We start from the raw sequence: 72,089 nt of genomic DNA, 5'->3' as shown, positions 1-72,089 counted from the left end.
TACTAAATAATGCAAGTATTAACGCTATTTAATGTTATTTCATGGAAAAAATTGCGTCAATGTGTCAATTTACAATTGTATATAATTCGCTTGGGTTAGCTACTGTGAGGTATTTATTATAAGTAACGACTTTTAGTACATCCAGTTTCTCTAGTGAAACTACTGAGTACACACGAAGGGATGATTATAATAATACATGAGAGGCTGTGTACTCTACCCTACTTTACTGTACACTCGAAAATGACAATACATTTTATATTGAAAACACACTCTATTACACACATATAAACAACATACTTTTTGAACTGTTACTATATATATTTATAATTGAATAAATCATATTCACTTGTGTTTTGATATTCTGTTGGATAAATAACTGTCAATTAAGATACAGATGTCGCTTTTCATAACTTGTCAAAACTCGTTTAGCTATCAAATTTTATAAAAAGTCGAAAATACGTAGCGCATTCGTACGGATTGTGCTTTAAGGTTCAATGTCGATTATTCAATGTTCTGCCAAACTACCCTCACTTTCAAATAGACGTTATGTCTGGCTATGATTTGTAATCAACTGACTTTATCGATAAGGCAGTTGTGTAGAATTGCAGTACATTCTTATTGCAATCAGACTAATATTAAACACAGCCCCCAACTGTTTTTGTTTCTAACAATAAATAAAATGATAAATTATATAAAAACGTATCAAAAACATCGCAACTCAATGCTATTGGGATTACATACGAAGCGTACGCATCCTTTTACACATTTTGGGTCGAAAGAGCCCGAAACTCCGAACTAAACCGCAATATTGAAAAGGGATAATGTTAAACCAAATGTATCCTTTATTACTGCGTTTAAATGTTAACTATATTATTACAACACTTTTATTATATTTATATATAGTTAGTTTTTTCGTTATAAGACAATAAGTATTTTATCCGTCAAAAATTTTATACCTAAGGGCGATATATTTAACAGCTTCTAAGAAAACTTCATAAAGCTATGAAACTCAAAGTTCACAGACTGTATAATCCGTCCAAATAACCTTTCGCAATACAAAATCTAAATCAAATACACGCCGACGTGAATAACGTCAATTTATATACGAAATACGAATAGAGATCATGAAAAGCTTCATCTAAGTCTTTGATATACTTCCTTATTACCGCATAGTATGCATTCGTCAGGAATTAGTCGGGAAGCAAAAATAGATTCAGAAAAATACGGAGGCGTAAAGAACGGTTGATTATATGTATTATAGTTGTTGTCTGGTAGTACATACATCGCGTATGTGAATTGGTGAAGTTGCAGTTGTCTAATAGTGGAAGAATTTTTGAAATCAGTAGAGCAGTTTTCGTGTGAAAACATTACAAACATACAAAAATACAAAAGTTTCCTCTTTATTATATTAGGGTGGAATAATTATAGAATCGTTCACGATCGCCAATTATAAAGACTATTTATTTGTACGCGTATTTTTTTTTTGTAAATTTGTCTAGACATTTATAAATACTCTTATTATACGCTTGCTTTGAAGTCAAAAGTAGAATATTATAGTAAACTAGCTGCGCCCCGCGGTTTCACCCGCGTAAGTCCGTATCCCGTAGGAATATCGGGATAAAAAATAGATGTTGGCCGATTCTCAGACCTACCCAATATGCTTACCAAATTTCAGAGGAATCGGTCAAGCCGTTTCGGAGGAGTATGGCAACGAAAACTGTGACACGAGAATTTTATATATATAGATAAATAAAAATTGAGTTAATTATTGGCATGGACGACGACTATGAACTATAACACTCTATATTTTTTATCTTTTAATCATCACCATCATCATCATCAGCCCATATATGTTCCCACTGCTGGGACACAGGCCTCCTATGAGGGTTCAGGCCATAATCCACCACGCTGGCCAAGTGCGGATTGGCAGATGTCACATGTCGTCGAACTTTTGATTCTTGGACATGCTGGTTTCCTCACGATGTTTTCCTTCACCGTATTAAGCATTTAATACAATTGAAAAATTCTAATCAGCGTGTCGTTAGGTATGAAACTGTTTAACCCATTGGAACGAGAAAGGTCGAGAAAAGTAACATAAATGTAAGAGAACATTTCTCATATTTGACACTAAACACAGCAACTAATGAAGTTTAGGCCGAACCGAAAATAGTGTAGCGTTAATAGGTAAAGTGTAGGGCTATTAAGCACGTACACTATGGGAATGAGTCACATGTTTTATGCAGGCCCTCCGCAGATGTTGCGTGAGGTCGCATGTCGTGTAGGGTAAGGTGGGTAGAACAATACATATATATACAGGTTAATATTTCACACAACAGTGTTTATACTAATTCATTATCGTCATTAGAAGATGTCGCTGCAGAGACGCGTACTGGCGTGCTGGCCAAGTGATGCCACATGTCGTTGAATTTTTGATTCTTGGAAATACCGGTTCCTTACGATGATTTCCTTCACCGCTTCGAGCAATGGTGATGAAATGGTCAACTCACTTGATTGCTGTTTGGGTGTCAAAGAAAGGTCTATGCCTACATAATGCGCAGATTAATTGAATAAAATATAATAGTTTAAAAAAACTAAAAAACACGCTTTGACAAAAATCATATTTTGTAAATTGAAAACTGGATTAATTTTATCAAATTAGTGTATTGTCATCGGTCCTCAATAAATCTACAAAGTTTGAACGAAATCTGGCCGTTTAAAGTGGGTCAAAATCGCGCCCAAAGAAGTCGGTTACAAACAAACAAACAAACAAACAAACATACAGGTGAAGCTAATAAAAAGCGTGTAAAAATCAATTTTTCCTGCACGCTCGCTGTCTCGAACCTCCGATTTTTTAATATAAGTACGAGGTGCTCACCACTGAACCATATAAGAAAAACACAAGAAAACACAAAGGCTAAATGATAAGTAATTCCTAAAATCACTCGTTCCTTCCTAAAATCAAATTCCTAAAATCAAGCAAACGTTTGGGAACAATTCGTATGCAGATATGTAAATATTTGTTTAAAAACAGTTCTCATAAAATTGTGATTCAAAACTGAACTGGGATTATTTCAAATTCCTCTGAAATTCCGATTCTGTTTTATTAAAACTTAAATAGTACCTGGTCCAACCGGGCGGGTCATTACGCCGGACAAACAGACAAACACTGTCCAATCAACCCTTGACATCGACCGAGCAAACATAATAAATTGCCGTTTACTCCGTTCCACGGATTAACTTTGATGTTATGATTACTTGTTTCACAGTTTGTTTAGGTTAATTATTGTTGTGATTGCAGTCTGATTTGAACCTTTCTCGTTTGAACTAGCTGACGAGCGCGACTTTGTTCATGATAATATTTTTTTGCAAAGGCGCTTGATTTTAAAAAGGAAGCCTTTTCTTTCTTTCTTTAGAAGTTAATGTTTGAAAAGGCTTGAAGTTCATATAATTTCGCCAAGTATTTAAATTACTTTATAGAGATTTGGTCGATGATTTTGTCGACAGTGCTTTTACTGAAATGTTGAAGGTATATGCACGTACTGTTTATTCAGCTTGATAATATAATAATGTCTACGATAGGACCATATATCATCCCATCTCATAATTTTCCATCTCGTATTCATTATAGATATAATTCACGCATAACGGTCACAATTTATCCACGGGCTGGCATAAAAAGCCAATTTCGCGCATAAAACCAAAAGTAAAACCTTTGTAATATCAATTTGCCTTTCATGCATTTATTCATAAGGCATCAGGTCATATAATTTATATGTGAAGAGAAGCAATCGTATATATTCACAAGCGATTTGCTCGCGTTCCGTTCGCTTCCAGAGTTATGTGGGATATGCCACTCTAGGGGGCACTTACTTATGCTACGTCTTTTAGGTGAATATGTTTGGAGAGGGTTGCTAAATGGGTATAGGTGGCGTATTTATGACGATATTTAACAAACTATACAAATCTACGTTAGTGAATTATGTGAATTTTTTGAATGTGGTGTAATTTTGAAAATGGAATTAGCCAGTTTCTTTTCGTATTAATAGGGTTGCACATTTCATTAAAGTTCACAATTATTTATGTCTCGACTTTGAACGCTATGTACACATTCAATAATGGAATATTTTTTTGAAATCGATTCAGTATTTCCTGAGATTAGCGCGTTGAAACAAACAAACAAACTATTTAGCTGTACATTATTAGTAAAGATTTGAAAAAAAAATTACATATTTACCATAGAATTAATGTTGTCTAGCAGGGTTTTAACATAGTATTCATTCATCACGTTTAATAATTCTTCTGAACTATAGAAAAATTAATTCATTTTTATTGCGACAGCCCTATAAAAGTTGTGACGTAGATTTTTGGTATCGTTATTACGCGTCACTCCACGTAATATATAGGCGCCCTGCGACATTGCCTTGAATTGCCTCAGGAGCTAACCCCTTTGCTTTTAGCAGAAAATATTTATGAGACGATTATAATTTTACCGGAATATTTGGAAGTTTTGTGTTTGTTTTTTCTGTTTTAATATTCGATGCTACGTATTTTTCGATGGTTATTTTTGGAATAGATGTTGCTGGAGATCGTTAATATGAAGTGTGTGAATAAAGTTAGACTTAGACAAATTATTATGAAAAATTTGCTTCAAATAAATATTGTTTACTTTTAAATAGTTGCAATTAATTGCTAATTTAGGTATCTAATTTAGATAATCGCTTCAATAATTCCAATTATTATGTATAAAATAGCAGGATATACATAGATAAGTGGCCCAGATCTACTCCCAAGTGTGCGAGGTTATACAGGGCCGGCAATGTGTCTTGTCTTTGGCTTCCCCGGTCCAAACCTTTTCACAAGAAGCTTCTAGATCAAACAGATTTAATACTTTTCGTAAAACTTGTACAGATTTTTATATAGAAACGCTATAGTGACCTCCCACTTTTTAGTTAAATAAAGCTCTTTTGTAAGAGTTGTTTATGAAATCGATTTTACCAAAATTGCAAGTTAATAAGCAATCAAATTAGAGTTAAATTAGTGTATATTACAATTTATATTGATTTCCCGTCGTTTGATGGAAAATTTTATTGCATGCTTTTTATTTTATTACATACGCTTTGAAGCGTATGTAATAAAATAAAAAGAAAATGAATAGATATTTTCAAACATATGATAATAAAGGAAATTATTCAATGCAACCAATTCTTTTAGCATAAACAAGGTATTGACATTTTGCACAGAGTTTAGTATTTTAATCAATGTTTAGTTTAAAAGAGGCTTTTTTAACTGATTGTTCTCCTACATATACTATCTACTCTCAAGACGTGTCAGTCGCTGTATAATGGCTGACCATTAGGGAAATCTGCACAGCAGTGTTGTTTAATTTATTTGCTAGAATATTCTTAAACTATCGGTTTCGTGGTCAGCGCGATTCGCTTATTTATGTCTCTGGCATCGAACGAATTAGATGTTCTCTTGGGATGTGAAACTAAAATATATGTAGATTCAAGGATAGTTTGAAAGCAACGAAACGAATGTAAGGTCGGTGTGTTGTTTATTATAGATATATTTTTGTTTCAATTAATGTGAGTGTGTCTTGTATGAGGAGTTTTTGCTCGCGGCTGCGTACGCGTTAAATGCGAAGTAGTTTAATAGATGTTATTATACATATAAACCTTTCTCTTGAATCACTCTATCTATTAAAAAACCTCATCTAAATCCATTGCGTAGTTTTAAAGATTTAAGCAACATAGGGACGTAGGGACAAAAAATTGACTTCGTTTTATACTATGTAGTGATGATTAGTGCTCGTTCATAATTTGTTATTAGTTTGACTCTCTCTTAAAATATGTCAGACTGCTGATATATTTTAAGAAAGCAGCTGCGCCCCGCGGTTTCATCCGCGTAAGTCCGTATCCCGTAGGAATATTAGGATAAAAAGTTGCCTTTATGTTATTCCAGTTGTCCAGCTATCTACGTACCAAATTTCATTGCAATCGGTTAAGTAGTTTTTGCGTGAAAGAGCAATAAACGCACACAAATCCTTACAAACTTTCGCATTTATAATACTCGTATTAGTAGGCTAGCTTATCAGCGATTCTATTTGATATAGATTTTCCCTTATGCAAATTAATTTTCCTTCAATAATTAAATACCTCCATAAAAAAGTATAAACACGAAGCAAGCCCTCCGCTGTTATGGTGTATTAGACCGCGTTATCCATTTACCAAATTGAGTGAAATATGCCTCCCTAAACACCGCGAGGGACATTAAAAAAAACGCCTTAAAAACTTTTAATATTCTAATAAGACTTTGATTTAATTTCCCTTTATCATTATTTATGTAAGAATAAACGGTAAAAGGCGATAAGTCCGCGTTATTATTTTTTTCGTCGGCCAACTTTTTTCTTCCCCTAAAACATCGGCGTGACATAAGCTGGAGGGTTGGAATCGTCACAGAGTAGGATTGTGTAGTATATTTTTTTCAGAACGCAATTGCGGTTCTGGAACCTTCTGTTGGATGGTTTTTTGTGGTTGACATTGATAAGGTTGAAAATTGCTTTATGTTTTGTTGACATGTTCATTGACGTGAGGTTAGCAACTTGTTGATTCGGTTAAAACGCGACACGTCCGGTGTTTTTGTGTTCATGACATCGCTGTTTCTGCGAATAGGGTATATTGATGTACAGAGAATTAAGGTGTGTTGGATTGTAATGGATATGTCAATATTAATTATATTTAGAATCTGTTTGCTTTCATTTTTATAAAATATATCGATTCACTTTATTAACTAATATATGACTGAAATTGTCGTATAATAGTTAAAAGAGTTATTTGATCGATCTGAATATTGAGTTTTGTAAATAATACAATTATAGGAATTGAAAACTTTTAGCACTTATCTACCGATTAAATTGATTTATGATATTAGAGTAATTATTTCCTTAAGTCATACTGTATGTAATTTATCCATAATAATAAAGAAACGTAGTTAGTCGCGTGACATTTTGCAGAGAATTTCACAAAATAACTACTACCTACCAAAGGCCTACGAAGCCTAGCCTTACTTACTAAGACGTAAGGTCAACAACAAACAGTATCTTACACTCATAACTTATACGTAGAAGTAACTATAAGTCAAAGACTAGACATCACAGATTATAATCTATCTCTGTACCAAATTTCATATAGATACGATAAGCCGTTTTCACGTGAAAGAGTTACAAACATCCATACTTATACTTTCGCGTTTATAACATTAGTAGGAATTTTTTCAACATTTGAATCGCACTTAGTCCAACATCAGTTGGGGCGGTCCCCTTAATGTGTTTGCATAATGGCGACCATTAAAACATTATTACGAGCCGATGGTTCCTACCCTTAGACGACATTTCATTCCACCACTAGCTATTATTTTTAGCACTTTACTTCTCAGCTGTAACTTAAAAAATACAACTACAAAGGTCGAAAAGTCTCGTGTAATTCATACTTCATAGTTCTATGTCAGGCCAATTGGGGAAACTTGCGAATCTTTGTAATACTGCTTCAGTAAATTGACTGGATTTATTAAAATATCACTTATTAAAATATATGAATGAAATGTATCTGCTATAATTTTTGTGGTAATATTTCTTGAAATAAATAAACTATTAAAATACATATAATATACAATATTAGTCGACAAATATCAAAACAAATCGAATACATACGTCGTTTAGTGAAATATATATTCCTTAGTACATTTGTCTACAAATCTATTAATTTTACTGGAAAACGAGTGTCACACAGCAAAATGAAAAGCCAAGTGCGTTTAATAAATGACTTCGGGTGACTGTGCCACTTCGCTAATTGTCAAACCTTCTAAAGCACTGTTTACACTGCGTTTTTGGGACTAATCAATGTCAAAACTAGTGTGTAATTGCTTAACTGTTAGTATTGCGTTGATAAAAATACTCGTAAGTTCTTTGTTACTAAATATATGGACCTAAATTTGAAAAATAATTGTGTAATGTACCATGTGTATTGATATTTTTTAAGTCGGGGTAAAAATAGGATTAGATGAACAGTTAAAATTTGTTTTTAATTTACTTATTTCTTAAAAGTTAACTGACAGCTTATGGCTTATAATTATATTATAGAAGTATTGCATTGATCTTTTTATTACTATTCAAACAAGTTAACAAAGTTTATATTTTTTAAGCATAAAGCCTTTTTTTAAGGTATAGCATTCCAATGTGCACACGCCCTTACACTAATGACTGACTTTAGAACGACTTGCAGCTCTTAAAGTGCTCGACACAAAATAATAAATATTCACGCTGTCATCACACTGAACACCGTCATTCGGCGGATAATTTGTAACAGCCCTCTTTGAATATGAGTATCATATCTTAATTAATGTGTTTCGTAATTAGATTTAAAATAGTTGATAGTGCGTTTTGCTAAATGTCCATTCTATTTTAATTAGTTAGAAATGCCTGTTTAGGGTAAGCGCTGTTTTACTAAAGTATTATCAATTATGTAACCACTTATTGGACAAATAGAGTAATTTCATTAAAAAGGCGCAATCTTGACACAAATATTCATTAAATAATTATCTGTGGTTTTATCAAAAAAATTGACTCCAGTGCGAGATTGAATAAGGTATCTACGTAGTGTTTGGAAAATTAATAGACCTTAATTCTTAATGGCAACTTTGTTGAATATGGCATATAATTTTATTAATTATGTCATGCGACATTTGATAAATCAACAAAACACTAGAGCTGAAACGCCTCACCTCTTTTCTAGAAATTGTAATTAAAAACCTAAGACATACTAGGCCATTGCAAAAGAATGTAGTATATGTACCCAATAAGTATGTTGGATACATTCCTCTATAATACATTTTCCAATTAGTTTAAGAAGTGGGGCTAGTGTCATTATAACAGTAACAGTACAGTTGGTGATCATTCGGTATCGCGTGCGCGGAGTTGCGCAAGAGTGTCCGCTTCGCTGCGCATGCGGGCCGCGCCTGATTCATTTCCCGTGAGCACACACGTCCTCGCTCGCGGGTATAGTCTGCTTGGTACTCGGCTGTGGTATCATAAATATGATATTAACTCTGTGTGTGTTTGTTCCATAACGCCTTAACTATGAACTTTAACGCTTCTTGTAATTAAGGGTAAACAGAGTAGAGCATGGTAAAGGAGATTTTGTCGCGAAATTTAGGTTTAAAGGGGATGAAATAAGAAATAAAAAAGAAAGAAAACTTACTTATAAGTACATAAACCTACCACATAAGCAGTTTTGCGAGTGTTTATGCGTGAACTGTAGAAGTTTTTTATATTTCGTTTGAGAAACATCTGTGTTGTCTATGTAATGTTGTCTTTCACAGAAAAATTTGCTTCAGGCAGGCTATAAATGACAAGTGCAATATGTTATAATTCAATGGCAATTATTCTAGTATGTATATTTCAGGCTTATAGCACACTAGCTGTCCGCCCCGACTTCACCCATGGGATATTACCGGTAGTAGAAGGTTACGTACATATTATAACAACAGTGATATAATTTATAAAATAAGTCCACCTGAGATAAGCGTGTTCAGACAAACAATTAGTATTTAAGTCTACTTTTATATAAAATTAATGGATGTAAGAGCGCAAATGCATATAATGCAAACATTATAGCTATTTTATAACGCTCGTATGTATATAATTCATTATTTATATCAATAATCCAAACAACCCCAAGTGGAATAAATCGAAACGCGACGAAAATCGCGATGTATCATTGCTTTTACTTGTAGCATCCGCAGGGGCGTTCCACGCTTCAGCTCCGCGAGAATTACTTAATAAATTACAGTTCACTTACAAACAAACATCATCCATTCGACCGCACGATATATGTTCACCTCTATCACCTTTACAATAATGTCGAGATTCGTGCAGCACGGTTTTTATAGACGCAAATGCACGCTGGCCAAATGTTGTCCTGTCATTATTTTTGGAGGTCGGTGGCGGAGGATGCGTTTTCCATTTGGCACAGATATCCGATGTTTGTGCAATTAAACGGTTTATAACTTGATAAATGCATCCGTCAGTCAACGTTTTATTTTATTCGTTGGAAATAATCGACCTAGAGCATAATAACTTAGAGGTTTTATGGGAAGGCATTCATTGAACGTGATATTTTTCTTTTGCAAAACAAGAAAAGGCTGGTGTTGGCTGCCTGAAATTAAGTGCTCATACTATAACGTAATGATATAAATACGTTTTGATTTACTTGTCATAGGAAAATTTGAAAAAGGAAAGTCCTAACGACCTCACATACATTCCATTTGTCAATATTTTAATTAGAAAACTTATGTTTTAGTAAAAAAATCTCTATATGACACACTAATTCATTAGTCTTGGCTTGTTAACGTAAGTAACTTACCTCAAAACAATTATTTTAATCTCTAATTATTTTATAAAGGGGAATGCAACATTGTCTATCTGAAAGATGGACAGAGTCTTCTGCTCGCCTAAACCACTAAACCGATTTCAATGAAATTCGGTACGGAGATATTTAGACCCTCGAAAGGATATATAATAGTTTTCATACCGCAAATATCACACGAAAGGGAACTGTGCAAGGAAAACTTCGAGACAGTTTATTTATCCTTTGACTCGGCAGAAGTTACTGGCGAAAAGCACTAGCTTTTTTACAATTATTATATTATATATAATATACGCACGTGGCCAGCGTGGTGGATTATTGCCTGAACCCTCATAGGAGGCCTGTGTCCCAGCAATGGGAACATATATGGGCTGATTATGATGATGATGATGATGATGATATCATATATTATAATTACAACTATGTAATAAAAATAAAAATTAATATGTCAAGTAAATATTCTTTGTATAAGATATTATAACATTAATAAGTACCATAAAACCTCGCGTACATCCTTTAAACTCACCAAAAGATGTGTTTATTAAACCTTGATAAATAATAACTACAAAGTCATTGTTACAATTTAACGCTTCGATATTTCGTGCGGTGCGCAAGGCCGCACGCCATTCGAGTGTTTTGTGTTAAGGATTACCTTATTATATTCATATGACCTGATTTATATACGCTCATAATTGTTTACGATAAATAAAGACAAAGGAATTTTAAACGGATTTATAATCACGTAAATTCGGATAAAATGTGTGTTTCAAGTTTAAACGGATGAAATATTTTCAGAGGGATTATATAATATATATACCTTCTTATATAAGTGGATATCATTTAGTTATTTGTATTAAAAGTAGTTATTTAACGAGGAAAATAAGTATCGTTGCTCAATAATATTTAATGTAGGTACAATTAGAAATCTATAGTTTCCTGTTATCGTTTGGAAATAATTTTAAAAGTACAATGATTTATAATATTACCTAGGTTCATATTTGAAAAACAACAAAGACTTAGAGTATCTATCTGTAAGATGTACGAAATTTTATTAAATGTTTAATTTCCTTCCTTAATTTCCCATTGCTACTATATAATTATGGTACAAATGAATTTGATACCTATCTTCTTTATAAATAAGTATATAATCAATCTTATTTTTAATTACTTACTAAACCTTTACATTGAGTCTCTGCTGGGTTTGGAAAAAAGTACTAGCGTGTTTGACATCAACCACTAACAAACTGTTGGAAAACTACCAAGCTCATAGAAATTGTATCGAAAGCTACGTTTACTATGAAAGCGAAGCACGTGGCTATTTTATATCAGTACGAGCGATACTTTGTGTGTCGTGTGCAAGTGAGCCAGAAATATTTTTAATCCAAACAAATATAGGCGGCTCTTCAAAATAAATAACTCGCCCACTTCGCTTAAGGAGAGTGTACTATGATTTTGAGACACTGTTTTTCGAGTGGGTATATATTTTTTATTCGTATGGAAGGGTTAAGTTTTTGTGAGTAGTTACTTCGGATGTTGTTGTACACTTTGAGGAATGTGCTCTAAAGACAGATAAAAAAACACAGAATGTTTAGTATAGAGGATATAATATTATGCCCAAAGCAATGACTAATTCAAAAAATATCCTTAAACTGTGATTTGATATAAATAATCAGAAGTCCTTAATATTATTGCTTTATTTTATTACTATTATTAAATAGAATCACAGACACAAAAAACTAGTAAGATAAACTGTTTATCTACTCGTATCTAGTGTAAATTATTCTTAATAGAATGTAAAAATCAACGTTGACCAGAGCCGGATCACTTAGGACAAAAACAGCACGTGTTTATGTAACATGCGAAACGGACAGTATAATATGGGTGATTGGGTGCGGTTCCGACCATGAGATATAGCGAGAGTAGAATACTATCAGACACGTGGCAATCGCTGAACGAAGATGCTTGAACAAAGTAGATCATTTTTAGAACGACTAACGTCCAATTCTGATCCACGATTTGCAACCATAGATTGATCTAATAATCCCTTGAAAACAGCTTGTCAATGCCCAATCAAATCAATGTTTCTACACTGTATATACAAAGTATAATAATGGATACTATTCCGATGATTGGAGATACATTGTTAATTTAAGCCGTAATTCAATTCTGTAGAAATTGTCCAATGAACTAAAGACACGGGAGATTCCACAATTATAACAAAAGTTTGATGCCGATTCTTCTCTATAAAGTTCTTTGTTCCTTCGTTCTGTTGCTACATTATGGCAAGTAAAAAACCTGCCCCATTAAACTACATTTTAAATAATTAACCTTATAATAAAAGTAGATAGTTGAATCGATGATACTGCTTGGACCACACAATAAAAAGAGTGTTGTTTACAACGCGGTCGAAGAACGATAGTCGAGTAATTGTAACTGTTTCCAGGGATTGAGATCATCTGGACGTTTATAATGTGCGATACGACATCCACCAGTGGACTGGATCGGGAATAGCTTGCTACAAAAATTGAGAACGTAACATGCCATTGCAGCTCCATGGTTTTTGTGTCTAGTTCCACTGTCTCTTTGATGTGTGTAGCGGTACGATATGTTATAATTGATATAAGTTTTTTTGAGGACTTAGGAATTGCCTTGGCCAGTCAAGAATAAAACATGGAAGTCTGTTGGCTTCTTGCTGTAGATATTCAGTCATATTAAGGTGAATAATTAGGTTCGGTCTTCAATTTATGTTTTTACAATTAAGTAGTTATAGTAATGTTCTACGGTAAAAAAGATAAATTTAGACAGATGGTATTCTTATCATTTGGTGAAATTATGCGCTGCTTAGATCATATAGTATCATGGACAAATAATGAAGTGGGATTTGGAATCAAAAATGTATTGTTGAATAATGTTTTTGTCTTGATTTGTATAAAGGAACATAACATAATTCTTATAAAGTAAATAAATTTTTAGGATATTTTTAAATACTTTAAAAGAATACGACTAAATAACTATTTGTTGTTCCATAAAAAAGTGTTAAAATACTCTGAATTTATGAATATTACACGTTATTTATTAAAATCATTGAATCTTACAAATGTAGGTAACCAAGTCTCTTTTAGCTTGCTAAAAAATATCATTCGAAACTGTCAGCTTTATAGCACACTTGAAAGTTTGTTAATTTGTTTGTCACGCTTTCACGGTTTCACTGTCTATCTATATATTAAAGTTGGATATATAGTTACTCATATCATATCATTCATAAATTATATTATTTATCATATTAATCAAATTATGAGACAAGTGGAATGATGTAGGAGCCAATCTTGATTATTTTCATTGAAAAAATGGTACATGGAAATGGATTTTAGATAACGAAAAAAATAAGGCTTCATTTTAATCTATACTAATATTATAAAGCTGAAGAGTTTGTTTGTTTGTTTTGTTGAACGCACTAATCTCCGATACTACGAGCCCCACTTGAAAAATTCTTTCAGTTTTAGATAGCCCATTTATTAAGGAAGGCTGTAGGCTCTATATGTACCACGGACGAAGCCAGGGCGGACCGCTAGTACAATATATAAAAATATGGTTAACAGTGATTTTTTTGAGATACGCAATGGAGCATTCCTATTATCAAAAAGTATTGCAAGTTAATGAAACAACATTTATAATACAGTTATTTCATAATAGAGAAGAACCGAAACCCTCAAGCTCATGCTCGCAAATTAATTGATAATCCTTCATCAACATTCCTTGCATGCATTTCCATTGAGGAACAAGATGTCAATCTAAGAGATATTATTCTCTAAAATCAATAATATCTCTTTTACCTGTGTTAATTAGGAAAATAATAAATGACATATGTCATAGTCCATTACAAATATAAGCCACCGTTATCATGACGTCTTAAAATGGTTCTACTAATTCCAGTGTAGGAAAACGATGGTACTAGACGTCCTTGTATCCCCAGACTAAAACATTCCTGGTTTCATTAGCAGGATCATATCGAAGGCAGTATGTATATTGTAACTATCGAAATAAACTAAACATTGTAAATTAGTGGAAAAACTCCCTAGAAGATGTAATCTTTTGAGCAAATCGAAAAAAAACAGCCTAACAAACGAAACGTTCGAGATATTGCATTAGACATACTTAAAAATTAACGTATGTTTGAATGTAATGTAATTACGGCTTGAACTGATATCCCAAACTTGTTTACAATTGAATTGTAATTTTAAATCTGAAAAGTTTCAATAAAACCATCAATTAAACCATAAAATATACTAACATATACGTGATTTCTGTTATAACCTTTGATATAATACGGCACGAATGGCGATGGCAGTTTTGTAGTTTATATAACAAAAGGCATGATGTGCTTTTTAATTGACACGTTCTGTCTGTTCGTTTGTTATTACGTCTTTTGAATGTTAATGTTTGAGTTGAGTGATCTGATGCGTATTTTTCCGGAGTCGGATGAGAAAATCGGTATTGTTTATTTCGATATGAATGAAAATGTAGTATGTGTTATAAGAAAAGTAAGAAAACCTAATTTAATGATATTTCAAAGTATTTTGGATATAAACATTGTAATAGCATATAAAGCTGCAGGGGCAGCTTATAAGGACTCAGACCATAATCCACCACGCTGGCCAATTGCGGTTTGGTAGATGTCACATGTCGTCGAACTTTTGATTCTTAGACAGGCCGGTTCCCTCATGATGTTTTCTTTCGCCGTTTTGAGCAGTGGTCATGTAGATGATGCGTAAATAAATTGAAAAATGTATTAATTTCCTGCATGATTGTCTGATATTGAACTTCTGACATAGTTATTCAAGTTTATTAAGAACTTCTTCATGTTTAAAAGTTACGCACAAATTTGTGAAAAATTTAAACATAAACTGTTAATAATTAATTAGTGTACTCCGTGTCGTATAGATATTACACCACTTAAATATTTGTAAGTTCTACCTTAATGATTTTGACGTTATACTGTAATTTAGAATTTTATGGTAGGGTAAAAACCTTTTATACAAAGAGGTGTGTATCACATAACAAAATATTTAGGTATGTGTGAAATGATTACGCAGTATATTAAATTTAAATTCCAATTATTTATTTAATTATTTAAATGATTGTCTTAAACTATTTGGTGATGGAACACTCTTACTAAGCGAAAAAAGAATGCTTGTGTCAGGAGGAGGTCAAAAATTACTTATAGAGTCAAGAATTTGCTCGAATTCAAATTAATCAAAAAATAAATCGTACGTTAACGTAATTCGATTAAGTATTTTCTATGATAACCTTCCACCTTGCATCATTGGTATACCAGTGGTATACCATACCATATACCCATAACTGACACGAAATTAAAACATAACTTCTTAAATATTTTAATTATCTTAAATTGTCGTCTATTAATAATACGAAGATATATGCAGTTCTACAAAACATAAGAAACACTATCATATTATTATAAATAAAATAATAACAGGATAATTCCACCTGGTATGTTCGCATGTCAGAATATAGATGGCGTTAGTAACTACAAAACAATGTGTTTCTGAAAGTATATCTATTAGGTTTCAATTTTGTTTTTGTATCTCTTTTGAGATAAAATATGGTTTAAGTAATAATACATAATACATAATACATTCGTAGTTCTATAAATAAGTGATTATAAATAAAGTATGGTAAATATTCGTAAGAATTAATTAATGTACTCTAACGTGAAAATATAGTGTTATAAACAATTGTATTTAAATAAACGAGCTTTGAAAAATCATTTAATTAGTTACTTAAATCTATTTATACTCTGTTATAAACAATAGAATCATTATATTCAAATTATGTGATTTGTATTTTAGTCTGAGTGCATGCACATGACAGAAGGAGCAAATTGCTGTTAATAAAATCGTTAGGACACACATAACCACGGCAAAATTATCCAACTATTAATGAATAATTGGATAAAACAAATGAATTTCATGGCTCTCGTGCATTAGAACGAATAATATTTTTATCCAGCTATATTATCTATGTCAAGATCATACGTGTATTAAAATTCATGATTTTACACAAGATTATCATCAAGCGTTTCGTGAGCACGGAGTAATTACAAATATAATTGTATTTACATTCATACGGTACCTACTTGCTGTGATTTATTAAAGATTTCGCTGTTATAACACCCGAATATGAATTTGTTCTTGATAATGCGTATTAAAAACATTTTTTTTTGTTGTATGACGCATGAACTTATTCTAATTTTATGGTTTTGATCTCATTTAAATATATAATAGATTAACATACCTAATAATAGTACTGTTAGCAAATGTAAAAATCTTCCCGTATTCTATAAGAAGCTTTCTACTTCCTAGATATGTTAAGGTTTAATTTAATACATATTTTAAGTGTTTTATTTTAAAAAAGGTATGTAGTTTCATTGTTTCTAAGAATATAGAGGCAATTCATAAATTGTCTTGATTCTGTAATTAAATTCAATAATGAAATATAAATTCATATAACTACAATTGCAGGTTGTTAAAACTAAAATCCTAATTTTCCAACCGCTTTGCGTACTATTTAATATGAACTGTACAAGTTAGACTGTTTGTTAGAAGTTAGAATTCCGTTCGTGGCATAGGTATAGTGTATATGTGTGGCATGGTATGCGTCGGCAGGTATGTGGTGTTACGTAACGACATAGGATGCTTCTTCTTGTGTTTACAGTGGCCGGAGAGCGACTGTCGCTTGTCCCCACTGCGCATCGATCCGCTCCGCCCACCGCTCGCTCCTCCCACCTGTCCCCCCAACACCCCCGGCGGTTCCCTCACCCCGGCCTCTCGGCCTTTGTCGCGCGCCGCCCGCGCGGTCACCTGTGTCGCACGTCCTCAGTCGCAAAGCGGCCGCGTCGCGCGCCACCCGCCTCGTACAAGCGCTATATTATGACATTGACGTGATGGACGGCAAAGATTTCGGTGCGGTCCCCGGCTTGCCGGCTGGCCTGGACTATTTTATGATGCCGCGCGTCACGCAACCCGCTCCGCAATTTGACTTCAGAAAACTCGGCGCCAGCTTCAGCGGCCGGGACGATGACAAAAATGAAGAAAGACGCACCCCGGAATATCCGTCGGAGAGACGTGAACCACCACCTGCCCCTTGGCCTCTCGGTCTCGGTGTACAGTTCGTCAATCCGGCCACCGGAAAGAAGCGAGTGCAGTGTAATGTTTGCCTTAAGACTTTCTGCGATAAAGGCGCGTTAAAAATACATTTTTCGGCTGTGCATCTGCGTGAAATGCACAAGTGTACGGTGGAAGGATGTACGATGATGTTCAGTTCGCGGCGCTCGCGTAATCGACACAGTGCTAATCCAAATCCTAAGCTGCATTCACCGCACGTGCGGCGTAAGATATCCGCGCACGATGGAAGATCAGCGCAGCCGTTTCCATTGTTGCCGGCGTTAGCGCGCTTACCCTTGCCACCGCCAGCGCTGCTACCGCCTGAACTTGCAGCACGCTTGCCACCGCCGTTACAAGGTTCACACGGTCCTACACCGATGCCTCCAAGAATTCCTCTCGAAGATCTCCGTAATTTCAGTGAAATAGAAAAGATGTACAGGAAGATTCCATCGCCAGAAGACTCTTCTCGTCATGCATTAGACCTTGTGAAGCCTCATGTGAATTCTGATTGTGAACCTTATAGTTGTAACGAAAGCAGTTCTGAAGTATTAGATGTTGATAAGAAAGAACCTTTCGAAGCACGAATTGAATCACCGATCCACGAGAGGCGGAGCTACGATGAACCAGAAGATTTAAGTGTAAATAAACGAAAAGATAATGTTAAACAAGAAAGTGTTTGTTCTGAAAGTAGTAGTAGAATAGACACAACACAGTCTGATGACAAGTCATCGCTAATTCCCAATAAACGTAAAAGAAAAAGTGGAAATCCTACAAGATGTTCGCAAAATAATGAATATAGTGTATCCGATGAAGAGTATAACAGTGACTTATTTAAAAATTTATCAGTTGCATGTTCGAGTCAAGCGAATGAGGAGCCGTTATCACTAAAAAAACAAAAACCTGAAAAATGGGAGCCATTTCAGAACGGTGAGGAAACGAATGTGGATTCGGAATCGATAACTCATGTGAAGGCTGAAAGTGAATCTGATGATGAGTCGAGTGCGCCGAGTGTTGTGAGAGAGGGACTGCGGTTACGTTCCGATCTCTACACACCGAGTGACAGTGGAAGTGACTTGCACGCGTTGGAAGAAAGACTGGCGCGAGTAAGATCCCCTTCAGCTAGCAGTGATAGGACCGATGACAGAGCTGATATTAACGACATCGAAATTCCAATAGACGAAGAGAACCCTGATCGATGCACCGCTTGCGGTAAAATATTTCAAAATCACTTCACGTTGCGAATGCATTACAGAAACGATCACCTCAAGCTTCTTCACCCTTGCGATGTGAGTGGTTGTGATGCTGCTTTCCCCTCCCGGCGCAGTCGAGACAGACACAGTTCCAACATAGATTTACACCGGAGATTATTATCCACGTCATCGCCTGATAACCGAGAGCAGCGTCCAGCGTTTGAAGTTAACGCTGAGTTACTGAACAAATTATACGCAGACATTAAAGGCCTCGCTTCCACACTTGAAAGCCTTCGATATGGCGGCGAGGAGTCATCCCAGCTACCAAACTACGTATCGGAAACGATGAAATTCTATAGCAGGAATTTAGGTGCACTACAAGCGGGTTTATTTCCCCAATTAGGAGAGAGGGGTTTTTTTCCGGCTCCATTCCTAATGAGTAACGCTACGCCTCAGACAGGTGGGCTGTATGGGGCTCCAGCGGGGGCCCAATCAGCGAGAGAGTCGTTATCGCCACTATCAGCATCATCACCGCCTGTACTGTCGCCCGGGAGGCTCGACGCAGCGCACGCGCGTCCCAGGGAAGACGCGAAACTGCTTTTTCGAGAGACTTCTGAATCCTACAAAAAAATGACCTCGTTATGCGAGCGACAGGAGCAACTGTACCAACATCACGTCCCCGTCTCATGACGCACCCCGTACAACCCCCGCGCGTCCTGGTGATACCTCACTCCTTAGCCCCCGCGCGTGTGAAGAGACTCTGTATATTTAATTGTTAATAATATTAATTGTTTTAATTCTATCATAATTCGTTTTGTATTTTTCTTGTGATATTTAGACAAATATATCGTAATCCCACGAACTGTAAGTTAGGGATATTACCTACCGCTTGGGTATTTCTGTTGGCGTTGAAGCGAAGTGCAATAAGGTTAAAATAATTGACGGCGTATGTACTGTATCGTGTAGAATATTCGTAATCGATGTTGAAAGTAAACGTTATAATGATCAGCTTCATTTATTGTTCTGGCGCAATAAACTCATTGAGGAAAAAGTACAATTGTTTTTATTTCCGACTGCAGCGAGCGTGTTGAATCGTAGAGGTAATCTTGTTATGCCTTATTAATAACAATATTCACGATAAATGCACTTTATGTGGCCATTCAAGTGTGAACTAACATCTGCCTAACATTTTTTCTAGCTCTTCCAAACTGTTACGCTTAGTGCTCATTATAATGACTCCAATAAGAAATGTTTTTTGAATCCTGTGTGATAATTATTCAAACTAATCGCTATTAAAATAAACCCAATAACAAAAAGCCACTAAAAGTTAAACATGTAAATCGGCTTTAAAATTTTATAATTCAATAAATGTCCATCAAATGACACAGATAAAGCGATTAAGTATGCTTCAGTAGGTCAAAACATCAGAACACGCAATCAATTTTGTCATAAATTTGTAAAGTAATTAATATTTTATAGTCGTGAGTACATATATTTTGTAGAATGCCTTATACGGCTTCCGTATTAAATTCAACACAACACAAGAATGTCGCATCTAATATATCTTCTATGAATAATAAATTAACAGTGATTAACGTTTTCTAAATTTAATATTCTTAATTCTTGAATCAGTAATTTGTAAAGATTTAATAAGAAAGCTCTTTACCCCGATTCATTATTAATTTTTGCTGGAGGGGTTGTTGGTCAGGTTTGCTTTGTTAAATATCGGAGTTATACATTGGTAATGGCATTTTTAATGGTTGCTTAACCGAGAGCTTAAGAGCAATGTCTGTTAGTGCATATTAAAATTAAACACGAATTGACTTTATGCTGTTAAATAAATGCTAATGTTTTCAATAACAAGAGTAATCATTAGAATCTTTTTGTGGTTGTAATATTAAATCACCTCGGTTTTTTCCGTAATTATTTTTATACTCTCGGTTTGTAACTGATGTCCCAAAAACGAAGGAGGTACTCAATAACTGTTTTTTTTATATTATTACAACGTATACGCCCTTCTTACTAATCTTATAGGCACAGGTGCATCTATATTACATACATCATTTCGCCAAATTCTATTTATCTTCCTATCTATTAGGTTCTGAATTGAAGCTAACGTTCTGGCACAATTTAAAACTCAGGGCTTTGGGGAATTACCCTTATATTGGTAATAAATACACTGTTTACTGATTTAATAGTTTTACTGACTAATTTAATATAAAATATGCGTACCTTGTCTTATGTCAAACGGCTTTTTCACAACGTTGGCCGATGGTTTAACTGCTTTTACTAACAATATATAATTTCGAGCAAAATACCAATGCAAACTGAACTCTGTTTTATTGTATCATTGAAAGGAAAATCGATTTAAGAAACAGATGTGAATTGCATCTGCTACATACAGCACATGCAACGCTATAAGATTTTTATGATTAATCTATCGAATATCTAGCTGCGCCCCGCGGTTTCATCCGCATAAGTCCGTATCTCGTTGGAATTTTGGGATAAAAAGTTGCCTATTTGTTATTTCAGTTATCCAGCTATCTACGTACCAAATTTCAAAGAGTAACAAACACACACACACATCCTTACAATCTTTCACATTTATAATATTAGTAAAATTATTATAAACGATCGAAACAACGCACGCTCTATCTCAGCTTTTAATCAGCTTTTAATCTTTTATTTATACTAAACCCTTTAATGAAAAATAAATCTACCATAAGCTAGAAAGACTCTAATATTATTATTATCGTTTCAACTACAAACTTCATTGCACTAAAGTCTGTAACAAACACATAACCTAACTTGTTTTTTTAAAGTTCTTCATTCACCTATTATAACCGAATGAAAACATTCCACCTCCAAGTCAGTAAAAAAACAGACATGCAATTTACCGAGTGTCCCATCCCGTGAGAACCGAGGACTCAGTCGTGTTTGCGAATTAACCTTTTGCGACTTAATAACAGGCCTGCTATCAAACGCTAGCGTATGATCCGACACAAAAAACAACCAGTGATTTGAGCTACATCTAGTTTTTTCAAACTCATTTATGCAACGATTTCTGATTATGATTTGTATCCTGGTGCTAGGTTGTGTTGTGATTGTGCCCTGAAAAATCGAATGGTTTTCCAAATATGTAAAATGATTTGATAAAAATGAAAATGAGGGCCACAATAATCCTTAACAGGCGACAATTTTGTATAAAATAAGTGATTTTTATACATGGTTAATTTTCTTTACTACTTTATTAATTCAATTGCGTTTTATTTTATTGTAAGAGACTATTTTCAGGTTTAGTAACAAGCGAACAAGGTAAGCCCACTTACATCTCTTAAATTATTACGTAAATACATGCAACAAAATTTTTCATTCCTTTCTTCATCAGTAAAGCAATAAGGTCTAATGTAATGTCAAAGATTATATTTAGGAAGCAAAATTGATGTCTTTCAAAATATAATTTGTTGTTTTTTTTTTACTATAGTTATATAACTATGCCGATATAAATCGAAAGAATAAATGATCATAATAGTTTCGTTGTTAATGAACAACATTATTAAATTTTTATTGAACCATATAATGAAAAATGGACATAATCCGCCACTAGGGAGAATTAAATCTACATTAAATTATAATTGGTCGCTACTTAAACTAATAGAAAAACGGATGTGTTGTAACATTAAAAATTCAGCCCAATTTCCATTGTTACTCGAAATAAAGTTAATTATCACTAGAAACGGATTTCCAAATTGCCGACCATTACAACCCATCAAGGTTTCGCTCGTGTACGAACTATGACGTAATTTTCAAACTGTAATAACACGTTGGACGAATTGACAAAACGTTTAAAGGCTTTAAGAAGTCATTTGTTTAATGTTGGACGTTATTATTCTAAGGCCGCGGTTAGCGCACAATTTATTAGGCTATTGGATTTAATTATAGTGTTGTGTTGAGATGATTTATGTTTGCATTGAGTGTTTTTTTCGTAGTGTAGGGAATGTGTCGTCTTGTAATTGAAGATTTTTTTCATGAAATTATTAGTGAGTTTTAATTTGTAAACGTGCGTTTATCTGTACTACCTCTATTGCTTTAAGTTGTAGGTGACAGACTAAAAAAACTATAGGGTGGGTTAAGCAACTATTAAATAATGTATTTTTCCATTGATGTTCCTGTCAAATGACTAAAAATTTTATCCAAATTTCAGAATCAAACAAGTGAATACTTAACTCTAAATGTTCATAATTTGGAGTTTATTTAATAAATTACTACGTTGAAGGAGCTATTTCTATATACATAAACACAGCATCCCTTATCTATAACGATTAAATAAATAAGTAATCTTGTGTTTGAGTTTATAGCTAGAGGGTGTTCTCAAATTGTCGGGTCGGATATTAATTAGGGTTTGACAAACTGTGCGGTCTTCTGTGTACTCCGGGCTACGAAATTTGATATTGTCTTGACTTTAATTATTAAATGCTTACGTCTGGTTTTGTAACTGTTGGTTTTATGAACACCCTGTATAAGCAATAAAGTGAAAACTTTAGATTATTGATCGTTTTACGTTTTATATGGTATGAAAAGTATGTCAGCATATAAATTATTAATAAGGGAAGGTATACAATGCTACAAAGATGGTGCTAATTTATCATTAAAATGCATAGCACCCACTTGTTAATAATAAAAATATAAAACTTATGATTAATAATAATTAATTTCAATGTTCAGTGAAATTTTGAGGTGTCAATTCTGTTTAAATAAATTAAAATAACGTTGTATGGTTCTTCTTAACAGTCCACCACTCTGTACAATATTATACGAGATTGATTATGAGTACTTTTCCTAAATAATAGAAAAAAATGATCACGAGGTGCGATTCGAACCCGCGTCTTTTGCCATACCGTAGCAACGCCTAGCCTTTCGGCCATGATCCCCCCTCAGAATCGTCTTATAGTATATATATTAAGTTTTCTCTTTCAAAATTTCTCTTCCGACCGTTATTTGAAATTCGTTAGTTGACTGTAAGCAAATTTATTGCTTATATAAGATAAACAATAAATTCTGCAATTATTATATTTTTATACAAATTCTCCTCTTGAAATCCTTCATCGTTTGACAAAATGAACAAAGGCACCGAAAGCCCGCGGCATTCAAGTTTCAAGAGCAAGGGCACTAAAATTTATAATATAAAGATTATACAGAGGTTATATAACTATACTAGCTGTGCCCCGCGGTTTCACCCGCGTAAGTCCGTATCCCGTAGGAATATCGGAATAAAAAGTTGCCTATATGTTATTCCAGTTATCCAGCTGTCTACGTACCAAATTTCATTGCAATTGGTTCAGTAGTTTTTACGTGAAAGAGTAACAAACATCCATACATCCATACAAACTTTCGCATTTATAATATTATAATAATAGGATATTATAATTGGTAAATAATTATGAGTAAAATAATTTTCCATGGTAGAATTTAATTAGGTTATGACTAAATTAAACGAAAGTTGACGAAGTAACCAGAAAAGGGTGTTTTGAAGGACTCTAGAAACGGAAATTAGACGATAAATATTTGCTTTATTTTACAAGTAGCAATAATTAAAACCCGTGACGATGTAAGCTCATAAATACCATGATTTAAAGAAGTGATGTCATATATAGGTACTCGTATCTATAGATTGGTACTCGATTTAATTTAAAATTTCATTCTTAAAAGGCTTTCACAGCTAAGTTTAAGCACATTCGTATGCATCATCATCACATATATTCTCTGAATAGTGACACAATTCATGCCCGTCTGTATGTTTGTATGCTTGTAAGTAACCGACTATTGAAGACTCGATTTTGATCCATTTAAATGGATAGATTTAATTTGATCTTTGTACACCTATCAAGGATCGGCGACAATACAATAATTTCATGAATTTATTTTATTAATGTCCTCCCTAGCCAGGATTGAATATTGAATAATTTTACGTATACTTTGTATAAGAGCGTGTGAGATAATTTTTGTTGATTCTATTATTAAAGTGGGTTTCTTACTTTCTAAATAATATGTATAAGTTTACGCTAGTATTTAGAAATTAAAGACTTTTAACCGGACACAGACACGTGTCTCCCCGTGACCACGCTCAGGATAAAGTATTTGAAACGTCACGTTAAATAATGTAATGAATAAATACTAGAAAAGCCGTTAAAAAGTTTTAAGTTCTACATATATTTATCATTCTTTTATACTCCATCAAAACAAATCTATGATCAAAATAATACGTCCACGCACGAAACGTATAAATCTGCGGGTTCTATTTATTAATTAACAAGATACCGAAATTGTAAAGTAGGTTCGTACGCCTTTTATCTCGTTCAAACATTGTCACGATAATTACATAATTTCATAGACAAAGATGTTAATCTAGAGGAAAGTCTCAAGGAAGCCTGCGCAGCCTCCGGCTTCACTTTAATCTGTCTCCAGCAGCTTTATTCAAAGAGACCGTCTTGACTGGGAATATCTAATGACTGTTTAAAAATTCTCAAAGATGTGCCACGTTTTTTGAACAAATTCGAAATTGGCTGGTGTTTTTGATTATTGTTTAATCGGGGTGACTGTTGGTTTGTTTTAATGTTATTAGATTTTTTTTATTAATTTACTGATTATAAAATGTGTGTTTATAGTTGTTTGTTTTTTGAAAAAGTATGAGACGTAAAAAAATGCGTTGAGTTACATTTTAAAGTAAAAAGCGAATTATAACATATTTTATACATGCAACAATAAAACTATTTTTATCGTTTCGATACCTCATGAAAGTATCTAAATATATCTAGTTAATTTAGTAGTATAATATTAAAAGCTTACGCAAAATATTCAATATATTACCTACCATATAACAAATTGTACAATAAACGCAACAAATAAGAAAAGACTTTTCGAAATGTACCCACATTTTATTTCTATCACGAAAACATTACATATCTATAAACTTCGTAGACGGGAGTTTAAAATATGAAAATTTCAATAGCATGCAAAATGAAACCAATAAAGGCCTTGTTCTGTTCTCTTATGATGTAAATTCGTTTCATGTCGTGGGGTGTCATGAATATTTCACATGTTCTGATCAAAGACAATCGCCGTGACGTCACGTGACGTCAGCCGTGACGCGTCATAGATATTCCCGCGCTTTTGATATTTATCGCGGCATTATACGGTTTAAGGAAATGTTTACATGAAATTGTTTTAACTATAGGGAATTAAATAATTTCTGAGAAGAATAATTAATCAGGTTGTAGGGACGTTATTTGCGGAAAATACATATTACGAATCTCTCGTATTAGTTTAGATTGAAATCAGAATCTCACGTAAAATTATAAAATTTGTAACTAAATCAATTGTACAATAAATAAAAAATTTAAAATAACTATCTTGAATATAATAACCTGAGCAGTGACGTGAAAGAAAAATGTTAAAACATATTCAGACGAATTTTCCAAATGGTATTTTGTTGAATTATATTAACTTTGTCTCTAATTGCGGCGGTGGTTGACATGGATTGTTTAGAGTATACCTTAATATATACCGGAAATATATACTATATTATGTCACTACTCACAAGAAAAAATTTACTATGCATTGAATAAACACATCTTCCGCGGGCGGACTCACAATCTTATAGGGCTATCACTTGTCACATTAGCGGCGTGAAGCTCCGATGCAAAATTCACCGGATCGTGACAACCCTGACACGCAGAACTGATGTTTTTGACGCGCCATGTTGCCGCAGCCTGACACTTTTGACTTTGACTTTTAAGGTCTTAAAATGAACAGTGACTTTGAGTGTCGTGCGTGAAATATTCTTGTATTGTTTGTTTATTGTATGGTTTGGTGGTCTAACTTTCTCTAGGTTTTTTTATATTGGTATCTTCTTCGTCATCTCACCTATGAACGGAAAATATTTGAAACATGAGTCTGAGAGTGTGTTATGTTATGATAGTGGATTATGGCCTGAACCCTCATAGGAGGCCTGTGTCCCAGCAGTGGGAACATATATGGGCTGATAATGATGATGATGATGATGATGAGAGTGAGAAATTGACGGAAGTATTATTTTTATTTGTATTATATTATGGCCGCTGTGTTTGACACAAATATGACATACCGTTGACATCCTTTTCATATGTGTATTGTACATTCATTGAAATCCCCATATTAGCGAAGATCTTTTCAAAATTTTTATTGAAGTCCATTGCCACAATTTCTGAAAAAAAAGCAATATGTGAGATGAAAACTGTTATTATATCAGTATATGTAAATATTGCATATGCAACTGTTGCAGAAAGAGTAAATATACATTGAAATACATTAATTTATACCTAAGGCTTAAATAAGAAATGTCTAAAGAACTAAGAAATTGCACATTTTTCCAATTACACAAGCAAACCGATAGCAATATGTTACTGCATTACCATACGCCGGTGTTGCCCCCTTGCATTTTTATCACCTTCCCAATTTTATTGGAGACACCCGCCAGCTGCAGTGAACGCAAATGTTTGTTTATGGGAAGAAATGGTTCCTTAATGCATTGCTTCTTCGTGAGTGGATTGAAAATTGCCATTATTACCCTTTTTGGTTGTTGGGTTGTGTTTCTGTTGTAAGGGGTTGTGAATTGAAATCCTACTAGAACCGTAGAAGTGTGTATGAAAGGTATTGTAGCTCACGGGATCGGGTGAAGGGATTCTGATGTAATTGTTTGTGTAGATATTTTGTAAATTATATGTCCACCATTGCGTTTTTAAGGTTAAAATAAGGGATTTTTGGTAAATAAAAATCTTGTTTAAATCAAACATTTATTCGTATTTTTTTTAATGTTAGGTTAAATCTATATAAGTAGCTACTTATATCACCCGTAGTCAAAGAAAAAAGGAGACAAACACACTTTCGCATTTATAATATTAGTAGATAAGGATTACATAGGTACTTGTAAATTAGGAATATTTCTACTTTATTTATTAATTTTAATTCTCTGATTTGCTATGAAATTTTTGTATCGCTAGATTGAGATAAATTTTTGTCACCTTTAATTTGTCTGACCACAGATTAAACACCAATAAAAAAATCAAACAATCCACACAACATAGACATTCTATGAAATTTTGACAGTGTTATTATAAGATGCTTTATACTAACCAGATGTTGGTTGTGCGGTGGGGGGCGTGGGGGGGGAGGGCCTGAGGTGAAGGAGTGTATCGCCGCACTACAACAGAAATAGCGTTTGACGTTTGTATCCGCGGTGGCGCCTGTTCACTGTCAACTTTATAGATCGCTTCCATGTAGAGGCCGGGAAAATAAAGTGGTTTGTTTTATTTTGCTAATATATTTTTGTATTGTGCGAAACGTCGTATTGGCTGATTTTTTCAATGGAAGTATTGATGTAACTACTTATTTTTAGACTAGTAATCAAATGGCATAGAAAATTATAATATTGTTTGAAAAGTAAATTAAATACCTACCTACGTATAGTATATTCATTTTTTGAGATTTTTATAAGTATGTAGTAGATACTATTTATGAAATATTTAATTAATCGATCACAATAAAAGTATCTATAATACTGTAATGGTTTTGTTTACAAATTTTACATTTCCTGATAGAAATGTAAGTGATAGAATATGTCCCGAAAATCGTTCGGCATCGCTGCCTCTACGCGCAAATTAACCTATAAACTTAAAGAGGGCGCGTTAAAATTGAAAATAAATCCAATATCAATTTGAGCGCGCGCCAAGTATCGGTTGATGTCGATACGTGACGCTACCACTCGACGTCCACGGATAATAAACTTTTGAATAAAGAATTTTACAGTCTTCTGTTTTATCGAGTTCGATTTTTATATTGCGGTTTGCAACACTAATCCCTTGTAACGGCTTTTTATTTGAAAATAGAATGCGGAATCTCGTTGATGTGTCGTTAATTTGAATGTTGTAGGTTAGAAATTAATAGGGGCTGTTCCGATTGTCTTTATTTGAAGTAAAATGATATTTAAAATAATGTATTTGCTTTAAAAAAATACGAAAATGATTGAAAGTAGAATACACGGTACGTTTTACGAAAGCTTGCAAGTGTCCAACCGAAATTTTATCAGCAAGCTACAATAACTATTTAAGCGCGGGTGGTACGAGGTTTTCAAGTATGCAAAACCTTACTACATAAAGCGCAGCTAGTAAAATGGCGGATCCGATCAATGACGCACTTATGCGTCTGGTGGCACACACCGAACTATTTTTGTGGCTAATGGATACAAAAACAAATGTGGAATGTATTGATAGTGTGTCTCGTTTTATATGATTGACGATAATCTCCGACGGATGGATTTATTTATATATACACATTTAAACCGCGACTCTGCTTCGCTGTAAGTACAGTTGAGAGATTTGTATGAGCTATTTCGAGAAATTTCGAGATTTAGTGACTGATGTTTTGGATTGAATTGATTTCTGGTGGAGGCGGGACAGTGTGGGTTTTATCGTGAGTTTATGTTTTATAATGATATTATTTATTTCATCATAATTGTCATATGCCATTACAGGTTTTTGCCCAGTGTGATAGTTGTAATTGTAAGCTTTAATTGTGAATTACGACTTCCAGACGTGTAAACTTACTTTTATATTCAAATATAAAAGTTATATGAGTATTCTACCTAACTATAATGTAATGTTATCCTCTGAGAGTAGAAAAAAATGCCCTTTTAGGGCATATAATGTTAAGCACCTATTTTTTAAAAAGAAAATTACAATTATGTATAACATATGTGCGAAGATACATATCTATCGATATTTTACGGCATAACCTATTGTAGCAACTTTATAAAGAATTATATCTACTCACATTTTTTCCCAGAAATGTAGTTTATTTAGCTTTTCTGCTTATTCGCCTTGCCCGTTCTAGAAAGTTCTTGGAAGGGACTTTTAAATCTTCAGTTTTCTTCTGAAAATAATACGAACTTTATAGATTTTTCATTTCATTCCGGCGACCGTATACGCCTTCTTTTTGATATCTTTAGAAGTCTAATTTATATAATCCTACTTCACGCAAAAACTGCTGAACCGATTGCAATGAAATTTGGTACGTAGATAGCTGAACAACTGGAATAACATAGGCAACTTTTTATCCCGATACGAAAACGCGGGGCGCAGCTAGTAAGTTATATATGGATAGCTTAATAGTTCTAACATTTCCATCTACATGCAACCATTTTCAAGCATTGAGCATTGAGCATATTGTCAAATAGCCCCAAACGATCGGAACATTAATAAAGCGATTTAAAAAAAAACGACCTTGATTAGCGCTATCTTGATAAGCGGAGTTTTTGCCGTAAACCAGTTTGACAAATTAACAGAAAGTTACCGTTAACGTATCTTAAGAGATTCGTGCCAAAACATTTTGATTAAATCTCAGCAGAGGCTTCAACCAACCCGGATGTTGTTTATGATTGGAAATTATGTCTTTAGCTCATCTTGAAGCGACTGCAATTACAGCGCTACATGGGAATCGAGAACTGATAGATACGATTTTCCAAAGCAGTTTTTCTAATTACTCCGATGGCTCGAATGAAGATGTCGGTAGATAGTGTCTAAGAAGTCCTCTTCAAGTGAGAAACAAAAAATTCATTGTCATTTAAAGGCGATATATAAACGAGTAACAATAATGTTATAAAATATAATAAGCAACTGATATTTGATATTGATTTACAAAAATTCATGAAACAAAGTACATATCGATGAAATAAAGTAAAACATTGAAATATATATGCTTATACTTCTATCTAATGGATGTAATGAAGATATTACATAATAAATTTATTATTTTTTGATAAAAATGATAAATTCTTTCAAACATAACAAATTCAGAATTTCTTGAAGCTATTGAACGAATTAATCATCTCTTAGCACTAGATTTGTATCACTAAAAACTTAAAGAGACCTGAAATTCTGGTCTTTGTCTTACCTAGTTCTTAACAACTTAAAATAAAGCGCTTTAGTTAAATAACCGTTAAATTATATAGTCTAGATTATAGGCTACATTTTAGTCGGGTACTACACGAGTGAAGCCACAGGATCCAGCTAGTAAATGCTATACGTTAAATCTCTCGCTTAATTAAACATATGTTACAGGGATTTGAGTCGGAAATTCATAATATATGAATGTTAAATGTCAAATTCACTTTTCATTTTCACGGAGGTCCTTCGAGGCCTACGTCCTAGACCTCATTACTTATGTAGGAGGAGGTCCGAATATCACTTACTCCCTGAGGACCCTAGTTATAAATTATAGGGATTTGAGAGATTTAGCGCTCGTGATTTGGACAGCTAGTTTCGAATTTATAGAGGTTGATTATTTTTATGTACCTTAAAAATAAATGTAAATCTTTCCTTGAACTGAATGCTATATTATAATATGAAAACATGAAGTTAGTACCATGATATTAATAGTAATCTAATATAATTAAAAAAATATAGGGAAATGAATTTTTTGTAAGCTGAATGATAGCAGAAAGCTGGTTCTTGGATAATGTGTATTTTTGTGGAGGCTATGCGAGGAAAGTCGAAATATGACTTAGTATTACAGTATTGATTATGACTATCAAACTTTTATATTAAAGACAAATAACGTCAACTACGGTCATCTTATTACGATGTATTAAAATGGTTTATACGTTTATAAGTACAAACATACAAAACATTAATTTAAATATTATTGTCTCAGAACTTTCAAATAGCCTATAAATCAAGTAAATTGGTTTAATTTTCTTCTTATTAAGGTATCCTTCGATATAATTTAGTGGGCGAGTGGGTGTCGCCGTGTTGAAAGTGCTAGTGGGCGTGGGAATAGCTATTTATCAATCATTATGTTTAGCGAGTGATAAACTGGGATCACGTCTGTTGCGATTTAGCGAATTAGTTAAGCTTTCAGCTTGTGGGTATTTTGACATAGTGCATTGTGTGTACCTAGATTTTAGTGTAAAGATATTTGTAATATTGTGGGTGTTTATATTATGGAAATAATGTCACTTTGTCTTTAGACTTGTTAGATAGTCGAGAATAGTGAAAATTGCTAGCTATTCGTATTAAGTTGAAGATCATGATGATGAGACCGTTATACTAAAATGTACGTAACACGTGGTACGTATAAAGCCTAAAGCCTTCCTCAATAAATGGGCTATCGAAAACTGAATGTGGAAAGCTATATGTACTTGGACGAAAGAAGATAATTTTCACAAATATAAGTTTAGTTTTAATATAGGGTTATTTTTATTAAAATCAAGGTACTCAACTCAGCGTGCCTGGATAGATATTTGCAATAATAGTTATCTTTATCCTGATGGAGACATCCAACGGAGCTGATACCCACTGCTGGGACACAGGCCTCCCATGAGGGTTTAGGCCATAATCTACCACGCTGGCCAAGTGCGGGTTGGCAGATGTCACATGTCGTCGAATTTTTGATTCTCAGACACGCCGGTTTCCTCACGATGTTTTCCTTCACCGTTTCGAGCAGTGATGATGTTATCCACATGTGCAGTGAAAAATCAATTTATTTCTTGCACACTCGCCTGGTCTCGAACCCCGAATTATCGATTTCGAAGTCCGAGGTCCTCACCACTGAGCCACCACTGCTATAAATATGGTGTATATTATAACGATGTATACTTAAGTATAATACGTTTGCCTCATTTCAAAGTCGCGAGAATCAGTATGTACGCAAGAGGTAGGTTCGTGATGAAAGACTGTGCATCAAACGCTTTATATCATGATATCAATCTTCCGAACTGTCATATGGCTGACAGAACAACTTTTCCCCTCAAGAACCAAAGGGTACATGCCTGTGATTAAATTCCATGACGTCATTTGTCATGTAAACCCGAGCAGGTCAGGGGGTCACCATACGTCTTCTTTCGTCCAAGTACATGTTAGTTGTGATCGGTCATGTTTATTATATAAATATGAATATTGTGTAATGCGTTTTTTATCCGCCTTAGGTTTGACGATACTCTGGATCGGTTTCTTATTATTTTTCATTATTTTGTATGTTTGTTATTTTGAAATAATGTTATTTTTGTATAGCTCTTACTTTTTTTGATATATAAGACATTTTACTTTAATGAAACACGCTATAGCTACGAGTTTTCCTATTATTTTTTTAATAAATACGATAAATGATTAATCAGCTTAAGAGACATGGGCCTAAAATACATGGGCATTTTAGGTTGCATTCCAGTATTAATTCGCTGCTCTCATATAAAAAGTCCCCAACGAAAACCTATTCCTATCTAGATCTAACCGCAGAACCAACCCGATTGCGTCATTGAATTTCCAAGTGACGTGTATTATAGTATATTTTTAATCCATTATTGTAATGAATAAACGTGACACAATTACACCTGATTGGAATCATCCGACTCGAGCCAATTAGCCACCTGACATTACTGCATTTAATAATACCCATAGGAAGTGCATTATGTAGTTTTTAGAAAATTCTAGATCGAATAATTGATACTTATTTATCATGATAACTTTATAATAGGTTAGGTTTATGGGATTTAAATCAATGGTTTATTTAATAATTGAATGGAAGTGATAATAGTTAAACGTTTTATATGATATGTTATATGCATATGTTTAATATTGGATTTTATAATATTTCGCATTTTTACTTCTTTGATTTTTATATTTATGGTTATGCTTGGAAGTATAACGTTTAGGCTTAAGACTCTTTAATCACAGCAGTGGTTTAATTTTATGAATGATAATTATAATAGTGAGTAAATTCAGAAACTACCTAATCGTACATTTTTATCGTGGGAGTAGAGAAGACATGGACCAGCTCGCACCGAGAAAGGTAGCATAAACAGAGGAAATCGGCGTGCAATAGCAGGATGAAAAAGGTTTTAATGAGTAGCGGAGCTGGAGGGATATATTCTTTTCCCTACGCTTAGCAATCCTTCCTGGTCTTCCCCTCCTTCCTTCTTTGATTCTTTATCTCTGAAGCTCTCTATTATTTATCTCTGAGCGGTGGTAGCGCTGGCCATCAGGCGCTCCACCCGACATACCGACTATTATATAATAACAAGCAAGAAATTTACATTCGAATGACACAGGTAATTCTGATATAGAGTACTTTTACAGTACCTACCCAAGTCTACTCTGGCAAACTTTACGCAATAGTATTTAACAAACATCTGCCTCAAAGTTCGGAACAGGCACGTCATCCACGGAAACTAGAAGCCCCCGGCGTCATACAGGAACCATGTTTTCTCACGTTCAAGATGATTTAGTGATTATTCGTAATCAAACAATTACAAGAATATTAGTCACTTGTTTCGTGATTTTATCTCAATGACGCAGACCAATGATAGTCGTGCTGAACTTAAATGATTTTTACGTGAATGAGTAAGCCAGTCATTTATAGTCATTACTGTGATCAATTTGGCCAAGGTGTTAGACCTTAATAAAGACTATAACAATTTTTAACAAAAATCCAAATCGCCGTCAATTTGTCGGAACTAGACCTAATTTGATGGGACACACGGGAGGCACTAACTTTCAAATAAAAAAAATCATCATAATGAAAGTTCTGGGGTTACAATGCCAAAAGAACACAGTCCAATTGATAATTAATTTTGAAATCGGTTGGAATTGCTGTGACGTAATCAAGAAATTAGTATTTTACTTTTATTTTATTTACATAACTTTGTGTCCCGTAGGAATGTCGAGATAAAAAGTTATTCCAGTTATCCAGCTATCTACGTAGCAAATTTCATTGCAATCGGTTCAGTAGTTTTTGCGTGAAAGAGCAACAAACGCACACACATGTCCTGTCGCTACTCTAGGTGTATTAATATGTTATTAATAAAACATGTTACTTTATACGACTTCACATTTAATTAATTTGAATTTCTGAAACAAAACACTATTACGTAATTTATACAACTAATTCGACACGTTTAAAACAATTTATTTACAAGATATTTAACTAATAAATAAACGTGAAAGTATATTGTAATTAGCAATTTCTCTAGTGTTGTGAAAGTTTATGGATAGAATAGGCTCACAAAATTTAACATTCATGTTAATTTATTTAAAAAAAAATTGATTATGAGACCGACCATTTCTTATTGGAGTAACAAAATCAGTATATTATCAGCACAAGTTCTTATGACCGGGTGTGGTGTGCTAGCTCTTTGAAAAATTACTATGTACCTTCTGGATTATAACGTAAATATAACGAAATTTTTAATGCATTAAGTGGGTAAGGCATAAGGACCGCTTAATGTATATTTATGGCTTTCGGTCTTAATATTTTGTACAGTTATTGCATCAAATGTGTATTAAAATTAAAAATATTGAATTTATTCAAACATATCCATAACTTTAATCCTTACCAAAAATAGTTCAATGTTAGTTCTCCCACCAAAATACTCATCTTAGCACATTCCAAACGAAGTCAAATCATCGCCCTTGAATTCTAAATTACCTTATGTCTTTAAGGTATCGGGGTCGCATAATATGGTGTTTCGCTTATTACCTGTCACACGTTCGCATAGATCTTGGAAATGCGCGTGCGCAGATTATACGCCAGATGATATGTTATTTACACGACTGCTTAGCCGACGAGAACGTAATTTATTTTTGATATATTATTCATGTTCATAGAGTATTTTAAGGTTATTTGCGCTTCGTTTTTGCTGCGGCTTTGGTTTACGTATTTTTTGTTAGTTTGTTTGCTACATGGAGACGAGTACTAGTAGGAATATAATATGTTGCAAATGTAGCGGTAAGGATCCACAAAAATGTAAAAGACTTTGAATGATAATAAATATTGAATGAAATAGTAAAATTGTAATTATTTTTGAATATGTTGTAATAGGAATAGCATTTTCTAAAATAGTTACTTCTGTAATTTCTGTAATATTCCATGCATCCATGCACGACATTTCCATTGACAAATAAGCTCCCGAGTATAGAGGTCCGTAAAGAAAATTCTATGGATCCGTTATAAGAACGATAAGACCTCAATAGATGTGTAGTTTTATTACGTGTGTACATAATATAATAGTTTGTTTACAAATGAATTAATCAATTCTGTCATATTGAAAGTAATTTGATTATTATTTAATTGATTATTACTTTGTCTCTATAGTCTTTACTATGTAAAAAGAGTAAAATGTTAAAAGAAGGGATAGTGCTGTTTCTTACGTTCAGCAGTCAGTCAATAAAAAATGTGTCTCAAAGCAAAACATTCTATTCTTAGTGTGACAAAAAATGTTTTCGTTGCGTAACCATAGCTAAAGTTTTATAAGGTGTTAACAATTTTGATACAAAAGCTCTGTAGGGGCTATAAAAAGCGGATTAAACGGCCTTCCAAGAATTACAAATAGTTAAAAATCAGTTAACAGCCGGTGTCGATGTCAGACCGTTTGGATCGTGCATGTCGGAGGCATGATTGTTACAATTAGTATCGTGACGTCACAGTTTTTTACGCATGCATTTTATATGAGAATCGATAGAGGTCCTAAGTGATATTAGGTCATATTTACTTGTTATTGACTAGTTCTCTTCTGTGGTATCGGCAGTCGGAACTTTCTGTTAATGGCCTTATCGACGTGTTGAAAAAATATTTAATTCAGGAATATTTAATGACTGATATAGAACTGAACGTCTTCAAAGAATCTTTAAGTCTTATTATAAATATCTATGACCAATCACAATCAGACGACGAAACGAAAAATAGTGTTATTAAGAATTTATTGACGGCTATATAGAAATAAAAGCTTGATGCTTAAAATGCACTCTAATTACTTGTTATAAAATCATCTAAGAATCTTTATTAATATTCTTAATTCAGAAACTAAAAAATGTGATGAATGATGAAAGATGGTTGATTTTTTTTGGACACTTTTTGAAGAAGGCATAGATCAGAGCATAAATGAATAATGTTAAAAGAAATAACAAATCCTATTAAAAGTCTCATAAGTAATACACATGTGTAGGTAGTAAATAGTTAAAAACGTCTATATCATCATGTCATCAGGTCATGTCACAATATATTGAAAAACTTTAATTGCATTTGATATTTATAAAAGTTTCACTGTCCACTAGTGATGTCCTACTATCGATTACTAGTTATATTCTGTAAAACGTTCCACCGAAGATGTTTTATCATACTATTCAAGTGAGAAACTATTTAGAGAACCACCTAAAAGCTCTCCGATAGTACAAAACCACCGTCAAACGCATGTAAACATCGATTTTTTTCGACGTCTGTCATTCCCTTACGATTCACCGGAATCGATTCTGAGTCGATTGTCTCGATCGCGTATCGTCGAGTCATTTAATCGTTACTCTCTAAGATTGAATCACGTATACACCAGGATGGACTCTTTCTAATTGCATGATATGTCAAGGAGAGGACGAAGGTATGAGAGATGGCGGTTTTATGGTAAACAAATTATACGAGTACATATTTATGGATTTTAAGAAGATTAAAAAAAAAACGATAACAGGTACAGGTATTACATGCAAACTAATTAGCGATTTATAAGTTATTAATATAAACATGACTATTCTTTTTTATTATTTTATCCGTCATATTTTAGTAATAAAGTCATAAATGACTATGACCTATGACAATAACTTAGTATTGAGCAAAACACCGATACATTTATTTTATTTCGAAAAAGCAAAAGAACATGGTTAGACTTTTTGTACTACAAGTAAGTTCGCAAGACATTCAAACTTACCCAAGAAACGCTTTTTATAACTATTTTAATAAAATAAAAGTCATTACAATATAACGTTTTTTTTCACTTAAAAATACTCGACAATCGTATAACTTGCGCTCAAATCAACAAACTGCGCTGGCGCCTTCGTGTCATAACGAATCTCCGACCCAGTTCCCACACAGATTTGTCGCACACATTGTCTCACAAGCCGACTGGTTCTGTCAAATTTTATTAACATAATCTGTGCTAATGTTCCTGTGTGTTGCAATTGAATTCGCGACTAAATGTCGCTAGTGGCAATAGCGAAAGATTAATTGTGTTGCATTTATCGAAGAGTTTATTAAGATGGATCCGTTTTTTTTAAAATATAAATCAAGTTATTTTTGATCACAGATAACATAACACAATACTAGTATTTTTGTTAACCTACGTATCAGGAGTTTAATCAAATGCTATAAACATATATCATTAAATGTTTGCTTCCTTAACACTGCCTAATACCTAATTTTGTAGTTAAATTATGGCTAAGTGAATTCTAATAATAAGTACTAAGAAACGCCCTGTTTTGTACACCTCGTGCATATCCTTATACGCAGATTCATTAATACCGTGTAATATACACGCATTACTTATTTTTTATCGTTCACCTTAAACCGACATACACATGTATTTTTTAATCTGTTACTTCCTTTGTACCTAGTATGTGATGACACTGGTTTTAGGAATCCGTAATTAATTCACAGGATATTTATAATGTAAATTATGGGAAAAATTATGTGGAACATTTAGAAGTAGTATGTATTTGATATTTAAAAATTGTATACCTAATAAACAATTGATTTTTATTGGACATTATGTAAATTTATTTAAAGAGAGATATTATATGTAATTTACTAGGTAAAGTTTTTATAGGAGATATTAATATTGTTTTTTATTCATAAGGTATACGTATTCCACGTTCATCTAAAGCGATATAATATTCAGTTTTCTTATTGTCCCAAATGTGCTTTTTTACACTAATAAAAACATTTTTAGCTGAGATCGTGCTCCATAAGTCCTTTATTTACTGCTATTATGTTTCGACCTACGCACCCAAAAACAGAAGTTTCCTAATTTATAGTGTACTAACTGCGCCCCGCGGTTTCACCCGCGTAAGTCCGTGTCTCGTAGGAATATCGGGATAAAAAGTGGCCTATGTATTATTTCAGTTGTCCAGCTGTCTACGTACCAAATTTCATTGCAATCGGTTCTGTAGTTTTTGCGTGAAAGAGCAACAAACACACACACATCCTCACAAACTTTCGCATTTATAATATTTAGTAGGATAGTAGGATTAGTAGGAAGTAGGATAGGATTATGCCAACAACTCTTCGAGTGTTTTTATGGTGTGTTTTTGTACTGTAATTAATTTATGAATGTATTTGTCAGAATTGTGGTAACAAAGTTTTTTAAAAATTAATTTCACGATCACAAATTGGCATACAAATTGTATAAAGATATAGTTTTCAATTTGATTGCAGTTTAAACAATGTCTATGTATTATTTTTATTTACCTACGTTATTTAAATTAATTTAAACATTTTTCGTTTAGTTATCTTCTATGTAAAAAATAACATTCTTTATGATAAAACATATACATATGAAAACAAGCTTACTACAAAACCTTCGTTTATTAACCTTAGCAGAACCCAAGCGTACATAAATACGTATCTTGGCCGATATTCAACGTTTATAGAAAATGTTATGCATTGTCTTTGCTCATAAATATCTATGCTAATCACCATGGTGTGCACCTGATGACAATTAAATGTAAATACGTATTTATCGTGTTTTCCACAAGATATGTCATTCACGCGTCTTATGGGTGTGACAAATTGTAAATCATTCTGTTTTTACCATTTTTTTTCAATGTTTGCGTCAGCCCTGGGACTAGGGCTGTCAATTTTCTTTACAATATTGGTCAATATTTTTTTTTATTCTGTATGCATTTTGTATGGTTATAAAGTTGTAAGCTTGCTATATTTGGCCCGGTTTTGCTTGGGATTAACAATTATTATAAAAGTATATGTGACGTAATTGCGCGTGTATGTAATTGTCAAAATCTGTGAATTCGCTTTCGGTGACTATGTTATAAACATCCAAGTGATTAAAAAATAAAATAAATATATTTATTAGCAAGGACAAATATTAAATTGACAATGATGCTCTGTCTTCTGAAGTAGGTTTTTACCTGTATCTCAGAAGACACTTCCTTCCCTTTAAATTCATATACATATTATTTGTAAATTCATGTTACAATTTATGTTTAAAAGTAAAGTAAAATAATAAAAAAAAAAAATTTTTGTCAACGCTTATCAATTAGCTAATATAGGTATTTTACAGTGAGCCAAACGTTAAAATATTTAAATTATTTAAACACTCACAACTCTCAAACATTGAACGTAGTATGAGTTTAAATTTATCCATCGTGCAATTCTAAAATTGAAAATGTCATTCACATCTTTCATTTGTGACGGACAGCAAAAAATATAAAATCGAAGATAAAGGAGAGGAGATAAATCACAACCTCTAATTAACGGTTTACGATGCGCAATTAAGAGGACTTTTGAAAAAATAATTTAAATGTTTATTGCACACGAGTGCATGGGTATTAAGTTGTTGTGTTGGGGTCACGCCAATTAATGTTGGAATTTGCATAGACAATGCGAAAGGCTAGTTCGTTAATCTGTGGTCTAAGTAGTAAAGCGATTTCGCGCACTTTTTTTTTAAATTTGTTTATTTTAAAGAAAAAATGCGCCAAACATATTTATGTGATCATATTTTTAAGGTTTAAATATATATGTTTTTCGTCATATGAATTTTTTTTGGTTATTTTTTTATCGGTATAAACAAAAATAATAATGTTTTTACTAGCGACGTTCAAACGACGAAGGAGGTTCTAAATTCATCGTTTTCAACCAATTAGAGTGATTCTTCTTGTGTTTGATAGGAATCTGGTCCCATTTTAGAATCTAGGGTACTTTACGCCCGGAGACGTCGGTGACTTTTTTTTTGTAGAACAGAATGATGACGTCACTTAATATGTTAAATTAATAAAAGTTATCATAACTATGTGTCGGACAAAATAACCTTATAATACAAACGATGGTAAGAGTTTACAAATGAAAATTATTAAAATAATTTCAAGTATTTAGGCGCGACATTATATGACTAGCAGTATATATGAGATACATTATGAGTCATAAATAATTAACAATTTGTTTTATCACCTATTCGTTAGTGTAACACATTGGCACCTGCTTTGACACGATTTTTATTAGAAGTAAAGATTTAATTAATCCTGGTAATTATTTTAGTATATTATTAAACCATATATGTGTAAATCCCATGTAAAGAGATAGATCGAAAGAACTGTGTAGATAGCTAAATATCTTTAAGAAAGAAAGAACCTTAAAAAGATTCAGTTATCTACATAGATCATCCGGGTCATAAGTTCTATCTTCCACTAAAAATGTTAAAATAATTTGTCGTACTAGATTCATAAAATACTAAAAGACATATCTATCTATTATTAACATCAGACGAACCGCCACTATAAATAATGTATTAAAACCGGTTTATTAATAACCTTTTGAGTTATTTATGTGTATTTGTCAAAAGGCAGTAGCGGTTTTCTTTAGCTCAAAATGTCGATGTCAAATTGATTATTATGTTTTATAAATTCTTCGGAATTAATGCGTTATTTTCGTTCGGAATTGAAGTCGATACAGGTTTCTGTAATTAAAACGTTATTTTGATTTGCTAGACGTGCGTAAATTTTACAAATTATATTAATTAGTGATATAAATTTTTGAATCTTATTAGTGTAATTTGTTCGTTTCGAATATGATAGAGATGGCGTTTGATATAAGCGTGATATGAAACTTTAATATAAGATATGTAATAAATATCTTTTAACAACAAAATAAACTTCCGCCTTTAAATTGTCAAAACTAGAGCAGAATTAATTGGGAAGATGGAGGATAATGAGGTGGATGAAAGGTTTCAAATAATGAAAAAAAAACATATCATAACATAGTAATGGGTTGTCAATTGTCAAAAAAATGTGGCCCTAGCTATATCGAATAGCAGAATTGGTAGTCGAGCATGCTTCGGCACGAATTGGGCCAGCTCGCACCGGGGAAGTACCACACCCCCACAGAAAACCGGCGTAAAATAATATCTTGCTATTGTGTTTCGTACGGTGAGTGGGGGAGCCGGAGGCCTATTTCCTTCTCCTAGCCCTTCCCAGTCCATTCCTTCTTTCCAGTCACCAATCCTTTCCTCATCCCTTTCCCCTTAAAAGCGGTCAGCGTATTCTCAGAGGTCTGAGCCTCTGCGAATGTTCATGGGCTGTGGTGATCGTTTACCGTCCACGCGAACCACCAGCTCAGTTGCCCGCTATGACATAAAAAAAATGATTGGAGTATACTATGAAAGTAGACATCATTTGGGATCTATTATATTATCTCCATCGCTCATACCAAATACCAAGGAACAAATCATCCGCTAATTATCCTCAGAACGGCATACAAAGATAATTTTCTAAAAGCAAATATAGCGACTTGTCAACTCGTGACCGCATCAAGGTCGAGCTTGATTATAATGACTGTGTTACGATCAGTGGTTTTGCACGAAAATATATAATATGTATTATGTATTATGTTGAAAGGTATATTGGTGTACATAATATATGAGAAAGCAATAAGATATATAATAAAATCGTCGGGAATTCATTGTATTTTATCCTTATGAATTGATGGTTTGATCTTAAATAATTCGTTTTGTATAAGTTTTATTGTTTTCGAAAAAATGAAATGCGATCGAAGTATTTTTATATCGCGGTCATATTTGAGCAGATGCTGGGCTAGATAGCTTTATAATATAATAGATAGACACTCATCCCGGCTCCTTATCTCAAGGGAGCATTTTATCAGGATAAAAAGTATTCTATCAACCAAAACAGGTCATACCGCCCGTATACCGAATTTCAACAAAATCTGTTTAGTAGTATTAGCGTGATTGACGGAGAAACATCCGAACAAAAAAGCATTCACATTTATAATATTAGTGTGAAGTGTGATGCTAGTACTCATTGATTCTAACATAACTACACGCATTACCTACGTTTAATTTATGTCGCACAATTAAAGTATAATTAGTTAAAATAATTTATGGAAGCGATAGTGTCTCGCTTAAAATTTTATTGGCTGATTGTAACATAATTACCTGAAGTAATAAATGTCGCTGCCGGTTTTAAATAATGTTGACTCCATCGCCAATTTAGGGGACAATTTATTTCGTGGAAATTATTTAAGATCAGCTGAAGACAGCTCATTAGTCTTAACCTCACCTTATTATAGCATTTTCTTGATATACGGGAGTATGTAGTATTTAATTTTTTTATTAAATATTTAATTTCATTAAGAAATTAAAGAACTGTAGGTAAACGTATTTTTTTATCAGTGATTTGTTTATTCCGATATTTCGAACCAGAGCGAGTGACGATAGGTTTGAAAACCGATAATAATTTCTGCTTTCTTATCTTGAGATGTAGTTAATACATTAAGATAACTTTACATGGTTAGTTCGAATTACATATTCTTACAGATTTTTTATCTTTTTTTCTTTATATATCGCAATCTTTAGCAAATTGTTTGTCTTTTACGTTGCAACCCAGCGATTTTATGATACGAATTTTGTATATGAAGAAAGTTAGGAGGCTAGGAGTGATATAGGCTACCATTTCCCGCAGGAAAACATCCAATTCTCACGTGAATTACGCTCTTACTCGTGGGCAAAGCTGCGGCGGAAAGCTAGTTTAAATATATCAACGTTATTAGGCACATTATCACATTTGTTGAGTATCACGAACAATTATGTGACGTCACCAAATCACCGATACAACCTTCACGGCTTAACCGATTGCGAGCGGTTTGCCCAAATTGCAGTGACATTGGATGGCGCATTAGGTTTGTGGGGTTTGTAAGCTGGCTGTTGAAACGCTGCGATTCAAACGTCCAATAACGCCCGTTCTTCTGTATTAGGATTATAAAAAAATAAATAAAATATATATAATAATTAAATAATTCTTATTAACTGTTTTAGGATAATCTACTAAACCGGCTTGCTTTGAGATAAGGTGGATAAATGTAAAGAAAACATCATACATTTTTTCGGTAAGCGTTCGGAAACGTGGATTGGGAAAACATATAGAAATACATATTCATATTATTTACATTTTAGGAGGAAATTCACTGTTTTTGTTGCTATATCAGCATTAAAATTTGTATCCTTTTTAAAATACCTTAATTGTACTGCAGTTAAAACTTACATTCATTATTTATAACATAACAAATACATAAATATAACTTCTATAACTATAATATACTATTTTACTATAACTGTTTCAAAGCTACGATTTGAACGCTCGTTTGCGCAACACTACGGACACAATTTTGTCCACCTTTCTGTACTGGGCACGTTTGTGGTCATTTATGATTTATTGCTCGTGTTTATTGAGGTCACCGGCACAAATAATTATGGACCTAATAGGAAATTATAAATTTAATAGAACGCATTTCATTTTCGGGTCATTACGGACAATTTGACAATGTTTTGTACAAATTATGTAATTGCGAAAATGCTTTAAAGTTTGATGCTCAGATCTTACGTTCTTCGACTTCGAAGGTTCGAGACTATACGAGCAAAATTCAAAGCAAGTCTTTTAATTTAGGACAAATTGAAAAGAATACAGCTGTTTGATACATTAATTATAGTTTTTATAGGCGGCGCAACAATGTCATACAACCAAAAAAGGCAGACGAAGTGTGACAAACGAAAACCCATACTTGGCCAGCATGGTAGAAGTAAAGCTTTTATGGGAGCTCTTCCGTGTAATGAAAATAAAGTAGGCTGATGATGATGATGATGATTTGTTTTTTTCTGTACAATTTAAACATCAATTTTTCCTGTTGTATAATCTTCATGAAAAGAACAGATACAAAACGGAGCGTAAATAAAAAACTCTTTCATCGTCCAATGTTTAGATACCTCTAACAAACAATGCGTTATGATTCAGTTACACCTTTCCATATTTATTCTCCGCATTAGAACGATTTAGCATCAACATTCGAACAGTAAAACAAAGTACAAACATTGCTTTCGAAAAAATTAACCAAACGCTGCGAGACAATGAACGCAGTGAATCATAGCATAGCAATAATGCCATGTATCGATATTAACTGTACATAACACTTCAAAGGATGATCTCCCCAATATCTTAACAGTTAAAGATCAGAATAGAATGCATAGATTTAAGTAAATGAATGATGAAAGTGCGCGGATACGCAATGCAATCGAAAAATGTTCCACAGCGGACTCCATCGATCAAAAGTGGTTGTGTAAGGTTAATGTCACAAAAGTCTATTGTTTTTAGATTTAAGTCTATTTCATAACAATCATCGCACCTTAGATCGAGTTTATTTTGACCCAGTTTTATCACAGAGTTTATATTTAACATCCACTTGACATAATGTTTAGAACGCCATCCAGTATTATATAAGTAAATCTATAGTAATTCCATAAGACCCTGAACAAATAAATATGCAATGCATAGAAAAATGAGACATCAAACAATGAATATTATATTTGATGATCACGTTTTTTATTACCTATTATTAAGCAAAATAAACCTAGGTCATTCAAAACTAAGGTTACATATATGCACCGTGAAGACGTCTTTACCTGGCCTTGGCAATATTCAAAAAGGTCGATAATAATGGAACAATTCTACAAGGTACTTAGCGGCAATAAAATAATGGTTTGATAGATAGGTTTGTAATCCACTATGGAGGATAAGATAAAAATATATGTAATTTTTTTTTACATAAATGAGTCAATGAAAACGTGGATTCAGAGTTCCAGCGAGGTATGAGTTTTCAAAATTCATGTTTCTTTTAGTAAATGCGCTTAAATAAAAATAAAAATTGTTTGCATCTTTCTATATTTTAGTTTACTAGCTGCGCTCCGAGGTTTCACCCGCATAAATTCGTATCCCGTAGGAATATCGCAGTAAAAAGTTACCTATATGTTACTCGAGTTTTTTAGCTATCTACATACCAAATTTCATTGTAATCGGTTCTGCAGTTTTTGCGTGAAAGACTAACAAACACACTTAAATCCTTACAAACTTTCTCATTTATAATATAAGTAGGAAGAAGGAAGTAGGATTAGTAGGATAGTAAGTAGGATTTATAATATTAGTAGGATGATAACGAAATTTATATTTAACACACTTATCTCAACAGTTCATCACATAAGCGTCATTAATACGAACTTTTAAACCACATATCTTAAAAAACTTCACTAACAAATTCTTTCCACTCCAGCTGTAGCAAGCTCAGCTATATCTACAATGTAACCCTTATAAAAGAATATTTCAATAGACAATATCCAGTATTATGTGTTACTAAAATAACACTACTGTCGTGATTGTTCCGATTGCGGTCGCTTACGATAGATATTTTACGAGCAGCACTATTTATCCTCAAAATAAAAGTTTATTGCGTAGATATAAATGTTACTGTGACGAATTGAGGCCGATGGTTTTTCTCTTACTGTTTCACTTCATTTGTTATTTTTAGTAGTAAAATAAAAGTGCATTTCAAATAACGAATTGTAGTGTTTAGTTGGTTTATGGTTTAATTGAGAATTATGTTTAGTTATAAGTATAATAACAGCTGATGACTTTGTTTGTTTGAACGCGCCAATCTCGGGAACTACTGTTCGGATTTGGGAAATGCTTTCAGTGGTCTATATGCTTTTACTGGTTAACGGGTACTCGTTACTGAGTTAGTTAGTTTTGATGATATATGACTAATATGTAATAATCATATAACTAACGCACCGTAGCTTTAACATATTCGATATTATCTTCACTTCCACATTATGCGATAGAATTTGTTTGTTTTGAACGCGCTAATACAGGGTTTGATGAAATATGATACGGAGATAGTTTGAAACCCGGGAAAGGACCTAGGATAGTTGTTTTAACAAAAATCTCAAGGGAACGGGAATTATGCCGGGAAAACCTCGGAACTGCCTTCCAGAAGAAAGGAGAACCTTTGACTACTCGGGCAAAGCCGAGGGTGAAAGGCTAGTTCTAAGACAATAAACATATTTCGAAGCTTTATCGCATTGCGATAATGTAGCTCGTATACACTTCAAATACAACAAATATAAGTATATTTAAAATTCTCGTGTCACAGTTTTCGTTGCCATACTCCTCCGAAATGGTTTGACCGATTTTGTTGAAATTTTTTGTGCTTATCCGGTATCTATGAGAATCGGCCAACATCTATTTTTCATACCCCTAAATGATAAGAGTAAGGCAGAACAGCGTTTGCCGGGTGCAGCTAGTAAGTATATAAATATAAACTGCTTCTACATAAGAGTCGTAACAGTGCCGTAGCTGACTATGAAAGAGGCAGCCAGACAGTTATCTATTATAAGAATCTCATAATTTCACCTGAAGAAATTTTTTATCATAATTCACAAGCACATTTCTCACAAATCGCATAGTCAAGGACCATTTAAATCGAGCCAAGGGACAGGCGACCTTTTCACGCGTCAAATGTCATAATATTAGTCAACTTCAAGTCAGATTTAATCTAGGCAGATAATGTAATATTCGCGTTTGAGAAATATCACTTCTCTGTGGAAGCTGTTAATATTGTCACTCCCACATTGGTTCGGTTTATTTGCTTTTAATGAGCGCTATCATTTGAGTACGGATCGATTCGTAGACTTAATTGTTTGTTATGCAAAATGTGTTTATAGCTGTGTATACATGCATTGTTTAGTAGTAGACACACTAGTTGGTAGACGATAGTACATTTTAAGGGTAGATAAATGTGTGATGTGAGATGTGTGTTCGAAATTTTTATAAGCTTATTCTTTGCCGTTAAAATCGACAATGAAACCTGAATTTTTAGTACATTGAAGCATTTTTATGATTATTATATTTGATGATATTAATTTAATACAATTTCTAAAAAGGAAATAGACTTATTGAGAAATAGATTTTTTATCCAAATTAAGTTATCGGAACAAAATTTAAAAGCTGATAGTTTAGTATTAACTAGCGATCTTCCCCGATTTCTCACGCACGTTATTATGCATAATACACAAAAAGCTTTTTTAAAAATTGTACGTATTAAAAAAAAAACATTAAAATCCGTGGGGTGTTCTTTTTAAGATCTAAGCATACACATGAGCTAGACAACGGAAAGAAACTATGGTTTCTCCTATGTAGTGAAGAGAACATACAAATTAAATTAATACATTGGTTCGTTGGATGCTTTTATATTATTTCATTCCTTCAAACACAACACTTATAAAATGTTAATGTAAAATGTTAATATTGCGTAATGAGAGTTTTTATGTGGTACAGTTACGTTGGCGGTTGACATTAAAATTAATTATTATAGTTTTGCGAGTCATAAAACAGAAAGTCCATATTTAAGACGTCTTCAATTTAGTTGCGTCACATGTTGCGATAAGTAATATTAATAATTTGAAATACAGGAAACCAGTCTTGTGTGGAACGTGAGAGTATTAGCAGATACATAAGATCCTGGGTTGTTTTTAGTCTTTAAGTATTAAGATTTTCTGGTTGAAGACTCTTTCTATGTGTCTGTGAATCTCTTTCGGGGATTTGTCATAATAATAGATATAGGTCAGGAGACCAGCGTTAAAACTTACATCGTATGTTCATTGATAGTTTCAAAAACTGTTCGTCTAAAGCGAAACCTATTGGACCAAGTATTACCTTTTTGTCTGTAATAGTAGTGAAAAGGAACATAAAACGCACATACTTCAAAATAAATCATAAATCATATCTATCTATTTTGTTCCTATCGGACGAACACATGACAATCTGGGCTAGTGGCTGTAAACCCTTCACACTAGTCAAAGGCAGCAAATCTTTCTATTCCACTTCATATTCAGTTAACTACATTTACCTTTAATCGAATGATGCCGTGGACAAGTGCTACATATAATGTCAATTCTTTCCATACTCATCTGATCTCGAACTACTTTCGGATAAACAACAAAGTCTCTCTCTCATTTCAAATACTATACTATATACAATATACAATACTACTCTGCTCATTTCAAATAGCCGATTATTGTATTAATATAACACAACGACATCGCGACGCGAGCGATGCGTGGGCGTCAGTTTGACGCGATCAAATCAAAGTTTCGACACAACAGCTGACTCAGCGCGATGCAGATCGGTGGGAACCGATTGCTATCTCGCTAGTGTTTGTTTCTATTTATTTTGGAACAAATAGATAGCTAATACTTTTCGTACGAGTTGAGGTCACCGGATAGATATAATGATGGGTGTTCTGTTGTTTTATTGGGTCGTCTGTTTGTCGAAATTGGTGAAGGGGAAAAATGGAGTACAGAAGGTGTGTAAATGTACGTTATTCGTTTGGAACTTAACAAAATGATACACAAGATCTGTTGTACAAACGTGAATGGTAGTTGCAAAAATATTTTTTTACTCTTCTAAATTTTAAATGCTATTAAGCTCTAAAGTCTAAACTATAATAAGCTATAGTACTCTTAACTATAAATAACAATAAAGTTTCAAATTATTTATGACAAACATTATCCTTAACAGCATTTTTTTTTAAATTTCAGGAATACAGGTTTCCTACATATCTACTAATATGGTCAGGTGCAGTTTGGTCTTAAATCATGTAGTTCACAAAACCATTAATATGCAATTGTTATTGTATTGTAGGTAAACACGCAATCGAGGGTCTGTAGAAGCTCTAAACGACATATACAAACGAACAACCTACAAGCCAGCATGCAAGTATCCGCCACCTTGGTACTGTGGTTGACGCGTGAGAACATAGAACTGAAGGGTCCTAGGTAAGATTCTCGGTCGGGACTCACAAAAAAAAGTCTCGGTCTGAGGACACAGAACACAGCAGGCTGCTCACAAACTCGTCCATACAGAAAATCGATCTGAGAAACAGATGTATATATCATGCCAAAGAGTTTATTACAGTTAGAGCGGTAAACGCCATAAGGCGTTTCTGTTCCTATAGAATATTTCTACGTTAAGCGATAGTCTCTGGGATTTCTAGAAATTCCTTGCAAACTTTACATTTAATGAGGTATATAACATTAGAAATATAAGACAAATTTATGTCTACAACATTAGCGGAAACGGATACTTCACCTCAAACGACAATGTCATTAAATTTCGCTTTATAATAACGTCACATATCACGCAAAGTTCACCAAATAATAATGTTGATAAAAATGAACGTAATCAAGTGACCGAGGGCAATCACGAAATTGTCTCAATCAGACGACGCCGCGGGACAGTATTAACATATACTGAGTTAATGGACACATACATTGTTCTAGTGTTAAGGTACTGTTTGTAATGTTAACGAAATTTGTGAAGAGATAACATCTTAGATTAAAGAGATGTTAGCGGAGAATATTAGATCATAATTAATTAGGAATTAGTTCATCGGGTGAAGTTCAATCTACTCAACTATTACAAACATAAAAATGTTTGTAGCATGTTTTTTACTGTGCTGTTTTTTCTAAATAAAATATTGTATACCTACGCAAAGTTTGGTAGCCATAATTTTTTCATATTGTTGCACTATATTAGAATATAGAAATTATATAATTAGAAATTATATTTATGTCTCGTTTTGCTTAGTGACGATGACACTAAATTTTTACTACAAACCTTTTCTTTTCTTTACTCTTCCCACTCCTATACCCGTAGTCAATCCTTTCTTTATCCCTCAAAAAAATAGAAAAAAGGAAAACAATTTATTTCCTAATGTTCGCTCACCAGATTGTTTTGGTCAAAATTTTCCTTTAGATCATGATAATATCGATCTATATAAGCTTCGAAAAGTATACAATTAATCAAAGCGACCGAAGGTCACACTACCATGAGAAGCCATCAATAATTGCGTTTATTAAAATAAATCAATGCTTTATACTAATGGTACAGATAAAGATCGAAAGTGATTACGTCACCCGGTCACCCAGTGTACACGCGGCTTTACAGCCATGAACTTTGCCGCCAAAAACGCCGTCACGTCGCCATGTTTTGAACGTGATTTTGTTACCCAAATATAATTATGCTTCAATGCTTTTGTAATTGCGCGTGCACAATTCGAGAATTGTAAAAAATATGTCTGAATTATTATTGTAGTTAGATCCTCTGATTCAATTGGTTGTTAAATAAAAATGGGACCTTGAAAAGTTGAGCTATTTAAGTAGAATTAAAGCATTTAAGAAAGATTTAGAAATATTAATTGTGATGTTTTTGAATGTAATGGTAGTTCATGTGAGTAAAATGTATCCTGGTATTATGGTCAAACTTAGTGAGCATAACTCAGTCCTATCATATCATAAGCCATGTAATCTACCTACATAACGCTTATTAATAGATCAGTGACAAAACATACTTAATAAAGTCTAGATCTCATTTAAGGAAATCAGGACAGACAAGGTAAATTATAGGTTAGGACCATAAACAACAAATTACGTCATGATGTCATTGACCTCACTTTCAATTTCACATCCAGGCACTATTTTCATAACAGACAAATACATATTAATGTAAGAGGTTTGAATATTATTTATGGCTGAACTAATGGTAGTAAAATGCGTAACTTCAACCTCATGGATTAGCATATGTATAAAGATTAGCTGTAACTTTATGTCACTTTGTGCGTCAACTATTTACTACCTCATAAATATTGAATGCAATTTTAATCATTCTAATTAGTACGCGGTTTATTGGTTTAATGTGTGCTATGAATTACTCATTGACGTTTATCGTATATGGATTATCTAAGAACCAGTTATCTTTCCGTTAAAAAGCTATAAAATACTTTGATTAAGGACATAATTAAATTTCTTCTTCATACACTTTAACAACTTGAATTAAATTATTAGATTTGTCTCCTTTAAAACAAGCAGAATTATTAACAGAAATTAAAGCTTGTTTTCGAACTTTTTATCAAAATCAAAATCGAATCCAATAGTGTACAAAATCACCACTTAATTCAATTTAAATTTACTCAAATCTAAAACGAATCATCATACTTTTTCTGCCGCCAAACTTAGAAGCAGTGTAATTGTTTGATTGCCAGTATAATTAAACGAAATGCAATACAGAGTTGCAATCGCATAATGTATTTTGACATAAAATTTTAGCACCAAACGCCTACATATGCGAATTGAGCTCTCAATGTGAATTAGTGACTAATATAGGTTTTGTAACAATAACCTTCCCTTACACCCAACGTCAAGCGGCAATGACATTTTTGTACCATTAATTATGTACAATTCTAACGTTAATGATAATTAATGTCTCCTAGATAGAACGTTTCGATATTGGAATGTAATTTCAATACTTGGACCGTATAAATTACCCAGTTGACAATTTTAAAGCTAGCGTCACTGAATGCAATTAAGTATCTTATTTTGACGGTTGTCGAATTGGAGGAAACAGGATCATATTAATGGTATTTTTTATCGTATATATCATATAGTGAGAACTGTAGTGTTTTTGACGGAGAGGATCATTTAAAGCGTACACTAAATATAAAAAAATCAAAGGTATAAGTAGTTTTTTATATTCTTTTGTATATACAAGAGTTTCATTGCCTTTGGGAACGGCCAATTTTTTAATAAATGCGATATTCTTCGCATCAGCTGAAACAATTATGACATTCAGAAAACAAGGAATTTTACTTTTTGTTGAATTTGGGCAAATGGAATACACGTTCTTAAGTATCTTGAAGAGATTGCAGACTCAATCTCTTAGAAAAAGCTTTGACATTCGGTAACCATTTATACCATACGATAAAAACGATATCTTAAATCCTATTAAGTAACAGATTAAATCATTCACTTAGAATAATAATAAATGAGGCGTATAATATATTTACTTGCACTATTAATAGTGGCCGATGTCGCGTTACCGGTTCTCGAGTGAGGGAGGCAATTTATCGATATTTATTGCAATGTAAATTCATTGAGATTCAACCTGTATACATCATGGTGCAATTGTGACTAGTTGGTGTTGAAATTGATGATGTATTTGAAAGCTTAGAGTATTATTGAGGTTACATAGGGAGACGAAAAAGATGAATGTATTTAATCTCTTTACGTTGACCACGTGAAGGTAAAGCGAAAGACTTGGGTTGCGATTCTCGCCGTCCGGGTGGTGTCCGATGGTGATATGTAGATTTAAGGCAGATGCATTCTACAACTGTTAATTTGAAAGAAATATTCAGTCTTTTCGCTAAATTATTTATCAGTATAATAAAGATATAGCCTTATAATTTGTTGGTGATTAATTTCTCATGAATAGTTATATATTATAAATAAATAGTGATACAATTTGATTTAATGTACTTATCGATTTGTCTCGGCTATACTCATTTGTAGCATAAACGTTAAGTTATTTTTTTGTTTAACACATACGGAACAAAATTATTATCTTATCACTGCACAGCATTGTGCATTACTTGCAAGTAATCACAATAACGTAATTGCTCAATTCACTATAAGACTCGTCACAAAAAGTTGCATAAGATTTCAAGGTAATATTCGAAAACATCGATTAGTCGATTAATTCGATGGACCATCACTAATCGGATTGCGTCCTTACAAGGCGCAGTTGTGACAAATTAGTAATACATAAATTGGGTGTGTGAGAAATTCGCTTGGCCTCCAACCATAACGGTAATCATAAACTTAATATAACCAAGATTTGACACGAAGCTGGCTCGCCGATTACAAGACATTATGATACGTGCTTAAGCGGCTTAAGTTATAAGATATCACTTGACGGTCGTTTAAGTCTGTTAGCGTACAAATTGCTTTTTAATTTTAATTTAGGTTATAGATATTATTGGAATTGAGCGGATTTAATGTGATATGGTTTTATATGTATGTGTAGTTTAAATTTTGTTTTATTTAGCAAAAAAAACAGTGGTAGTAAAAACTTCTTTCCCGTATGTCTATGGCAGCTTAGTTTTCATTAATTGCAATAAACTTAGATTTAAATTTTTATTAAAAATAACAAAGAGTATCCATATGAGGAATGATGAATACAATTCATTATGGTAAATACAGCTAAATATTTCTTAACAATAACATTAAAAAAATTATAGTAATATTTTAAAAAACATACAACAACTCTTCATTTTTTGATCTCATAATAAACTTTTGAGACACATTTGGAAGTATTACCAGGGGGCACGCACCTAGCCCCCGCAATGTCGAGCTAATATTATTTCATGTCATATTCTGATTTATAGGAGCATTTATAGTCATCGGGCCAGTCACTTCAACTTGCTAAACCGTTGTACCATGCCGATAACAATAATCCTGCATAATTGCCCAATACTTATAATGCCAACTATTACGCCCATATCGCATCAAATCATCATCATCATCATCATCAGCCCATATATGTTCCCACTGCTGGGACACAGGCCTCTCATGAGGGTTCAGGCCATAATCCACCACGCTGGCCAAGTGCGGGTTGGCAGATGTCGTCGAACTTTTGATTCTTGGACATGCCGGTTTCCATCAAATGCCGTCGCGTAATTCGCGAATCGCCACCTCTCGTGTCTTAAATATCGCGACAGAACGGTCTCCCACGGTCATTACGAGTGCTTTATCTCAGTGATAATTGTACAATTGAACTTTTTGTCCAATTTGAGACGTTATAAGGAAATCGATTGGTGAATACGATCGAATTAGTGAGTTTATTGGGCAAAAAGTGCAAATTGCACGTACAGGAAATAATTTCGGGTGGCAAATTATACGATAATGCTTGCGTGTTTTGTTCAGAACTAAAGCAAATTTTAATTGTAGTGGACTTTGTTTCATTTTAAGCCTGATCTAAATGTAGACAAATGTAAACTTCATTTCAAGAGCTTATTGATAAAAAAAATCACATGCTTCATACAAAAGCATACAGATGTCATCTATCTTTAATAAACTAAATAAAAAGCCAGTCCCACATCAGAATCGTTTCATTTTAAACAATCTATCTAATACATTGAAAGCAAGAATCCCAAGCGATCCGCGCAGTAACAAAAGAGCGAGCCAATAAAACCCCCAACTTTCAGATAAAACTTTCCTTTCAGAACGCACAAAGAGTTATCGCCGCGACATTTCGCAAAACCCTTTTTTGTTGTTCAAAGCATACTTGATCCGCTCCGTTAAATAAACGCGTTTATCGCTAGTGGCATTTCGTAGCGTACAAATCTATGGGAAAACCGGCAAAGCAAATATTTGCGAAGTTCTCGGCGGTCCACCTGTGGTCACCCTTGCGTCTGATATCGCGTGCCTGTGGAGCTGTTAATACTAATCATATAAGTTGTTTAGTACTAGCTGTGCTCCGTGGTTTTATCCGTCGTACAAGATGTTATATAGTGCTTAGCCTTCTTCTGTAAATGAACGTTTCAACGCATAAATAATTTGTCAATTAGTACCTGAGCTCTGCGCATTCAAATAAATAAACAAACTCCTTATCTTTAGTAAGACAAAAGCAAGCACTTCAACAAAATAATTTTTAATCGTTGTGTCGTCTCTCACCGGTATAAATAAAAAATTAACCAAAACATTGTCATTCTGGAAGAAAATATTGGTATAAACATCTCCATATACATCCCAAGGATATCCACATTCTTTCAACCCTTATTTTATTTCGCGACTCAATACATTCTCCATTTTAGTCATTCAGAGTGTTTGCCTTGCCCTTTGTGGTCTTGAGGGTGGGTGAGGAATACTGAGCGCGCCCTTAGCTTGGGACCTTTCTTTGCTATTTTATTAACCTGAACGTGACCTGCTAATTCAATTCTTATTGTCATTAATGAATTTCTTCGTGAGACAGTTTAATTGTTAAAATTATATATCTGTGTTTAATCTGATATATTAAATACGTTTTTATAGCTACAATTAAAATCATTAAAATGTACATAAGAATCAATTAATATATTAAAATTCATACTTTCGCTTTATTGTAAAATGACTCCAACCCGATTTTTTTTTCATTTAATTTTCATGTTTTTTAATCATAATCTCACAAAATTTAAAGCTTGCAAAAACCACGTGTTCAATTATTTATAACTACCCTGCACCAATAATATGTAATGACAAGTAATGTCGCAAACCTACGCGAAGCACGATGCCCGAACCGTGTCTAACTTAAGACAATGGTTATACTTAAACGCAGTTAACTATTGCTAAATATTATATTTAAACTAAATTATATGCTTCGCTGTATCACGATGCTGCTATGAGGTTTATTACTGGTTATAAGGTTATGTCGTATAGGCTGTGATATCTCTAATTTACTGTTGTTTAATTGCTTTGGTGGTCGATGTTTTTTAATCTTTATCATGCAACTGAGCTGGTGCTTCACCTGATGGTAAACCATCACCACCGGAAAGAGAGGGAAAAAAGAGAGGGCGGGGGAGGAGGGGGAGTAAGGGAAGGATTAACAACAGGAAGGGAAGGAGTGGAAAGGGCGAGGAAAAGACAACGGAAACGGGCCTCCGGTCCTTCCAGTCATCTCACAAAACATAGTAGCATTCGTATGATACTATTTCGCACCGATCTTCTGTGTGGGTGGGGTACCTTCCCCAGGACAAACTGGCCCAATTTGTGTCAAAGAGATGCTGATGCTGCTGCTGCTGGGAGGATTCCGTGTTTTTCCCATTCCAAGTCAAATCGTAGTCACAAGAGATATTATGAAATTTCTTGTATTACGATGGTTTTATTGAGAAAAATTGAATAGTGAACACGCTGCAAAGAAAAGTAGTTAAATCCGAGAAAACTCCGGTGCAGAAACCTAGTATTCAAATCCCTTTCCTTTTAATAGTAACGGTACACTCACCAAGAATTTAACACGATTATAGGCGAGAGAACAGTCAACTACGCGACAAAGCGATTTCCACTTTCCACCATAATAACTTGCATTTGCCAAGTACTTGAATAATTAGAGATCGTTACAGACATACGGAACTCACGTTTGACATTTTGCTAATCAAATTATTATACAAGGACTGTGATACACGAGCGAAGTTAATAACGCGTTTCTAGAGATATTTTGAGCAAAATGTTTTTATATTCTGCTACTAATTCACATCATGATACAAGTTGTGAACGCAAAGGCTAAAAGAGGTCTACGTATTTTCAATATAGTTTAGAATAAGCAGATTTATTTTTCGTAGAAAATAGATAAGGCATGTAGGTTGTTGATTTATTTATAGTTATTTAGTAAGCTAGGATATCGTTATGTGATTAATTATTCATTTGATTGTAACACGAAACCATGTAGCATGTATGCTGCCTTGATTCTTTGTTAAAGTAACGTTTAGAATCTTATGAACTGAAAAGATGTTAATAATCATAGCCAAAAAAAAACAGACTGCATCAAATTTCCTTGCTTCCTATTACTAATATTTCTGGAATTTTCTAGGAAAACTATGACTGCAGCGTGTGAAACGCTAGTTTGTGAAATTCCTAAAAGTAGTATAAAAGACAAATTGATTGAAAGATATTAGTTCTGTCCACAATAATGGCAGTCCCCATTAGCTACTTACAGCTCGCTCGTAAATTCTTCTTGTGATGTTTATGGCCGACTCACGGTTGACATTTTCTTTTATAGACTGTCCTTTGGATGTTTATTGTCCACTCGCGTTGTATGGAACAAAAAATGTTATTTAAAAAAAAATACTGGGAGATCTTATTTGTTATCTATATTTAATTAAATAAAGAAGAGTGTTTTGCAGTGATGTTTGATTTAAAAAAATATCTTGACAAACATGTACCATATGGGAACAAACCGATGGGCACAGGTAGTATCATGTACTATGGACAGACAATATTTGTTGATAAACGTAAACAACGCAAGCTTATTGCATACGTAACGGACGGATCGAGAGAAAAAGTACAAAATGTTATTGTATATAAATTTATACGAAACGATCATTCATAAATTTTCAGATATTTGGACAACAAACCACGCTTTAGGGAACAACCTATAAGTAATTATATATAAAGGAAATTCGACCCTATCGACAAATTTCCGCAACACAAATTCAAATTAATTTCCCAACTAAAATCAACGTCAATTCAAACAATCCTTCCAACCTACTTTAGACTGAACCTTTTTGAACGCTTAGTGTAAACCATTGGAATAATATTTAACAGTTAAATAGTTTAACGTACAGATAACAATCGCACAATATTGTTGTGGCGCAAAACAATAATTCCGCTCAAAGCGCATGACATTAAGAAATTATTAGGTTGCGCCGCATCCGTAAGAGCCTTCGCTTAAGGCATTTAGGCCACTTTGTAACGAGGCAGTTGTAGTATTAATTCAATTGTAATATATACATGTGCTTGGTTTTTTTGTAATTGGAAATTAAATGCGGTTTGTACAATTAGATGAATTTTATTAATTTATGGTCAATATTATTGGATCCAATTTTAGTGAACAACATTATAGCTTAGAAGAACAATGCGGTAGCTGCTATATATCTAATTATACAAAACAAGTCACTTTACGAAACATCAGAGAAATCGCTCGTCGCTGTTTAAAACAAATTCATCTGCCTTGCTGCCGGTCGATTATTTTCTTCATCGATGACATTACACTTCTTAATATTCTTATAAAAAGTACAGTAAAATCTCGCGAAATAATTTGTTAAATTGCTCAGAATTATTACACGCATCTAAAAGTTTAAGCAATTTAAAACATATCATCTCAATATTATGATTTTTTTGTTAAAATTTATTAAGATATTATGTTGCTTCGTTTTTCTTTTACTAGCGTTTAAACAGCCAAGTCACTAATTAACCTAAGAGCTTTGTAAACTAGACAGGAGACGTATAGCGAGGCTGCGTGTAGGCGGCACCCGCGGGGTAGTATCATGATATGAGCTAAATTAGGGAAATCTTACGGTAATTAGACTCACCCTGTAATCTCTTGAAGATGTTATTATAATTTCCTAAGCCTTGAACCACTGAAAATTTAAGATCGTTGATAATTTAGGGGATAGTTGGATTGGTTGGTTTGGTGGGTTTGATGATTTTTCATATAAGAAACGGTAAGTAAACGAAGTTTGCTGAAATTGGTGTACAGTATAATATAAAACTTAATAGACATCTTTTATGGATTTTCTTTATGGTTTATGAAATGGGCTGAAAGTCAAATATATGTCATTTGGCAAGTTCGTCCAACTCTTCTAATATTTAATTTTAATAATGAAATGATGACGGACCTTTTCTCGTGATCTTCAAGGTTATTATAGACAGTAAAATAAGTAAGAATGTAATATATATTTGCGCACAGTTTAATCAAATAAATCAAGTAATCTTCTTACTATATCATATCATATCTTCTTGGCCATAATCTATATACCTATATATGTAAATTACGTGTCACGTTGTTTGTCCGCAAACTACTAAATGAAATTTCCACATCATGTGCAGCTTGATCCAACTTAGTTTATATATACAGGACTACCCGGGCTGAGCCGGGGTGTGCAGCTGGTATGTATATAAATACTTTTAAAAATATAATCTGCGAGTTATAATTTTATCAGTTTGCCTACTTGACCCGAGATGACGCGTCAATATCTGATAATTTATTGATATTTAATTTGCATGTTCACAAGATCACTTGTAATTCGCTATCCTTGAAAGCTTCCCGCAGATATAAGATAGTAAAGGGCGTGTCGCTATTGTAATTTAAGAGCTAGAATTAATATCTTTTGCTAGTATCGTCACGAATATTTGCGAAATATAACCTCGCATCCGTTGGCGAGCCTATTCATTATACTAATAAATAGCCAATTGTGTTATGAATGATAATGAAACATAATCTGATGCACTTTGGCGGGAATTTTAAACGCAAACGAAAATACATTTGGAATGTCTTTCAGTTATTCAACTGACAAATGAAGTATCACTATCTATTCAACATCAACCATACAGTCTATTCAGCACTAATCGATTTAAGATTTGATTTGTCGTTTTAACAGATAAAATATGTATAGTAATGATGATGTTATGAAAGTCGAAATCAAAGCTAGTCTACTGAAAGAACTATTTATTTACAGCAATCTGAACATATGATATAATAGACCACGGCTACCGCAATATGAATGTTTCATAGACCCCAAAACAATGTAGGTAACTCTTTTCTGTTTTTCTTTTTGTATGTCTGAGTTTACTGCCCCTTTAAAAATCCAGCAAGTACAAAATTTTGTAGTCCACGTTCATATTAAAATGGCATTATTATATGTATTTCTTAGTAAATGATACCATAAAACGTTGTGCATTTAAATCGAAACATCATACGTGAAGGCTTTCAGAAGATCCATAGAGATCAGGTTATACATTTCAAAACTTTCTTTTGTCATTACATTTTATAATTCGAAACAATATAAACGGGACCATATAATAGCATATCAATTAACTATAACGATCGAATTACACTCAACGGCGCAATTTATATATAAATACAAGGGAAAGGGTCCATCTGTCTATCACAAACGCTTGTAATTACCTTTCTTGAGAGCACGCGGCGAATTCCCGATGTCACGCCATATGTCTTTGAAGATAGACGGACGGACGGACGGACTTGGTGTTTATTTTAGTGACCAATGTTACAAACGTTTGAAATATCACAATTATTTGAAGAATCGGTTGATAAAAATAAACTCCTATTTTCAAATAAATACACGTATGTGTTAATGATTTAGTTGTGTCTTTTTGGGTGCAGATAAAAGGTTTTATAAGAGTTGAAATAATCAACTAAGATACTAACAACTAAGTAGATACTTAATAAATGCATTCATTAAAACAAACGCAGTTTCTGAAATTTTATGCTAAAATTGTATTGCTTTGCACATTTTTAAACGTGATAAATTAGATACACGTGCTTCGTTTCTTATCTACGTTCACTATCACTTAACATAATCAAATCGAATTTTATGACATAACTACCGTAGTATTAAAATCAGATGACAAAAACGCCTATTCTATAAATAAAAACATACATATATTTCAAACTCCCGTAAAGCTCAGTTCGCGAAATCATGAAAGACAATTGTCTGTTTGTGAGTCACGTAGCAACAAGCGGGGGTAATTTATATAATTTATATTGTAATACGTCATCACGTAATCCGGCCCTGTGACCTCGCCACCCCATCACTTAATGTCCAAAGGACATGGCTTGGTTTCTTAAGGTTCAGCTTTTGGTGGCGAGTTTCGATATTAGAGATATAGTATTTATGTAGCATTTTTGTTTAGATACCAATGTAATAATCTGTAAAACGAAGATAGTATATTACTTATTGTCATATGGTACGTTATTCGTTAAGAATATTTTCTTAAATAACTATAAAAACGGAAGTTCATTGAATGAAGAAAATGTTAAAATCAAATGCATAGGTTTTAGCAACAACAAAAATATGTGAGTTTTAAGTCTTATATATTATACTCAACTAGAAATTTCCCAGTATTTTTTCACATTTGCCTCGTTTCGCTTATAAATACAACAAATCGCTTCCGCTCCCGCTAATCGTTCGCCATATAATGCTACCAAATCTCAAGAGCAGGAACGTGTTTCCACCTGAGTCGATTTACTCAGTGACAGCAAATGGCCGGGTTTTCCTCATCTCGTCTCCGCTAAATTGTCTGGAAGAGGCGAAATATTTCGGAGATTTGTGGTGTATTGTGTTGGGAAGAGTTTAAAAGTATCACGTGTTGTTTGGTGATTTATTTCATATTTATTTATCTGATTATGTTATCGTTATTAATTTATCGTGAGTTAAAATTTAAATTGATAGTTTAAATATATCATTAGGACGTGATACAATTCTTGGTCTACTGCATATTTAATAACAGTAGGTGATATGAAAAATCTCTGTGTGAATATTTCGGCTGTTTTTGTTTTCTGTTCTAGGGTAGCTAGGACTTGCTACAATAAGCTGAAACTCCTATATGATTTATTGAGTAATTTGTATTTTAAAGAAAGCTTTATGACATGCTTTTTATTAGTTAAAGGTGAAAAATATAAAATTATACAGGGCGAAGTGAAGTGCTCATAAAATTTTTGAATTTCGAGATAGATGTTGACTGCCCTATACAACATAACGTAATGATCCAATTTTTATGAAATTCTTCAGAAATAAATACTGAAAAATAAAGGATAGATGATAAATAATAATAAAATAAAGGGATGTTAAGGGTTCTATTACTAGGATAGGGTATGAGCTGACTTGAGTGATTGGATACTTTTTATCCCGATTAAATGCTCCCTTAGTACAAAACAGGAATCTTAATGTCCGTGCCGAAACGGGACTAGCGTCTAGCGTCGTTGTATATAATTAATAAAAATAAGAAGAGAATTAATAATAATAAGAAGCAAGCTGTTTCTCCTAAATACAGGTTGCCCTGCAATCTAGCTAGGGAAACATCGGCTTGATATATATGTATATAACTTTAAAAATATATGTAAGACAAACCGTTTATATAAACTAAATTGTAATTGCTATAAATTGTAATTTTAAAAATGTCAAAAATGTATGTATGTATGTATGAAATAAATTGAATTGAATTGAATTGAATAAGATCTTGGTTAATTTTAATGTTTAAAAAACTAAAACAAGCCAAGATATAATAACTACTTAGTTATACGTTAAGACATACCACTTCAGATTGCACGAAACTCCAAAGTGACAGGAACGCATACCAGAGACAACGGAAATGGTTCTCATGCCACGCGGGCTTTCGATCACTTCCGGTAATGGCGGACTTCTATATTTGATTTATCTTCAATAGCTGATTGACGTTATAGCTTTTTTAGGATTAGTATCTTTTTTTGTCATTCACAAGCTGTATGCTCGGGGATTCATTGGTGTTTATTTATAAAATCTTTATTAGTACAGCAACAATAACATTAACATTAATATTTAATTTCATATATGGATAATAAATATATATTGTTTTCGGGATCATTGTCATTTTATATGAAAATTTTATTAAATTTAATAATAACAAACGAGCAACAGGCCTTGTAATGACATAATGCTTCACAAACTATATACTGAAATGTGTATACATGTTGTATTGTATCCCTATTTATGTGAGGTTTACTTTCTAATATATGATGATTTTTCCAAAAAATGTTTTCACTTAATTTTTTTTTTATACAAATTGCGTTAAAATTGGGGTTTCAATTGATTTTCTGAATAAGACTAGCCCGCTTAGTATCTTTAATTGATCTCGGCTCAGTTTTGAATTCAAAACACATCATTACCTACTCCTCTCCTCTATCTAATTTTTCTCTGTACGTCTGGTTGTCTGGAAGAAATCGCTATATAGCGATAAGGCCGCCATTTGTTTATAATGCAACTTTATTAAGTTTTTTTTTGTAGTTTTATTAAGAGTAATAAAGATTTAATAAATAAATAAATCAGTTAAGCTATGGCTTATGAAACGGGGTATTGAAATACAGAAAACAACACTACCTTCTAATCATTCAACCTCCAACACAAAACAAACAGCGTTGTGAAGCAATACAATATAAGAAGTTGCTAGAACATTGTTTACAACAAACTCAGTGAGGCCACTTCTTTTAATTGTGCGTCGATGGAGCGAGGTAATCCCCTCCGTTTGGACCCTCCGATAACAAACTTACTGACCCTTAATTGACAAACGTATAACGTGACCCTTGGGTTATGCTTGTGCTTTTTTTTCAACCTATTTTCTTTCAAACGGTGTCTTGGAAAATTCTTTACTTTTGAATTCAGTGAGAATGGAGATGGTTTTTAAGGTAATTCATTTTTAAATTTATTGTGAATTCTTCTAATTAGTGAAGTAGGTAAATCTATTAAAGACACTTATTTATACAAATATTATAAAGCTGAAGAGTTTGTTTGCTTGAGCGCGCTTAAGGAACTAGGGGTACGATTTGAAAAATTCTTTCAGTGTTAGATGGGCCATTTATCGTGTACCTATCGTATACCTTTTCATAAAACTCCGATCTATGAGTAACAATTCATAGATCGATTTAGGATTTTTGCTTCGCTAATGCATGAAGCGACCACAGCACGAGGTTTTTTCAAAAATTAGTCATATAAAACTAATATCCATATCGTATAAAAAGCTATGCAATATTTTTCTTATAAATCACCCGATCGCTCATTATTCATTCATTCATAGTAAGTATCAACAACTGAGTACTCTAGGTCCTAATGTATTCCAACAGCATAATCCGTGAGGTAATGATAACAATCATTTAGCAATAAATTGTTCCTGCCTGTTCGTTCACCGATCTACGTCGAGACGAGACTGAAACAATATTATGACGAGAAGGAAACGATATAATGTGACAATAAGGCCGCCTCTTGTACAAACGATGTCTTTTATTCTGTTTATTGTATTCTTGCTGTTTCTTTCTAAGTTTGTGCAATAAAGCATTATAAATAAATAAATAAAAAGATAAATGAATGTTACTTTGTAAACGTAACATACGTGTCGGTAAAGTTTATTGAGGTTTTTAAATAATAAATGGTAAATAAATAGTTTAGTGTGTTTTTGTAGGAGTGTTGGTATTTGTTAATATGAAAGTGGAGACGATCTGTGCGTGATTTTCCAATGTAATCCGTTATTTACAAATCTTGTATTATTATCATAGTAATACACTATTTTACTATGTTAAATTTACTAATATCTAACAACATATGAATGCATGACATAAATTTACTCTTTAGATACAGATTTAGTGGTAAAAAATAAGATAATAACTTAATTACTATTGTGACATAGTGATGTTCTCTGTCCCATTGTGGGGTATGGAGTAGATATAACATACATCTGTTTTACGTAAGGTATACGTTGTGTAATTATTTTTCTTTACGTACAAGTAGGTTATGAGCCTTCTGGATCTGCAAGACCAAGACATTTCCCTACTAGAATCAAACTCCGGCCCCTTCTTTATCCGCCTGTCCCAAGGAAGCGGTCATCAGATATTGTATGCATTAAAGGATTAATAAGTATAATTATATATTGCAAAACTTCACGCTTAAACTTTAATTTTTTACTTTTGTTGTATTTAAACAATACAATATTTACAATATCGTTGAAATATCGGTTCTCGTAATAGCGATCAGCGTAGGTCGTAGCCTCTAGGCGCAGGCGTCTGCAGCTAACTTTCACCAAGTGTCTACAGTTTGAGATAAGGATGGATTTATTTGAAACAATAAAAACATTAATTGAACAAAGCTTGCTTTTACAATTTGAGTTTAAATGAATCACTTTTATTGATCAGTTGAATTTAACTGCCTTTGCAATTAATAGTAATCTATTTTATGGGCTATTTTCATAAATAATTTAAAGTATGTATTAAATGTAGTCTAGTTACATTACTATATTAAAATAATTATATATTAGCAATTCACATAAAAAATAACAAATATTAGTAATATCATATAATACCTTCCTTACTAGCTAAAGGAAGGAAGGAAACGCGTTCGATTCCCGTATCCTCTTACTCACCCTTCCTAGTCCATCTCTCTATACCCGTCGTCAATCCTTTCCTTATTCCTTAAACTACTAAGTCGGGGATTGCATTTGGCTAAGGCTTTACCGCTGCAACTGTTCATGGGCGGTCGTTGCTTTACCATGAGGCGGTCCACCAGTTCAGTTAGCCGCTATTACGAAAAAGTAGTGGTGGCTCAGTGGTGAGAACCTCGGACGAATAGATAAGTCGGGGTTCGAGAGGGCGAGCGTTCAGTAAATAAAAGTATAGGTGAAGGAAAACATCTTGAGGAAACCGGCATGTCCGTCAAAAGTTCGACGACATGTGACATCTACCAACCCGCACTTGACCAGTGTGGTGAATTATGGCCTGAACCCTCATAGGAGGTCTGTGTCCCAGCAGTGGGAACATATAAGGGCTGATGATGATGACGTAAAAAAGGAGGCAATAAATATTTATCTACCCATTAAATTATTGTACGTGAACGGATGCAGCTTTTCCGTTTCTCAGTCAATTTTTCTTAAGAGTCCTGTACTTCTGGGACTTTAAGCAAAACACATTACATATACATTTAAATTTATAATATATTTAATTTGTGTGTATTTATTTTGTTTTGATTTATGTGTGTGCAAAAAAGGGTTTTTATTATAATTGTTATATATTTAACGAAATAATTACGAGAAATGTGAAAAATAATAGATGCGCATGCCATAAAAAAAATATTGAAGCAGATACATTCGTCGGGAAATATTTGAAACCAAAGAGAAAAAACCGTTTTTCACGTGACATGACGAGTTTCACACAAAAATAAACCATAAAAAATTAATGAAAATAGAACTAAACATTGAGCAACATAGTGTCCCACTATACCACCAAAAAGGTTCTGGTTAAGCATGTAACTGGCATGAGCTAGGCACTGATTTTAAACAAGATTCTCTCTCTCTTCTCTCCAGAACTGTTCTGTCCATGGCTGGACAAATGCCTCTCCTAAGTCTTTAAGATACATTAAACTAAACCAGATTCCAGCTATTCATTAAACAATTTAGTACTTCACTATTCAATCGTGGTACACCACCACACTCTCACATAGCAAGTATAAGACAGCACTATCACACATTGTCATAACAGCACGCCGCCGGCAGCCCACCACAATGGGGATTGTTCGCTGATCAGATACCACTGTATTTATTGCACACAATTTGCCATTGAATTCATACAAGAAATTCCATTATCGCTGAAGGGGATGACACAGTTATGATCGGCTATAGAAATCCGGAATGTTTAGCGAAGGTTAATAGCGGGTTACAAATGTTTGGTTGTTACTCTTTAAACTAATATTAAATCTAAATACAGAGAACTTTAAAGTAGTAGGGTAAGTCTTATAATACCGAGAAAAGCTTTGTTATTCTTAGATGAGAGAACATTATGTAACTAACACTTCAACAAGTAACAATAGATAAAATTATCTTCAATAAAAGTAACAGAAAATGCAAATTTGATCTAACGTATACTTGTGTGAAAAATCATTATGGCATATATTGCACGAAATTTAATCGATGGTACAAATAAATAAGCCTAAAGCAATATAAGGATTCGAAGATGCCATTGAATACAGATCCGCCTTGTCAATCAATTTTATATGTCGCGATTATCACAGATATATTATATTAACTTCGCCAAAACACGAATGCCTTCAAAATCAAAACATACGCTTGAAGGACATTGATGTCCGACAATAATTACACACGAAATTAATGACAACGTCTATGATCTTTGACATTGAATTAAAATTCATTGATGAAAAAAATTCCTTTGACAAAAAATGATCATGACCGTCCATTCTAGAGTTATTACATATGATTACTACTCTTCGATAATAGTGAATTGGCCAGTGTAAATTGATCTCTCGCTCCCCGCTGTGAGCATACTACGGCTGGAGACAGCGGGGGTGTACCGAGGTCTCAAACGCATGAGCTGGTCATGAATCGAGCAAAATACGACTGACATTTTTTGATGGGACCACAAAAGACTACCTTGTGTGTCAGAGGCGTCACGTTTTTGACGATTGTCTATAATTAGAGGCGCAAATTAAATAAATTAAAAGGCATAGCTTTTGGTAGCGTCGGTATGTCAATGTCATATTGTCGTGATTATATTGATACTGTGAGTATCCGTGGAATTATGCGCAATTATTTGTAATTTCAAGCAATAAGTGTGACAGACACGTTCGTCGTGTCGCGTATGATTGTATCTTTGGGAATTATTTAGATTTTATTTGAAAAATAAACCCATTCATTAATTAGATTTTGGGTGTTACCTGTATTAAGCTTTTATTTGAAGCATTAATTAAAGGGTGTTTTGGGTCCAATTGTCGTATTTTCAGAGGTATATCCAATGAATTTTTTTTAATGTTCGTGTTATTTTTTGCTTATTTTAGTTCATTCTCAGTCATGACTTCCTATACTGCAATACTTTGATATACAATGCAAGGTATATCAATTATGACTGAATACATTGGTGCAAAATTAAAGGTTTAATAATTACCTGAATGTTTTCTATTTTAAGCAATTTACATGTTTGTATTAACGTACGTACCATCATTGAAACAACCAGTTATTACGTAAAGTTATTAGTTTTGATCGTACAGCCTATCGTTAACCTTAAACCATCGACATTTTTACCAATCTTTAATTAATCTACAGCTCACATTAACTTTCTATTTTTAACTGCATCACATCCGTGATAAACTCTGACAAATTGATACGTACGTTTTTACATACTGAAACGGCGACAATGCAATTAACATCGGCCTAGCGAAGCATCGGGACGGCGATTCGATTCACAATTAAAACGATTTTAAAATCGACTAATTATTAGACGGACGATGTATCGATTTAGTGAAATTGACACAAGAATCACGATCAAAGGCGGCGTCTGAGATATTTCAATAAAACAGATTTACTTATAATGAACACGGCACTCGAGTGATCTGTCGTGAGAACTTGAGGCAGTTAACTTGGACTTTTACAACTCTTCTCTGACGGCCATTGCTTTAGCGATTTGTACTAGCTAACGTGCCAAATTATTTCAAAAGAAACTTTGTACATATTTGGAGATTTGTCGATGCGTTTGAAGATACAATAAGGATAGGAATATAAGATCAGACTATTTGTTGAGTTCTATAATGCTAGGGAATCTTATTCAGGGTGAGTCATTTTACTATACAATCAATTTTGTCATAAATAAATTTGTATTTAATTGCAGAATTTATGGTTCTAAAGTAGTTTTACGTAACTATTGGTACAGGTTGGTGGAGTCAACGATATTCAGCTACCTATACGTTACCTACGTATGCACCTACATATGCTTTCCCACAAATAATCCTATCTTACTAATATTATAAATGCGAAAGTATGTAAGAATGTGTGTGTGTTTGTTGCTCTTTCACACAAAAACTACTAAACCGATTGCAATAAAATTTGGTGCGAAGACAGCTGGATAACTGGAATAACATATCAGCAACTTTTTATCCCTACGGGATACGGATATACGCGGGTGAAACCGCGGGGCGCAGCTAGTACTCCATAAACGCTTCTCTCAGAGCCGAACACCAAAACGCAACTTAACAGCTGATACACAACATATCCCGATTTTGGATTCGTCACGCAATTTGTCAATCAATTTACCGTCAACCATACATCGTCCGAACTCTATTAAATGTCAATTCTTATAAAAAAATACCTCTTTGCGTCCGCCGCTCGCGTATTCATTCCGATAAAATTAATAGCGATGACAAATCCATTAATTTGAATTGCTCTAACTGGTTATTGGATGGTTTTATGGGCTCGTAGGGTTCGATTTTCGATTGCTCTGAGTTTCTACATTTTGGATGTAGATTCCTGCGTGGTTTGTAAATGTCAAGGTTTGTTGAAGAATTTGTATGATATGTGACAATCACGTGAATATTGCTAATTGGATCCACATTTTAAGCAAATTAAAGATTAAAGATAAGATTTCAATTTGCATAAAAAAAGAATACGATATCTATTACGGTAGGGCATCGTATCGTTTAAAAATCCTTCCGTCACCTAGTGTATGAAATAAAAGTAAATTTGATATGGTATGGTATGGTAATAAGTTGTGATATCACCTGATATCACAACTCATAATGTGAAAGCATTATATATCCATTAATAATGTCCAAAGTATGCAGATTTATGTGCTACATTTATTGTATGTGAGTTTCCACAAAAACACATTTTTCCATCAATTTATAGGTATAACATAAAATATTAGTATCTTCCATAATGGCAGCAATTATAACATTCTATCGGTAAAACAAGAAATTGTGCGTGAATAAAGGTTTTATTCGTCCCATTAATATTTATATCTTGAGCGTTCATGAAACCTTAAAAAATTCAATGTATGATATGGATTCACCGCTCATGTCTTCTATGTTAAAGTTTTTAAGTTTATTTGTAGAAATAACTAAAATCCATTCACTATTGTGTATTCTGGTAATATTATAATACTGTAAGTATAGGGTTTTTAAAGTTTTTTTTATAATAAACTAGTTTTACGCGCGCGATTTCGTTAAGGGAAATTGCCATGGAAATGACACGTCACTGTAATAAAAAGTAGCCTATATCACCAAAACTAAAATCGAAAAATCACACCACAATAATAGTCCGCGAAATAAATAAAAACAAAAACGTATGGTGAACTTCATCTTTTGGCTTTACTACATAACCTAAAAAATATATCTTATATATAAAATATCTTAAATATAATACGAAGCCTATCGCCCATGTTAAACTGAATAAACACTTGCATGAAAGGTTGAGAATAATTAACAATTCAATACCATTTTAAAAGTAATAATTTAGTAGGTAACATTGAATTACAACACGGGTTGCGATTAAAAACTCATTTGCGAGATTATCCACTGCGTACATATCTTCAATCTTCAAGACAATGCGTGCTCATACGTTGTTTATTTCCACATGCCTATTGTTGTGTCCACCTACCGGAAAATTACAAAGAAAATCACAATTCACTTATATACCTCTAGGCCATTGTCTCCATAACATGAGCCCATTGGTCAACCGCTCGAAAGTAATTGTATGAAACGACAAAAGCACCTACCGTGTCCGTATGTACGCCACAGCACAGAAAATATCGCAACGAAACATCAGTTAACAAAATGGACAGACATCGTTTTGGATACTGCTTTTCCTGCCTGTGGTTACGCGTTGATTTCAGAAACTTAACTAAATTAAATCTGCTTGTATCACGTTTTAAAGGATAATGATCCTTTTCGCGTTGCGTTACGGTCGTTTAATATTTGCTATTGTTTTTTGTGAGTGTCCGTCGCCACGGTTTGTTGATCGTACGTTGCTTCACCGTTCTTGGAGGTTGCAAAAGCTGTCGCTGATGATAGCCAGTGACGATTAGGCTTGGTTTAGACGTAACGAGTAATTAAGTAAATTATTTTGAGATTTCATATTACTCAGTACATAACATAATGCGCTTGTTGTTAACATTATTTAACATATTTATATTTTACTGTGTATATATTTAAGGGTTAAAGTAGTCAACATAATACTTATAAATTTTTTTCTGAATTTAAGAGTGTCATACAAAATTATGGTAATTTCGACTAGTGTAATTATCACATCTACTCTTGCTAGAATAATCAAATATTTTTGCAATCGGGTATCCTAAGGTTTTTTATCAGATATATCTTGATAAATTACAATATTTCTCAAACTTAAATCATCTTTATATTAAAGATCAGGTGGTATTATGAATGATGGTGTGTGAATCAAGTGGAATATCATCTCGACAGCCCAAGCTGAGGGTCGTGGTCCCCATCAGGGGGAACGTCCTAGAGCGTTTCGCTACCAGGGTGAAACTTCAGTTCACCCACGTGCCTGTACTAAGACATAGTAGTCTTTTAGAATTACATCTAGATTCACCATCTAAATAAGGAATATCATCAGTTTTAGAGGACCAAGAGTAACACTTACATATATCGTAGTTATATTATATTCTTCTAGGTAATTGCTATTAGAATTAGACGATGTATGTGTAGCTTTATAGCGATGTGTAACGGATTCGTCTCGTGACGGATGGTACAGTTTTTATTGCATTATTAAGTCATTACGTTACACTCGGTACCTACGTTTCTGTCAATCTGATTCTATGACCATTACATCTCGACAGCAAGCGATCGTAATCAGTGGGCATGGTCACGCGAAATCCCTTTCGAATTGCTTTTAAACTTTCTTTGGTTGGACCTTTGGGTGTGTACCATGTTTGATTTATTTAAATATGAATTGTACATTGAGATCTGAATATCGTCGGTCTAACGTGTTTTGACAAAATATACTTAATTTATTGTAAAATGGAATAACCGTATACAATACTTTTCAAGAAATTTGAATTATGATGATAATATTGTTACCTCATTTTTTGTATTATTGTGTATATGCTTTCCCGTAGTTAGGAATATAAGACAATCCAGGAGGTTTTCTCGCATAGTTCTGGTCCCGCGAGATTTCCAGGTTAAAAATTATCATATATTCTTTCTGGGGCCTCAAACTATATCCGTACCAAATTTTATCCTAATCGAATCAGTGGTGGAAAGAAGAGACAGATAGACAGTGTTACTTCCACATTTGTAATATTTGTAGGGAAGCAACGATTATTCTTGTCTTTGGTAACAGAAAAAATGTATAATTATTACAAAAATAAATTAAAGTTATTTTAAATTTTTTAATAATATTTAAAGGAACACACGTAGTGTAAATTCGAATATGTATAAACTTAATTACTTCATAGTCCAAA

General features: G+C 33.4%; 1 protein-coding gene across 1 annotated transcript; it reads left to right on the top strand.

Moving 5' to 3' along the window:
• Positions 1-17,250: 17,250 nt before the first annotated feature.
• On the top strand, positions 17,251-19,847 carry LOC119839566 (zinc finger protein basonuclin-2-like). The gene has a single exon (XM_038365916.1). The coding sequence runs from the start codon at positions 17,386-17,388 to the stop codon at positions 19,483-19,485; it is 2,100 nt and encodes a 699-aa protein (XP_038221844.1). The 5' UTR covers positions 17,251-17,385; the 3' UTR covers positions 19,486-19,847.
• Positions 19,848-72,089: the final 52,242 nt, after the last annotated feature.

This window comes from Zerene cesonia, chromosome 4 (genome assembly GCF_012273895.1).
Source record: "Zerene cesonia ecotype Mississippi chromosome 4, Zerene_cesonia_1.1, whole genome shotgun sequence".
In the NCBI taxonomy this organism is placed as follows: domain Eukaryota; kingdom Metazoa; phylum Arthropoda; class Insecta; order Lepidoptera; family Pieridae; genus Zerene; species Zerene cesonia.
This window is presented reverse-complemented; position numbering and strand designations above follow the sequence as displayed.

Bases quoted from the DNA above. Each gene is read 5' to 3' on its own strand.
- LOC119839566 (XM_038365916.1), top strand. From the start codon at position 17,386: ATGGACGGCAAAGATTTCGGTGCGGTCCCCGGCTTGCCGGCTGGCCTG.